Here is a 72089-nt window from a genome sequence, read left to right as displayed (position 1 = left end):
AGGACAATCTTGTAATGTTAAGCATGTAATTTAAGTTTATGAAATGTATTTGCTTAATATATTAATGAAATTTTATCTTTTTGCAAGATTTTTTCTCTGAGTAGTTTCATATTCTGATGATATTTTAAATCCTGATACTAACCATATCCTGATGACCTTTTTAGCTCTAATACAAATCAAGTTCTGATTCTGACGTGGCAGTATTTATTTACTTGATTTATTTATGGTCATTATCTCACTGGTTATATTTTTACAGGATATTGGTAAAGCAGTAATAATAATTTTTTTAGTGGGAACAGTTTTAAATTTAAAATAAAACTGAACGTCCTTGATTAATGGGATTACTTGGTAAGTGGAACGGTTTTTCTCCTTGAAAAACTGCATGTGATAAGTAATGATTACTGAATACCCGTGCCCATTAATTATCTTTTACTGCTGCATGTCTGACAGGTGTCTCAACGGCTATTTTTTTTAACGTGTATAAGTAAAAGAGAGAAAAGATTGTAAAATCTTTTATTTACTTTCATATTTTATCTCTCTCTTTTTACTTTTATTCTCTCTCATCTGCTGACGATTTTTCATACAGACGTTTTATCAAACAACTTACAGGCAATTTTCTTTCTCACGTAATTCTCATGGCACCCAAGGACATAATTTTTGATGGTGCTACGTTTGTTCCTAATAACTTCTCCGCTATTCTTAGCAAGTCAAAAGCCCCATCTGAACTTCACTTTATTCAGGACTTTCTTGCTAGTTCTGATATTGGGTATGCTCTGACCGAACTTGAAGCAGTCTCTGGTACTCAAGTACTGGAGTTCTGGAAAAGCGGTGTATATGATGATGGTGGTGCTTAAGGGTCCCCAAGTATTATTTTTTCATCAGGGGAGGATGAGTATATTGTGACATTGTCTACGGTTAGACAAGCACTGCAGCTACCTGAGAATTGTGTCTATTCTACTGTTGAAGAGCCAGTTCTTCAAAACATGATGGCCAGTCTGGGATATGAGAAGACATTGGCAAAGCTGGGCCAGTTGAAGAGATCTTTCATAAGGAGGGAATGGATTTTCTTCTTTGATTGCATAACCAAGGCTTTTGTAAACAAATGTTCCAATTTCGATGCAATTCCCATATTCAGCCAACAAATCGGGTATGCTCTCATAAATCAAACTGATTTTGACTATGCAAGTGTTGTCTTAGGTTTTATTGGGGATAGAATGACAGAAGATAGAACTACTATTTATTTTGCTAGATTCTGTCAGCTTATCTATAGTTTCTGTTGTGATAATAAGCCCAGATCTGCTAGTGAATTAATTTTATCATTCAGACTAGCTAAAAGAGCTTTTAATGACTTATTATCTACTGATAATAAAAAGGCTGTGTTAAGACTGAAGGGTTTTTAGCACATAAACGCAACGAAAAAGTAAATTTAAATCTTAAAAAAAATGAAACCCTCCGCAGGATCCATGCGAAAAATAATATTTAATTCGTAGTTTAGTATGTTTACCTTAAGAAACTTTACGTTAATGGAAAGATGAAGGTCTTTAATGGCGATCCAAAAACGATGAACGGAGATCCTTAGCAGCTGCTCCTCAAGTGTGAAGCACTCCACCGGTATCCACCAAGAAAACAATGTAATGAAGGAGGAGGAGATGGAGAGAATTAGGGTTTTGTAAATCTTTTTGGGTTTTTTTAGGCAAAAATAGGGTCTATAATAGTATATTTATAGGCAAAATTTTCAGCTGAAAATTTTCCCATAAAATATTATTATTATTAACCCTTTATTATTCTCACTAATAATTAAAACACCTTTTAATTAATAATCCTTTTTCTAAACACTTTAGAAATAATTCTCTCACTTGATTTAATTTCCAAAAATTAAATTCTTAATTAATAATATTAAGAACTTTTCTTAATTAATTTATAATCAATCAAATCTCATTTAATCAATTATTAAATTTGCCAATTAATTATTTATTTCATAAATAAATAATTATCATCCATTATTAATTAATTTCTCCACCATTAAATCATTCTCTTTTATGGTGTGACCCTGAAGGTTCAATATTAAGCCGGTAGTAGAAATAAATAAATAATAAAACTATTTTATCATTATTTATATAAATTCTCTAATTCATTAAATATGATTAATTAATTAATCATATTTATTCTACATCGTGAGGGATACTTCTCAGCATATCGCGACTATCCGGATAATACGAATTCACTGCTTAGAATACCAAGAACCTATTCAGTGAGTAGTTACCGTACAATTAATTCCTTCTACCCTGCAATGTCACGATTAAATACAAGGCATGGAACTTGTGTCAAGCCTATCTTATTTAATCACTTGCTTTCACATTCACTATGCTTAGTTCTATTTAATGTAAATTAGAAACTCCTTTTTAATTTCATTCACTCTGGCCAGAGATTCCTGAACTAACATAAGTGGATCAGCATTGAACATTCTCTTCCTATACTGGAAGGGGTAGATCCTTTATTGATCATACATTATCTTCGTATACAAATTCCTATACCCAGTAGAGCCCTTATAATTGTCCCTTGAGACTAAGAACTAAACCAAAGCATAGTTCAGTGTACACAAGATGACTATGATGACCTCAAGTCTAAGGATACTTGTACAACTATCACTATGTGAACAACTGCTGACACGTGAGTGAACTCCATCAGTTGTTCAGCTGTGTGAGTCATGTTCAGTGAACTTATTCTATAATAAGCACCTACATACTAGCTATAGTGTCACCACACAAATGTCTATGAGAACAGACATCCTTCATAATGAAGCAAGCATAGTATGTACCGATCTTTGCGGATTATTAATTACCAGTTAGTAATCCTACAACCAGGAACTATTTAAGTTTAGAGTTGTCATCTTTTAGGTCTCATTATTATGATCTCATCACAATCCATAAAAAGCTTTACTCTAAACTGTGGTATATCTTATTTAAACATTTAAATAGATAGAGCCCGCAATAAAAACAAAACAAGTCTTTTATTAATATCAATAAAATCAAAACAGATTACATTAAAAGTTATTCCTAAATCCTCATACATGATTGGACTTAGGACATATCTCTTTGAAAGACCCCTCCTAATTCCTATATCTGTCAAACAAGCCTTAATAACCTACGATCCAGTTAAATACACTGCACTATTTCCTGATGTTCAACCATCTGAACCTCATCCATCAGCACCTACCACCTCTACTCAACCACCTCAAACTTCTCAACCTCAACCTTCAGATCCTATAGTGCAGCCTTCATCTTCCAAACCTAAGAGGACTAAGAACGTACCTCAGACACAACAGAAGAGAAGGAGATTCATTCTGCGAGATGAATCAGATGCTGAGGAACAGGTTCCTGTATCAGAACCTGTTGTTCTAGAAGCTGAGAAGGTCTCTTCTCAGAAGGATGTTGATATTGGGAGTTCTAGGCCCCTAAAAAGGCTTAGAAAGCGTAATTCTGATGATACAGCTACTAAAGACTCCTCAAAAGCTAAAAGATTCAAATCATTGGCAAAAAGGCCTGAAGATTCTGGTAAAGGAATGGAAGCAGCAGCTAAGGAAGGGGGTCAGGAATCTCTAATCTCATAAGACCCTGTTGAAGCTCACAATTCTCCCAGTGCTGATCCAGACCTTCATGCAACTCATCTCTCTCCACTACATGAGCCAGAAACTACTCACATTCCCACACCTCCAGTATCTCCAGTACATGCTGAAAACCAGGGGCCAAGTGATGAAATTGACATCCATAACTTGGAAGTGCCTCAGGTTTTGAATCTAGAAGCTCCACCAACTCAAGTCACTCCACCAACAACACCAATTCTTGATGCTAATTTTAATCCAGAATTGCCTACAACACCTTCTCTGCATCTAGATACTGAAGATCAGATTTTAGGTGAGCATCAGAATATGGATGTTGATCATAACTTAGTTGGAGTTCAGCACTTAAAGGATGATGTCGAAGCCTCCATAGCCTCTCATACTGTTCTTTTATCAGAGGATGCTGAAGATGTTGACTCTGTAAGTTCTGATGTTGCACATGTTGATGATACTGGTAATGCTGCTACAAATGCAGATACTGATGCAGCTGGTCCTTCTGTACATGCACCTCTACAAGCTCCTTCAAAAGCTGAGATAGTCAAGAAGTTTGTTACAGGGGAAGCACCAGTACCTTGGATTGAAACTCCTAGAGGACAAGAGTGGACTAAAGAATGGAACTCAGTCAGTTTTGTTCCTTCTGAAAAGATTCTTGCTCAGCACTTGGAAAAAGTTGATGAGATGCTAGTCAATGATGATTTCAAGACACAGTTAAGAGTTACTGCACTTAGTACAAGGCACCTTCAAGGTCAACAATCTGTAACTCAGGCCAAGGTGGACAAGATTCAAGAATCCTTGAATCAGCAAGATACAGTTGTCAAGCTGGACAAGAAGATGTTTTTCAAACCTACCTTTGACAGAATTGCCTACATTGAGAAAACCCAAGAGAAGCAACAGTCTCAGATTGATGAAATTTTGAAAAATCAAGCTTCTCAGCAATCTCAACTCAATGAGATCCAATCCTCAGTGGAATTGCTTGTCTCTCTTCTTTTACCTGTTGATGCCAAAAAGGGGGAGAAAGTAGTTAAGTCCAAATGGAAACCTGTTAAGACACTGAAGGGATAGGATGATGGTAATGACCCGGGAAACTCTGGAATGGGTGGAGGTCATGGTCAAGGTAAAGATCATTCATCAAGTAAAGTTGGAACTACAAGTCATAGAATAAGTTTTGATACTGGGAGAAGAATAACTTCTGATACTGGTAAAAGGATAAGTTCTGATGAACTTTTGGAACTTGATGAAGAAATTTCAAGACAGTTATTTCTAAAAGAAAATCCAGGAATGGACTTTGAGAGTCTAAAGGAAGAAGAAGCTAGACTTAAGTTAGAAAAAGTCATCTCCAAGTCTGAAGCTTCTGTAGTTGAAAAGAAACTTCCAACGGCTAAAGGCATTGTGATAAAAGAAAGGACAAATCCTGTGGAAACCAAGGCTAAATCACAATTGAAGATAGATCCAAGGTCCAAAGGCAAAGAAAAGGTTGGAGAACCTGTAAAGGTTTATGTGCCTCCTATGGATGAAGAAATATATGATAAAGATGCTAATCTTACTCTGGTTTCAAGGAAGATTTCTCAAACAACCTCTGACATGGCTCAAGTTGTTCAGAGTCAAGATATAGTAAGTACTGATATGACATTGAAGCAAGCAACCTCTGACATAGCTCAAGTTGGCTTGACATCAGAAGATAAGTCAAAGGAAACCTCTAACACTGCTCAAGTTAAATCCTCAAAGTTACTCCTACCAGGATTCACTAAAGCCAAACAGACTCAACCTTTGAATATTGCAGCAAGTGGTTTTGAAGCAAGAGTAGTTACAGGAAAGGAAGCAAGAGATAAATCTAGATTGGGTACTGCTGATGAAAGAAGAGTACAGAACAGAACCAATGATCCAACTTCCTTAAGTGAACCAGGTGTTGGAGCAACTCCTGAAAGATTGAATCAGCTTGAATCTGTACAGATGGTTTATCATACCTTCTTGAAAGAACATATCTTGTTATACTTCATGATAGATGGAAGGGTTTACCACATAAGGGAAAATGCTATACTACTAAAGTATTTTGAGGAATTAGAACATGTTCTATTCTTACTTCAAGTGAAGAACAGATTAACAGAAAGTGCTACAAATTATTTGAAGACTCAAATTCAGAGACAGAAGAAGCTTTATTCTGTAAAGTCTGACAGCATATATTTTCCCAAGTACAGAGATCACAGGGGTGATATTGTCGAGATGAAGCCTAACTCTGCTAAGATTATAACTACCTTTCTGGGTTATAAGGCTGTAGAATTCAATCTTGAGTCTGACAAGGCATATTTGATCAGACTGGATCAGGAGATAAGGAAAGCTAAAATAAATGATCTCAGGGCTACTATCTTTCAAATTGGTGAAGATACAGTTGAATTGAAGAATGCTAAAAGGAGAATGATTGATGAACTCAAATATGCTGAGAGATGTTTGTTAAAGAACTATCTCAGAACAACTCCTGACATTCAAGAGATCAGTAATTGAAGCCAATTCAAGATCTACAATTGCTCAATTTCTGATGTGTATACAGACTAAAGTTGTTATCAGAAGTTAAAGTTGGTAAAGCTTTAAGGACTGTAAGTTGTTGTTATCTAGTCAAATTCTCATGCATTTGTACTTATGTTTTTGACATCATCAGATATCTGTTAAACTTGTATATTATGCTAATTTACAAGTTGGGGGAGATTGTTAGATATATTTGATAATGTCATGTCTAATATGATTTGTGTTTAGTTTTCAGATCTTACTTAAACAGGACAAATTAGTACTTAACTGGAAATCAGCACTTATACTGAAGTCAGAACTTAAGTTATCAGGAGATATTTATCAGGAGATAATATCAGGACTTAAGGAGAATTTCAGATAAGGAAGGCGGCTGATTGAAAGGAAAGAAGATCAAGACAAACACAAGAAGAGATATGCATGAAGAAGGAATTCTATGAAGAATAGAATACTTGGAAGAAAAGATATATGATTGATATATTTTAGGAAGCAGAATTATATTCCATATCAATTAGCGATTATCTTGTAACTGTGTAGTATATAAACACAGACATAGGGTTTACACTATAAGTGTTATCATCATCGAGAATAATATTCATTGTAACCCTAGAAGCTCTCGTGATATTTTGTTCATCACTGAGAGAGGACAGTTCTACATTGTAACAGAGTTTAATAAAGTTTGTTTTCTGTTACTTGTGTTCTTTGAATTCGATTTGATTGTGCTATACACTGTATTCAACCCCCCTTCTACAGTGTGTGTGACCTAACACTCGTATTCTTGAGAGATGGGATATTTATAAATTATTTTCTCGTAGGATGTTTTATAAGAAGCCCGGTTTTGATAATTATCCAATTCTGGTATCAAATTGTATCATTTTTGTAGTTACTTAGCGGTTAAGTAACCTATTATCGGATCCAATACGATCCAACGGATATTAATATTTCATAAGTATAAATAGCCTTTTTATTATTTTATTTTGTACAGATATTTATAAACAAACAGTTAAAACGTACAATTTACAGAGAAAAACTCGAATCTTCGTCGCGTTCTTGAGAATCAAACCTAAAAACGAAGGCGTTATCGAAATCGAAATCAAGCGTGTGAATAACCGAATCGAAGCTATTGAAAAGTACTTTCAGAATCCACCATCAATTTCAGTGCAAAAATAAAGGTTATTTTCCAATTTATTTATTTTAATTCGAATAAAATGATGATTAAAATATGAATTTTTTATTTTGATGTTGTTTGTATGATTCGATGATTGTATCTTGTAGATAATTTGTCCTGATCATTTTGGTATATTATATGTTGAATTTAGAGTTCAATAACATATATAAAATTGAGTTTTATTTTCGAATTTCAGAAATTCGGGTTTATAGATTTGAATGTTCTTAATTGATTTTTAGGCATTTTTTTATTCAAGGGTTATTAGCTTAAATTGATTGCACCAATGAATAGATCGTTGAAAAACAAATCGATTGGTATATATATGATGCACAGAGGATTCCTGGAGTGGGTTGGCCAGAAAATCGACCGTGGCGGCTGCGTAATTTTCCGGTTCAATTTTCAGTTGAATGGTTGCTTGTTTGATCGAATTGATGGCACGATTAAGTTCTTGGCAACAAAACCTTCAAACCTTGTTAATTTGAAACTATTATGGGTTAGTTTTATATCGCCAGAAAGCTTGGTGGCCGCCGTCAATGGCGGCCGGCCACCGAAGCCGATGATCGGGGAAGACAACAGGGGCAACTACAGTTTGGTCCCCTGAAGTTTTCCTAATTTATAAACATCTTATTTCAGTTTTAAAAATTTACAAAATATGATGTATGTTTTAAAATTTTATAAAAACAGGATTTCTGTTTTAATTATTTTCAAAAATAGTATTTTCTTTTTATATTATTTTCAGAAAATTGTTTTTAATTATTTAAAATTTCAAAATTCATTATTTATTATTCTAAAAAAATTAATTCAAAAATAAATCTAAATTATTTAATTAATTAATTTTTAGTTGATAATTATTATTTAATTATTCAAATAATATAAATATTAATTGACTAATTGATTCAGTTAGTTATTATTTAATTTTAATTAATTATTTAATTAGATTTAATATTTCTTTTAGTTTTAAAATTCTGAATAAAAAGTTTCGAGCTTTAAAATATTATTTTAAATTATTTTCAAGGCTCGAAAATTATTATTAAATGATTTTAAAGTCAGATTCGGGTATTCAAACCCTGTTATTTATTTATAAAATGATATGTTGACCTGTTTTAATTCCGAAAAATGTTCAAAAATTCGTAATAAATAGACCGTTTGTCCGTTTAATACAAAACAAACGCCTCTAGACTCAGAGAAATATTCTGATTTCAATAAATATACTTTCAAGACCTATTAAGTCACAGATCTAGTGTTATAGAGAAGTCACTCGATAACTCCAAATGACTTATAGAGAACTCAAGAAAACTACTAGATAACTCAGAGATATCGACAAGCCAAATTGAAGATATGAAGATTGGAGATATCGACAAGTCAATTCTTTATTAGAGAACTCAGAGTTATCGACAAGTCAACATTCATTAGAGAAATTTGAGTTATTTATACGTCAAAATTCACTAGAGAACTCAGAGATATCGACAAGTCAAAAACTCACTAAAGAACTCTGAATTATCGACAAGTCAAATTTGACTAGAGAACTCTGAGGTATCGACAAGTCAATAAGACACTAGAGAACTCAGAGATATCAATAAATCAAAGTGAAGATATGAAGATACGAGATCTCGATAAGCTAAATTCTCTTATAAAGAACTCAGAGACCTCTATAAGTCAAATCAACTATGGATTATTAGAGATCTCGATAAGTCATTATACTTATCGAGATGTCAAGATCTCTGTATGCCTAGCTGAGATCCCGAGGTAAAATCTCAAAGTACAAATTGCAGACCAGTTCAATATCCAAGATTAACAATCAACAAACAATCCACTCAGTTGGATTGACAAGTCTACAAAAAGCAGCTTGAAGAGTGTGCAAGATCAAGGGTGAAGATTAAATGACAAAGGAAGATCAAAGTTAACATAGTATGAAAAGATATGCTAAGCCAAAAAATGGAAGATATACTTTTCATAAAATGGAAATGATAAGTGGCAGTTTACTAAAGTAAAAAGCATGTCTTATTTTACACTGTGTAAACCAGAAGTTAACTGTGATATAAAGTTAACACTGGTCGTTTGTTAGTTGTAACAATTAGATCAGGATTCTTGTATTTTTCTCAAGTACAAGCTAAGCTCTTTATCAATAAAGAGCCTAGAAATTTTGTAGAAAAAACATTCTTAATTTTAATATAAAATTAAGTGAGTTTTGAAAGATATGTGTTATTCATAGCTGCATGTTTAACTTCTGTTATAACATATCTTACTACAAGATTTGATTTACTTTGTTCAAAACCAAAATAGTTCAAGAAAAAAATAAAAACACTAAAACACAAAAACACTAAAACACATTCACCCCCCCTGTGTGTAATTCATTACCTAACAAGTGGTATCAGAGCTAAATCTGAAAGAAAACATATACAATATCTTGGAAGAATGATTACACAGAAAATCAGTAGTATCAAAATTCCTACTTTTAATAAAGCTAACTATACTCTTTGGAAAAAGAAAATGTTGTTGTTTATCAGGATGGCCAATCCACTCTACATTCAGATTCTCAAAAATGGACCCTTCACTCCTATGGTTAGAATTGAGGAATCTACAGATGGTGATATGGTCATCCCAGCTCATTATGCTCCAAAAGACCCTTCTGAGTACTCTGAGCCTGAGAAAGAAAAAATTTCCTGGATAGTGACTTGCAGCTGATTTTGATAGAGTCACTTGACAATGTAATGTACAACAACATTGTCAACTGTGACACTGCCAAGAAAATCTGGGAAAAGATTGAAATACTCTGTGAGGGAACTGAGGAAGTTAGATCTAATCAAAGAAGGATACTGATTTCATAATATGAGGGTTTCATGGCAAAGCCAAAAGAAAGTATCATTGATGTGTTTGAAAGGTTCAATAAGCTGATAATGACTTGCAGCTCCATGATAAATACTATGAAGCTGAAGAAGTGAATCTGAAATTTTTGCTTACACTTCCTGACCATTTGGAACAGAAAATTTCTGCAATCAGAGAAGGAAGAGATCTAAGCAGGATAACACTGGAAGTTCTTTATGGAATCTTAAAAACATATGAATTAGAAATGATTCAAAGAAAATTATTAAGAGCTGGTCAAGGGCATGTTGTAGATGGTTCAAGTGCTCTAATTGTCAATGAAAGCCAGACCTCTAATGATGAGCCAAGACCCCAGACTCCAATTACCTCAACAAGTGAGCAAAGAACCAATGATTCACATGAACAAGTCATTCTGGAACTGGAAGAAGATGAGTTCTACACCCTGGATGAACTTGATGAGCTTGATCAGTCAATGGCCTATCTGGCAAGAAAGTTCTCTAAAATTACAGTAAAGAAGCCAAGATTCTTCAAGGATAAATGACAATCATTCAACAAAGATAGCAGGTGGAAAGAAAAAGGGAAGTACACATCTGATAGCAAAAATGGCTACAAAACTGGATTTGTTGACAGATCAAAGATAAGGTGCTTCAATTGTGATAACCTAGGCCATTTTGCTACAGAATGCAGGAAACCCAAGAAAGCAAAGAAAGATAAAGCTTATCATGAACTGGAAGCAAAGTATGGAGCTCTTCTGAAGAAACAGTAAAGCAAAGCTTATATTACAGAGGGAAAAAGTTGGGATGATTCTGATAATGAGGAAGATGAGGAAGTTGGAAATTATGCACTAATGGCCTTGGAGCAAGGAGAGTCATCATCATCAAAATCACAGGTACCAACTCTCACTACCATTGATTAAAATGTGAATCAATATAAGGAAACTATAGAGAAGATGAGCACAAAAATATTTCACATACATACAAGTATGGTTGCTACTAATGAAGAAGTTAGCAGACTGACAAAGATAAATGAGAAGCTTGAAAATGAGAAACAAGAAGCTGAATTATTGTTGGTAGACCTTGAAGCTGTAAGACAAGAGAATGCATATCTGAAGAACAAGCTCAAGTGTGAAAGTGAGATTAAAGCAGTGTTAAGGGAGAAGCTGGAAAAGAATGAGGTGAAATTGAAGTCCTTCATGAATGCATTTGAGTTAATTGGACAGTATCATGAGAAAACCAAACCATGTGCAAATATTGTTATTGGTCTTGACTATGATGCCTTGAACAACAAGAAGAAAAATATAGGTGACAAAGGAAAAGCAACAGAAAATGAAAAGGTTCCAACAATTCTGAAAAAGGTTGATTTACCTATGTTCAAGACATGTGAAGTTAACTTCAGTGAAGAAGAGTTGATTATCAAGCAAGAAATTGATGATGAAGACAATGAGAAGAAAGATGCAGAAACAACTCAATCCTTCAAAGCTGAAGAGAAGCTCATGGTTAACCAAGGTTCCAAAACACCTATCAAAGAAACCAAAACTGAATATACAAGAAAGAAAAAGAAAAATAGAAATGGGAAAATTGGGATAAACAAAAGCAATAATTTTGCTTATGTTGCAGATGCTCCAAGAAAGAAATGTGAAAAATGTGGTTCTGTGAATCACCAAACTCATCTTTGTAGGAAGGTTGTTAGCAAGCCAGCTGAGGGAGCCTATAAATACAATAAAGCAGATGCAAATGATCCCTACTCATTCTATGACAAGTTTGACTTCATCCCTTGCAACTTGAAAGTGATGAAAAGTTGTCACAAACTGAGAGTAGACCTTAAAGAAACAAAAATTGGGTCTACAGCAGATAGGGAAAATGCACAGCAGTCATTGAACTCTATTTTATCTGAAAGAACTCATTCTATTTCCGCTAAATCAGTTAATAAGAAGAAAGTCCCCAACACTTCTTGGGTTGCTAAACACACTTAATACTCATTGTGTGCAGGGCAAAATGAAGAACGTCATATGGATCATAGATAGTGGATGTTCCAGACATATGATAGGTGATAAGGCCCTGCTATCACAATTTGAGGAGAAGGCTGGCCTTTTGGTGACCTTTGGAGACAACAGGGATTCACAATGGGATACGGCAAGATTGTTTTTGGAAATATTGTCATTGATGATGTAGCACTGGTAGCTGGTCTGGAAGTGAATCTTCTCAGTGTTAGTCAATTTGTAGACAAAGGTTTTGAAGTTTTATTTAACAAAGAAGAATGCATTTTTATCAGCAAGAAAACTGGTGAAGTTGCTCTGAAAGGAGCAAGAAAATGAAGCTTATGTGTTGCAGACTTGGACTCAATAAATAAGGATGGTATTTGTTGCTTCTACACCAAGACATCAGAAGAACAAAGCAAGCTATGGCATAAAAAGTTATCTCACTTGAATTTCAAGGCAATGAACACCTTGGTCAAAAAGGAGTTAGTAAGAGGCATGCCTAATCTGGAGTTTGCTCAAGTTGAAGTCTGTGAAGCTTGTTAGAAATGAAAAATGAAAAGATCAAGTCACAAGTCAAAAATAGTGAATTCTATAAGTGCACCATTGCAACTTATTCACATGAACTTGTTTGGGCCAGCAAATATCTTATCAATTTCAAGGAACAAATATGCATTTGTGATGGTGGATGATTTCTCAAGATACACTTGGGTAGAGTTCATGCACTCTAAAGATGAGAATCCACACATCATAATTGAGCATATCAAGAAGATAGAGAAACAAGTTGAAGATCATAATTGTGTAAAGAGATTGAGAAGTGATAATTGAACAGAATTCAGGAATGCAATATTGAGTGATTTCTGCAAAAACAGAGGCACTGTACAAGAATTATCAACTGTTAGAACACCTCAACAAAATGGAGTAGTTGAAAGAAAGAACAGAACATTAGTTGAAGCTGCTAGAACAATGCTGCAAGATGTCAAGTTGCCCACAAGTTTCTGGGAAGAGGCTGTTAACACTGCATGTTATACTCAAAATAGATATCTCATTAACAAGGCTCGTGGAAAATCACCTTACTCAATCATGTCTAAGAGAAAGCCTACTGTAAAGCATCTTCATGTGTTTGGAAGCAAGTGTTATATTTTAAAAGACAACTCTAAATATGTAGGAAAATTTGACTCAAAAGTTTTTGAAACAATTTTTCTGGGATATTCATTGGAGAGAACTGCCTACAAGGTCTATGTGATTGATCAAAAGAAGATTATGGAAAGCACATATATGACTTTTGATGATGACAAGTGTCTAGGCTTGGAATATCTTGATGAAAATGAAGCTGAAGCCCTTACATTTGAAAACCTCATTATTGATGGTGATTCTGATGGTGAAGATGAAGTCAATGCACAACAGATGTTGAATGAAGAGTCTACTGAACAAGAAAATCATGGGAATGGAAGCTCATCTCAAACACCTGAATTTGATAGCACACACTCAAGGGGAGAAAGAGAGGTAGGATCTAGCAGTCATACCAATAATGAAGAAAATGATGAAGGCACAAGTCAACAAACTCATACAAGAAAGTGGGATAGAAGTCACACTAGAGAAGCAATTATTGGTGATCCTACTGCTGGTATGAGGACTAGAAGTGCAACTGCTAATGAATGCCTACATGCATGCTTTCTGTCTCAAATAGAGCCCAAGAAAACTGAAAAAGCTCTAATGGATTCTGATTGGATATCTGCTATGCAAGAGGAGCTTAATCAGTTTGAAAGAAACAAAGTTTGGATGTTAGTTCCTGCACCAAAGAATAGAAGCATTATTGGAACAAAATGGGTGTTCGGAAATAAGATGGATGAAAATGGTATAGTTACCAGAAACAAGGCAAGGTTGGTTGTAAAAGGCTACTCACAAGAAGAAGGAATTGATTATGATGAAACTTTTGCTCCAGTTGCAAGACTTGAAGCAATAAGGATGTTTCTAGCATTTTGCTGCACATTCAAATTTTAAAGTATATCAAATGGATGTCAAAAGTGCCTTCCTAAATGGTGAGTTAGAAGAAGAGGTTTATGTGCAACAGCCACCTGACTTTGAAGATCCAGAATTTCCAAATTTTGTGTATAGGCTACTCAAGGCTCTATATGGACTAAAGCAGGCACCTAGAGCTTGGTATGATACATTGTCAGAATTTCTACTGAAATATGGTTTTACTAGAGGTACTATAGACAAGACTCTACAAGAAACATGGTGAAGATATGATCCTAGTTCAGATCTATGTGGATGATATCATCTTTGGTTGTACAAATGAAAAGATTTGCCAAAGATTTTCTAAGCTTATGCAGAGTGAATATGAAATGAGTATGATGGGGGAATTAAGTTACTTTCTTGGACTTCAAGTTAGTCAAAGAAGTGATAGGATCTTCATCAGCCAAACTAAGTATGTCAAAGATTTATTGAAAAAGTTTGGCATGATTGATTGTTCACCTGCATCTACACCTATGTCTACTGCAACAAAGTTGGATAAAGATAGAAAGGGCAAAAGTGTAGACATTTCAAGCTATAGAGGAATGATTGGATCATTGCTTTACTTAACTGCAAATAGACCAAATATCATGTTTACAACATGTCTATGTGCAAGATTTTAATCCAATCCAAAAGAATCACATTTGATGGTTGTAAAGAGGATTTTCAGATACTTGAAGGGGACTCCAAACTTGGGATTTTGGTATCCTAAGGGAACTGGTTTTGAAGCTGTTGGCTACACAGATGCAGATTTTGTTGGATGCAGGGTTGACAGAAAGAGTACTAGTGAAAGCTGTCAATTTCTTGGACAAAGACTTGTATCCTGGTATAGCAAGAAACAACAATTTGTATCAACTTCTACAGCAGAGGCTGAATACATAGCTACAGGAAGTTGTTGTGCTCAAGTGCTTTGGATTAGAAATCAGCTAATGGATTATGGCCTAGTGTTACACAAAATTCCTATCATGTGTGACAATACTAGTGTTATATCTATAATAGCTAATCTAGTTAATCATTCTAGAACAAAGCACATTTATGTAAGGTATCATTTTATTAAAGAACATGCTACAAATGGTACCATTGAGCTCATTTTTGTTCCAACAGAAAAATAATTAGCTAACATTTTTACTAAACCTTTGGATGAAGCAACTTCTAGTTTACTTGTAGGGAAAATTGGAATGCTTAATTCTTCATCCTAAGGCAAGAACTTAGCTAATGTGTTGCAGCAGATTAACTTCTAGTAAATCAAAATTAATTTGATTTAATTGGAAATTAACTGAAATATGAATTATAAATATTTCAAAAATCTCTGCATATTTATTTTTCAACGCAAAAATTTAACTTGGAATTTTTCAAAATTCTAAGTAAGCTGCTAAGCTGTTAATTTACATCTTTAATATGTAAAATTAATACATAGCAGATTTAAATTGTTCAAAAGTATATAGAGAACTGAGTTCTCGATAAGTCTACCTAACTTATCAACAAGTCATTTTAAGACTTCTCGAGTGAGTTCTCGATAAGTCAATTTACTGACTTCTCGAGTGACTTCTCGATAAGCTTTATTATGACTTATCGATAGGTCCTTGTAGAGTTTTCTAGTAGTGTTAATTCACAGAGTTCTCTACAAGTATAATCTTTAGGCTTATCAATAACTCAGAACTGAAATAATTCAATTAATAAATTATTTTGGTAAAATACTTTTGGCAAATTTATTCTGATTTTATTTTGATTTATTCAAATAAAAGTTGGAATTAATTTAGTCCAATTCTGGACAAACTGGGTATTTATTTGACATCTCGATAAGCTTATTTTTTTTGTTCTCTACAAGAATAAAATAAAATGACTTATCGATATATTTTTCACTTCTTAAAATGACTTCTCGATAGACTAATTCCAAATGTCTATTTTTGACTTCTCGACAAGTCACTTGTTTTTACTATAAATACTCAGACATCTCCATATATATACTTACTTACAACTTTTGAGATCTCAAGTGACCTAGCTTTTCAATCCAAAACTGATTTATCTCTCATTTTCACTTCTTTCTCACTAATTTCTTTTACCCACTAAACTTCATACTCATATCAATAGAAGCCAACAATATTGTACCCTTCATCTCCAAGGAGACTAACTTCCTTGCATTTTTAGATGCAAACCAAATTGTACCCTTTCCTCCTTTTGCTCTTTTACTCTTTGGTCGTCCTTTGGTCTTGGATTTAAGAGGGCATTTAACAGGACCGGCTAAATTATCAAAATAATTGCTTTCTCCATTAGTTTCACCAACCACATCAACTTCTTTTTGATCAAATAATACCTTTCTATGCCAACGCAATGGAAAATATGAAGATGGAATGGTAAACACATCTTGATGAAGAAACACACTCAAAATGTGATGACAAATGATACCCCAAAACTCAAAATGTTTAAAGGAACACACCAACATTTGTCCATTCCACCCAACTGCATGCTTCTGGGTACCACCTCCAGTATAATGTTGCACAATAAATCCACCAAAGTAATTAGACACAACATAGTGAGTAGCTCTTTCAAATTGTTCTTGAAATTTTTTGAAAGAAAATGGAGTCAAGATATTTTGTGCTTGCTCTTCAAGTGGAGATAACGTTCGCAATGAAGCTCCTCTGTATTTCTCCAACATTCTAGTTTGCAACTGATTTTGTCCCATATCTTCAAAGCCAAATCAACCTATAGAAAATATTAATATTACAAATAAAACTATGTCATACTAATAATATAGGAAATAAAAACCATTCATAATAAAATATAACTATATTTTTATAAAACAAAAAAACAAATATACTCACTTGCTTTATGAATTGGCTTAAACATATGCGTGAACTTGTGAATTTCTTGATAAATGCATTGAAACTTTCAGATCTTCCTGTTGTGGTCATTCCAGCAAAAAAGTTTTCACGAAGATAAGCAGGTACCCATGAATGCCTTATACTGTATAAACCTAGCACATGTTTATTCTTCTCTAACTTATATTTCCCAATCACTTCAGGCCACCTATTTTCAAACTCATCATAAGTATCAACTCTATACAAAGTATAGAAATCTGAACACCATTCAAAATATTGTGTACGGAGAATTCCAGTGAACCAACTACTAAACTTTGATGTAATGTGTCATATACAAAAGGCATGTTTAGTTAAAGGTATTTCTTCTGCAATAACTTGTGTCATCCAAGGATCTTGATCAGTTAATATCGATTTAGGAGGCTTCTTCATTAGGGACACAAATGTCTGCATATAATATATATACACAAATAAACAAGTAAATAACTTAAATTAAAGGACATCTATAAAAAAATTTAAAAATATCTTTCAGCTTACCTTCATCAACCGAGAAAATGTACTTTTAGTCTCATTACGGAGAAGAGCACATCCAAATAATATAGTTCTACCATGATAGTCGATTCCAATGAAAATACCCAATGGCATGTCGTAAGCATTAATCTTGTAAGTTGTATCAAATACCACAACATCTCCAAATAATTGATACCAAGTAAAACAGTGGGCAGGTGACCAAAAAAATATGTTCTACTTTTCTTTCATCATCAAGTGTAATAGAGTACTGAAAATTTTGATTCTCCTCTTTAGCTATCTTGCAATATTCGAAAAAGTCTAGCACATCATTTTTTACTTTCTCACTACGAATTTTACTAAAAAAAATTATGAACATCTTTTGAAGTGAATGAAAGATGACAATGTGTAACATTATTTTCAAGCTCCATCACACGTATGATTTGTCTCACATTAAGTCCCCCATCTTTCAATAAAAGAATACGTTTTTCATCATCTTTTGTCATAAAACGATAAGATGGAAGAAAACGTACCTCTTCTTGTGAAAGTAACTCATGATTATGTTCAATAATAAACTCAGTGACATGTCATTGTTCTGGAAAAATTTCAAAATTTTTCTTTAATTTTACCCTCATATGAGCTTTGCAATCACACCTATGCAGTATGCCTCTCTTTCATCTTTGGATCTACAATCTTTAAATTTGGATCTACGCTATTTGTACTTAAATTTTTGTTTAGAATTGTTTGCGTTCATATATGACCTAAGACTATTTAGATACATTTTTATAAATTGCAGGTTAATTTTTTTTCCAGTATAATTAATATTTTCTAACTCACATGAATAGTGTGGTCGGGCACCGTATATTAATATTAAAAAACAATGATTTACTTTAATTAAAAAAATCAAATTATCTTTGTAAAATGAAATTGACTATTTTTCCTCATTTTATTTATATTAAAGTTGAATACAATTATAAAAGAATGTGAGAATTTTATATTGAGAAAAAAAAATTGATTTATTGAAAATAAACAATTTTAAAAATGAACACAAATAGAAAGAATGTAAGAATTGTATAAAAATATTAAAAAAAATTAAGCAAACATGTTTTTCTAGTTGTATACAATTAGAAAAAAAATAAGTAAAAATGCTTCTCTAATTATATTTTCATTGTAATATTTAAATTGAATACAACTAGAAAAGAATGTGAGGATAATATAAAAACAAAAAAATTGATTAAAGCATGTTATTGAAAAAAATAAAACAATTTTAAAGATGAATACAACTAGAAAAAAAAAGTAAGAAAGACAAAAAAAAAAGAAATAAGAATTGAATACAGTATGTTAACTAGGGTTGAGCATTAATAAGGTAATAGTGTTATTTTTAATCTAGAGAGAGAAAAGTAACTAGTTTTTGTTGGAACAAGCTAGACGGTCATTAAGTATCATTGAAAAATGAAAATTTATAATTCTTAGCGTGTGTCATTGGCACCCAGTAGAAAACCCGTTATTATATATAACATTAAGAATAAGTCTTCTGCTTTAGTTTTAATTATTAATTATTATACGTGTGTCCTTGGGCACCCAGTAGAAAATCCGTTATTATATATCTATACTAAACTATAATAACCAAACAGGGGTATAATTTGTAGTTTGGTTAACTCTATTTTTGGTTATCTCTTTCGATCACGACTGCAGATCTCTTAACCAAATGATCATAACCGTTAGATCCGAATACTAAAAAAAATACACCAGCCAAACTTACAGTTCGAATCCCGCCAACAACAAACATTTATATTATTATTTATAAAATTACAAATAAATTTCTAGGTTCGAATCTTGTCAACAACAAATATTTATATTAATATTTATAAATAAATACACTAACCAAGTTCACAGATTCGAACCCCGCCAACATCAAATATTTAATTATTATTTATAAATAAGGTTAATGGTTCAAATCTCATCAACCATATACTCAATCAAATTATAACTATATTTGATTTAACTTAAAGTTATACTCAATCAAATTATAACTATATTGTTATTAATTAATTAATTAATTAATTTATATTAAAATTTCAATAAAATCATATAAAATATAAATAAAAAAATATAAATATTAACGAAACCCGTGCATCGCACGGGATTTAAACTAGTAACATTAAGAATAAGTCTTCTGCTTTAATTTTAATTATTAATTATTATTATTATAAAGCTTGCCACATTAATTGAACCGACGAATATTTAAATTACGGGTTTTATATTAAATTGCCCACTGAACTCGTTAAAATATATCAAGTAGATACTCAATCTCCACGACGACTCATTTAAACCACTAAAATACTAGTATATATCACTCCGTTAGATTTTTTAATTTTTTTTAACGGAAAACGTTAACTTTTAAAATTTGTAGTCGTATATTTTTGTTAAACCTCCAGACACATGAAACTGAGATAAAAAACGAGAGTTCTAATTGAAAGGACATATTCTTTTCTTCTCTGTTGAATTTTACTCAAATTAATATTGCAATTATAGACCACCCATTACTTGTGAAGATAATGATTATGTTAGGACCAATTAAACAGATACACTCAAGTTTGCTGATAAACCATAATAATCAAAGAAATACTTGGCAAACACAACACTTATGTTAAAAAAATTTAAAAATCTAACAGAGTGACAATTTGATATAAAACCCAACCTACTAAAGATAAAGTCGCTACTCGCTATCAACTCATCAAATATATAACTTAAATTTCAGGGGCGAGTTTCAACTCAAAGACTCTACATTCCAACTCGGTCCAACTCAATCTCACCACAAAAATGTTGCCGTTATTTTTAACCGTAGCTTTCTCCGCCGTGCCGTTAACTTTATATTTACCGCCGATCAGAAATCTCTGCCTATTTCTCGTCTCCGTCGACGATCTTTTCCGGCAATCCGGCGTTTATTCTCTCCACCGTCTCCGATTTGGCCACCGTTTGCGCCTCGCTCTCTCTAGATTCTTCGCTCGACTCCCGAGGTAGATCATTTTCCATTAAGAATACATACATATATATATATATAATTGTTATTGTAATTGATAAAATGTGTTTTTTGTATATAGAGATATGAGTCGGATCTGAACATGTAATCATTTCGATTTGTGTTGTATGTGTAAAGTTTGTATGATGTAATTTGTTTTGTTGTGATTAATAATCAGCTGAATTTTAATTGTTTGTTCATTTTGTTTCGAAATTGGATAGTTAGGTTTTTTTTACCTAAATTTGGAATTCATTGTGGATTATTAAAAAATTGCTGAATTGCATGTGCGTGCAGCTGATTCATGATCAGCCGAGTAGCAAGAGATTTGATTTAATTGTGTGTTTGATACACGTACTTGCTTATATGTACTTTAAACCTTCGAACATTGAAGGTTTAGAATATGTTTTTTAACTTTTTATATATGTGCATATATAAATAATAAGCTGAATACTGGGGAAGAAAGTAATAGCTTCCGTTTTCAGCTGGCGTAGTATTTAATAACGTGTATTCAATGCATTGAGTCTGTGTTTTTATATAATGAAATGGCTGTGTATATTGTTATTGTGTAAAATTGGTACATCTTTATTGAAAAAATAGGTATCTAATAGCGCATTGTTATAGCACAAAGAAGTTGTCTAGTCTATTATAGTAGAACACAAAAAGAACCACTGTGTCGATAATATATTGCAATATTCAGAATTGTGTTTGTGGATCGCAGAAATGTTTTTAGCTTAGACCAGGAACCTTTAGAAATTAGAACCCTAGATTTTCATTCCACACTCCTCGCGTCTAACATGAGCGGACTATGCTTCTCATGCTCCATTTTCTCTCCTTCAACATCCCTCTCCTGTTTTTCTTCTATCAAAAATGACTCTCCCGCTTCACTACAAACAACGCAGGCGGCAGCCAAAGATATACCTTCGTTGCAATTTTGACAAGATTTCGAGCAGCTAAGGTGGACTTTACTGAGTGGAGAGCTCTCTCCTTAGCTGCCACATACCCCCACTTGTATTGAAGGTAAAAGGGAGTTTTTGGTGGATGAAGAAGATGAAAGTTATGGTGAAGGAGAGGAGATGGATATTTGAACCGTGGTGTGCTTATTAATTTATGTGGCATGCTGAGGAATTCAGGTATGATATTGAGAAGTGACAGTGGCGTGGGATGAAAAAGGAGTTATCTCTGAAGGTATTGAATCTTAGCAAAAAACAATTACACATATCTTTTGGAAGACAGAGGAGCGTGTGTTTTGTTTTGGTATATAGATGATTCTGAACTTAGCATATATCATTATGGTTTCACCATATTGCTGTGCATGTGCATTTTATGTGTAAAAATTTGTGATCTGGCAAGTAATGTGATGATAAATGGTTTCATGAACAACTTTAGTGAAGATAGCTTGCACAACTTTATTGAAGATAGCTACATGCAATACAGATATTGAAGGTTAATATTATTATACATCTGTGTTATGATATGAATATAAGTAAAGGATTTTACAGATGTAGCTTTCAGTGTGCAGTAGATTTTAATAATAGATATTGAAAGATTGGAGACTTATGTTTTAATATGAGAATGCAAGGGTTATTTGTTGGAAACAACATTGTTGTTTCCAATCTTGTCGTTTGTAGACTAGTGTATTTGGTTCATATATGACTTTAATATATCAGCTGATATATTATTATTACCTTAAGTTTTGGCCAGCTTCAAGAATTGGACCTTAGTTTTCGTTTTGCCAAATAATTAATAATTGTAATTATATTTTGGCGTGTCTGATTCATAGATTTTTCTCACACTTTAATGTACAGAAAATTACAGATATACAAAGAATCTATAAATGACTGATTAACTGGACGTTCAAATCAGAGTCTTGTTGACTGCTGCAAAACTCTGTTTATACGTAGTATACTTGTACAAAGTAACACTAAGGTTTTACGACGAGTGGAATTGTTTTTTGTGGATACTAAGAGATAGAATCTTAGATGTCAATATATTTTCTGATAAATAAATCATCATATTACATGCTGGTTGATTCGGAAATTATCTTAGATGTCAATATATTCTCATATATATAATTCTCATATTACATGCTTGGTTGATTCGGAAAATTGAACAGCATCAGCTTTACAATCCTGCAATATGGAAATTGACTGAGCTGTTCAATCAGATCAGTGGCAAACGGGGATTTTATTGGTAGTTTCTTCATGATTTTGTAACAGGAGGAATAAATAAAACAGAGCTCCTTTTGTTTTTATGCCTGGTGTTGCATTATGATTAAGCTGCTTATTAGTTATTGGAGTAGGATGTTTAGTAAGTTGTGTGTGGTGCTGCATTATGATTAAGTTGCTTACTAGTTTTTAGAGTCAGGTGTGACGGTAAGCTCAGAGCCGCACTGGAGGGTGTGCTAGAGCCTAGATGATCTGTTGAAGAGGGCCTTCATGCATAATAGGTCACAATTTTTATGAAGGTGTCTATTTATCTATGGGAAATGAAAAATAATTAGCAAAAACACCTTAGCTTTTAATTTTAAGGTTAAAAAATCATAAATGGAAAATAAATAAAGAAATATAGTACACACCTAAGTAATTTTTAATTATTTTGTACAAGTCACATATATCCTAAAAACATAAATCCTAAAAACACTAATATGAAAATTAAATTATGTTAATAGATATAAATACTTGTACCGAAAATTGGAAGAAGTGGTTTCCTTTAAGGAGGTAGAATCCAACCACCTTCAACTGCCAACTTCAATAGCTTTATTTAAGTTAATTAATGCACGGGGTGATTATTATTTTTTTATATAATTTGTTTTTTGAAATATTTATTTTTTAAAATATTTATTTTTTATTTAACTAATTTTTAATAAGATAATTTAATTTTCTAAATAAATTTTATGTTTTTCATGAATAATGTATTTTTTAAAAAATTGTACTTTTTATACTTATATATTAAGTTATTATTGTATAATAATATTTGACATAGATAACCTAAATAAAATATTTTAATCATATTATATAATGAGTTTACGTAATTATTTTTTTATTTATATATATTTTTTCTTAATCTTGTGAAATTTGATTAAAAATTAGAAAATTATTTGGATTTGCATCTTAAGGCGTTTGTAATAATATTTTATAATTTGCCGGTTCTTGTAATAATTTTGAAAAAAATAATTTATACTTAATTGTCATAATACTTTTAAATATATTTTATTAGATTGTTATTTTAATTTTGAATTGTAATAATTTTTATTATTATTATATTTTTTTCCTAATTTTTATGTTTTATAGGATCCATGTGCTATAAATTTTTTAAAAGACAAACTGTAATTTTTCCTTAAATTTTATAAGATTCATGTTCTCTAAATTTTTTAAAAGACAGAACTTATACATTCCATTTTTAAAAAAATGATTTAATTTAAATCGATTAATTAATACCTTGTTAATTCTTACTTATATTTATTTTTATTAAGATAGTTGTTGCTTGTATTATATGTAAAATATTTTAATATAATTTTATATCATTTAAAAATATGTAATTATAGTTTAATTTCTTAAATAATTATGTATTGTGTTTGTTATACAGATTATTAAGTATTATAATCGAATATTAGAATAGATGAAATACATATAATATATTTTATTAAATTTGTATTTTAACTTTAAATTGTAATAATTTTATTATTATTATATTTCTTCTTCGTTTTTATGTTTTATTAGATTGATGTACTCTAAATTTTTTAAAGGTCAATCGGGTTTGCATCTTGGTGACAATATTTCATGATTTTTCGGTTATAGTAATGACTTTGTAAAAAATACTTTACATTTTTTGTCACAGTACTTTTAAATTTATTTAAATAGTTTGTTTTTCAATTTTGAATTAGAATATTTTTTATGAGTATTATTATATTTCTTCCTATTTTTTATGTTTTATAAAATTATGTACTCTAATTTTTTTAAAGAAATTTTTCCCTTTTACAAAATAAAAATTCGAAAATATTTTAAATCAAACTAACATATTTCAATTTTTTTTAAAAATGATTCTCCTTTAACTTGATTAACAGATGATTTCTTAAGTGTTACTTATATTTATTTTTATTAATATAATTGTAGTTTGTATTAAATATTTATATATAATATAATATTTTTATTATTATTTTATATTATTTAAGAATATATATTTATAGTTCAATTTGTTAATTAGTTTCTATTTTGTTTGTTATACAAATTATTAGCTATTATAATAGTATATTAGAATAAATGAAAAACTCACCCTTATTTCTTCAAAAAAAAAACCCACCCTTATTGTACCTACCCTCTAGCACATACAACCCACCTATAATTCATAAATATAGGATATAATAATCTAAATGTGTTTCTTATTTTATATGATAAAAATTGAAATTATCTTTTTACAATTTTTTTTTTCAAAATTATCCATTCCAATTGTTTTTTAAAAAATGATCGACTTTAACCTTTTAACAAATAATTTGTTAATTCTTACTTAGATTTATTTTTATTAAAATAATTGTTACTTGTATTATATATAATATTTTTAATATTATTTGATATCATTTAAGAATGTGTAATTATAGTTTAATTTTTTAATTAATTACTTATCGTGTTTGTTATACAATTATTAAGTATTATAATGGAATATTATAATAAATTAAATAAATATAGTATATAATGCATTTTATTAAATTTGCATTCAATTTGAAATTATAATAGTTTTATTATTATTATTATTATTATTATTATTATTATTATTATTATTATTATTATTATTCCTTATTTTTATGTTTTATTGGATTGTTGTACTCTAATTATTTAACACAAATAAAACACATGTAATATTTATACTTAAATATAATCTAAATGTGTTTCTTATCTTATAAGATAAAAATAAAATTATCTATTCGAAAATATTTTAAATCAAACTAACATATTTCATTTTTTTATAAAAACTGATTTTACTTTAACTTGATTAACAGATGATTTGTTAATTGTTACTAATATTTATTTTTATTAAGATAATTGTTGCTTGTATTAGATATTTATATATAATATAATACTTTTATTATTATTTTATATTATTTAAGTATAAATATTTATAGTTCAATTTATTAATTAGTTATCTATTTTGTTTGTTATACAAATTATTAATGAAAAACCGGTACCTACACTTTAGCACACACTAATTATTTTTCTTACTTAGTGATAACATATACAATAGTATCGTTATGGTTTAGTAATAATTCAATTTTATGTAATTAATTTATTCTAAACTAATATACATTTAATGTATATAAATTATATAAAACAAGTAAAATTAAATATTAAAATGGATTGAATAATGGGTTTATATAAATTCAAACAAGTATTATTTAGTTCTTTTAAATAAATTTCTATTTTGATTTAATGTTTAAATACGAATTAACTAATAAACTCTTTGTATTGTTAAATATATGAACTTGGATAGATTGGGGACTTTATTAGTTAATATTAACTAATATTGTTTTTACAAATTTTTAGTTGATTTTTGCCAATTCATATATTTTTTATTTTTAAAATCATAAGGAAACTTTTTATAAAATTTTGTACGGGACACTATAAATTTCAGGTACGGCTTTTAGTAAGTAAATTGCAATATGACGGTAAAAGTACACTACCCCGAATGTAAGTTACATATTGGGTAGAAATCTGAATCATGGACAGAAAAACTGTGTATGATTGCGTCTTGGAAGAATATGTAAATTGGAATGGCGCATATGGATAATAATCTACTAAAAATCAGATAACAAAATAGAAGAGTCTTAATAATAATAAAAGAGTGTACATATCCTTTTTAATATATTTCCCATCAAATTAATATTTTAAAATTTTCTCTCATTTACAAGAAATAACTTGGGAACATCTTAAAGAAAATTTTTTGCTTCCGTTTTTTTCCTTTCTCTTCTCTTCCATTCTCTTCTTTCATAAAAAACTTGGGAGCACAGCGTTAGGGAGGACTAAACATAAAAAAAATTGATGTGGCCCTGATGAAGTTGATGACTGTATTTAAAGCAATCGCAGTTGATCTCCATTCTCTTAGAAGTGTAGTATGATCCCAGGAAACTCTTGCTGCTGTCACTTTGAAAATGCATATATGTTCACGCATTCTCATTTAAGAGCACTCATCTAGTCATATCATTTGCATGCTTAGACGCTACTGCAATTTCAGGCTTCAGAGCTGCTGCAGATGTAAATGATCTTTAATATTAACTCATGCAAACCATGACCAGTTTGTCCAATCTTAAACACAGATTATATATTGTGGCTAATTTCCCAATTACAAGAACTAGATTACATACTATTACCGCATTTTATTCGAATGTCGACTTAATGCGAAAGCTGGCATCTTGACCTCGCTATGATACCTTGTAGAAAAATCTAACACAGATTGAGAAATCAAAATAATTAGAGTTTTAATACAAGATTAGGTATACTCTTGATTAAAATCGTAATACAATATATAAATGAAAGCAATAGATTAACAAACTAAAATCCTTTTGACATTTGGATTAGAATATGGAATAGGGGCAAATTACTATTTGGGAATCACATGTGATTGTAAACTGGCTCCAAACGTGACAACATTTAACTCATAATACATTCACCTCACTACATAATCCCCAGCCCAAGTGCACTGCAACATACTATCTACTTCCCTTGTTTTTATGCCCCCAAAAGCCGGTATGGAAAATAGCAGGAAGTCATTAAAAGCGTGGAAGAAAGGTCCTGCAAGAGGCAAAGGCGGACCTTTGAATTCTACGTGTGAGTATCGAGGAGTTCGACAGAGAACTTGGGGCAAATGGGTTGCAGAAATAAGGGAGCCAATGAAAAGAAACAGAATCTGGTTAGGTTCTTTTACTACAGCTGAAGAAGCGGCTATGGCCTATGACGAAGCTGCAAGGAGGTTGTACGGTCCAGATACTCACCTCAATTTACCCCATTTGAGAAGCAGCTATAATCCTTCAAGCAAATCACAGAAATTTAAATGTTTTCCTTCCAACAAGTCCATCTCATTGTTACCTTCCAGTGGGTTGTTAAATCTGAGTGCTCAGCCAAGTGTTCATGTCATACATCAGAGGCTCCAAGAACTAAAGAAGACTGCTGTGTTTCCGCAGTCATCTTCATCTAGTTCATCCTCTAATGACCCGAGATACGAAGGTTCTATTATGAGTGGCCAGTCCAGTTTAGAATATACTGGGAAAGAGGCCAACTTCCCTGCAAATGTGGCGGGAAACTACAAAGAGAAGCCTCAGCTTGACCTGAATGAGTTTCTTCAGCAGTTGGGCATTATTAGAGAAGATGATCAGCCAGATACAAGTGAGGTCTCTAGCAGCTTAACAGAACTTGAAAGTTCCTTACCTGACTATGATGGAGTTGCAGCAAAGTGGGACATGTGAAGTGAAGTGCATCAGATACAGTATCACCAAAGAGCGGAGCGTACAAGTTTCCAGCTTTACAATATCCATGAAGAAGTGAGCTGCCCTTACTCAATTTGGAACATTTAAGGGTTTCACTCATATAGCCAGCAGCAATTCTAGAAGAGAGAATGATATAGTGTTGCCTTGTTAAAATAAAAGAAAGCGAAAAATCAACATGTTGAACATAGAAGCAACAGTTGCCACTGAAAATGTGTTTTTGCTAATGTGATGCATTCCATTTCCATAACATTATATATATGAATTAAGATCTATCAGGCAAAGTACTACATCAGCTCATTAAACAGATTGATATTGATGATAAATTGACAGACCAAACATCTTTCTCCTACACTAGTCTTCATAAAAAGATTATAGTACCATCACAAAGTAAATATTAAATTTTGAATAGCTGGCGAAATTCCTCAAATGTGAATAGGCAACTCGGAATCCGAGGGTTAACTAGGAAGATGAAAGAAACTACCCAGTTCATGGCAAACAGATCAAATTTATAAAAATAACCCTTACTTTTACATAAAACATCATGCACCAGATTAATTTATTCAATGCAAGTTTTATAGAATGAAGTACAAAATCAGCCACTAGTACTGCCTTTCTCTAGCTTCTCATGAAATACAAATGAGAACATGTGTTGGAAGGTTGTTGCTGCTGATAAAAGCTGGCTGAGCAACTCAGCAAGCAACTGGTAAGTAACAATGAACTTTTAAAAGCTCCTGAAAGTTGCTAACATGAATAAAATTAAAAAAACCCCTAAAGCAGCTTCCGCATGTGGAGGCTGTTTCTTACATTAGTTTCATGTCATCGAATTGATAATACCTGTTACTTCAGAACAATAACAATATTAAAGATGGAAACTTTTGACACCTTTATCTCTTCGCAACAATCATGGCAGAAGAAATTGGTCTCATTTGTATATAAGGGCATCACGTCCAGGTCCTATACCTATGTAATGAATGGGTACACCAACAAGCTCTTCTACCCTCTCCACATAATTTCTTGCAGCCTTTGGCAGGTCAGAGTAGTTTCTGACAGAAGAAATATCAGATTGCCAGCCAGGCATCTTTTCGTATTGAACCTGACCACAAAAATATAAATCATGAAAGTGAGTATAGATAGTTAACAAAAGCTTGAGACTTTTAGGCTTTAGCATAATGTTGCAATGGATCTGCAGCTTCAGCTTTATTGACTAACCAAGTATTATTGGATAACTACAGCATAGATGGGCAAATTGTTTTGTAGCCACATCAGGCTTCACTAGGAAAAAGAACCCATACCAAGATGAGTAATTTACTGTCATATAGATATAACTAGAGATTCATGCATGAAGGTAATATAATAAATCATTCTGGGTGCATCTGTCTAGAGTTCCTGGGGAGCAAAATATTATTTGTGTTTAGTCGGAATAAATGGACACAAGAAAGGAGTTAAACATAGTGTTCGGCCATTTGGTAAATTTTTTTAGCATAATGAACAATTTCATATCGGTCCGTCCACTCAACGAAATTTGTTACAACTCATCTTTTCTCAAAGATATTTGTTCACCCATTCTCCTAAACCCATTCCATCATCTTATTCCAACACTCCATCTTTAACAATCTTATTCCTCTTATCTCCCTCCCCTTCCCCTATAACCTTTATTCTTCCTGCCTAAAATTCCACTTCAACCCTTTCAACTGAACACAAAGAATTAAGTAGCGATAATCTTTGGAATGAGAAGGCTAGAAATTAGGGATAGTGCAATCTGCAGATCCGAAATAATATACCACAATACCGAGATATCATACCAAAGCTTTATAGAATACAGCGTGACAAAGGGTATATACAAGTGACAAAGATATAAATAAGATGATAAAAATGAAGGGACGGACTTTTAAAAGTCCAAGGTCCCAATTTTTTTATTAAGTTCCAAGAAAATACCCTGTAGGAAAAGGTAGATGCCCTTATTAATTTGCATTAAGCCATTTATACACATATAAAGAATCAATACTTGCACAATTCCTGCTACATGACTAAATTTATGAATACATCTCTTCCACGAAGGCATGAGAGAACTAACTGTTATCACAAGTATTTGAATAATTGTAACTGAGAGTACAGATCAATGCACTTATTTATTACTAATTTAAGGCTCCTAACACCAGATGATAACAATTATATTAATTCAACTGATCATTCACAATTTAACTAAATGTAGACAGAAATGACGCCCCCCCCCCCCCCGGTTTAAAAAAATAAAGACAGGAAATGGGTAATCAACTTGCCTTTGATTGCTCAAGAACACGTAGATCTCCTGGGAATGATTCAATTGGAGTTCCATCGACATAATTGTATGCAACTCCCAATTCAATTTCAGAAAGATCCGACAAGACGTCAAGTTTGGTAAGATTAAGGGAAGAGAACCCATTAATTTGACAGCAATATTTAAGTGCAACTATATCAAGCCATCCACAACGACGAGGACGCCCAGTTGTTGTGCCAAACTCTTGTCCAGCAAACCTAAGAAGATCTCCACCTTTACCCAAAATTTCTGTCGGGAAAGGACCTGATCCTACTCTTGTAGTGTAAGCTTTGACCTGCATTAAGACACCAGTTAGAAATTATAACTAGGCAGGAGGCATACAAGTGTTTGTATGTTTCTTTTTTAAGTTCAGTAAAAGTTGCTTCCAAAATTAAGGGCTTCAGACTCCTATTGAAATAGCACAGACGTATCTCTATAAGCAGCAGTCAACATACTTCAAGTACATCAAACTGAAGCAAACAGAAAAGAAACTTTTGACAGTGGTATACACATGAAAAAAACTTGCCATGTAAAACCACCTTGCCCACAAAGAGTCTATGACGAGGCAGGCAAACAAAAACCACCCAGGGAACTGGGAATGAATTGTCTGCCCCTTTCTTTCTTATAATATAGCATTGCTGATAGAAATAAATTAAAAGAAAAACGACACTCTCATTTGTCTCTTTGAAATAGAAACTGTTGCTAGAAAAAAACCCAAAATATTTGGCATATAGATAACAAAATTGATGCTAATATCACTCACCACTCCAACGATATCACCAAGGACCCTAGGTGCAACACCAAGTCCAGTGCAGATTCCACCAGCTGATGGACTGGAAGAAGTAACGAAAGGGTAAGTCCCGAAGTCAATATCCAACATCGTTGCCTGACCACCTTCTACCAAAACCTTCTTCTTTTCCGAGATTGATTTGTTAATGAAATGTACTGTGTCAGTCATGTATGGCTCCAACCTTTCTGCATATCTCTTATACCGTTCAACTTCTTCCTTAAGCATGTCAGGGGTATACTTAAAACCTTCAAATCTTGCGGCTGCATCTGCGAATAAAAGATCTAGTTTCTGAGGAAATGTGTCCATATGCCTCAAGTCACCTACTCTTATTCCGTTACGAATAACCTTGCTTGAGTAACAAGGACCAATGCCTCTCTTGGTAGTACCAATTAAGGATTTAGCCAGTTCTGCTTCCCTGAGGCCATCAACTACTTGATGAAAATCGAATAAAAGATGAGCTCGGTCAGATATTAAAATCCTTCCTTTGCATGAAACCCCATTAGCTTCGAGACCATCAATTTCCTTGAAAATTCCAGGTAAATGAACCACAACCCCATTACCAACAACACACATGGTATCTTCGTTAAGAATTCCTGATGGAACGAGGTGGAGAGCAAACTTCTTGCCCTCAGCATTATAGATAGTGTGTCCAGCATTAGCTCCACCCTGCAATAGAATAATAATGAAGTTAACATAAGATTGCAATCACATATAACAAGCTGCTTATAACCATGATATTTCCCATGAGTGTGGTATTTCTTGGCACAAAGTTTCACAGAATATCCATAACAGATGCTATAAACACCAAACGACCCAAAATACTAAACATACAGAAAATGGTTTCTAAATTTGCAGGGATAAACAAAAGAAAAAGTATTTGCTAGGCCAATCAGAAGTTCATCCAAGTAATTCCTCGTGAACTACAAGCAATCTAGTTTTCTTTTCTTTTTCTCTAAAAATTAGTACAATAACAAGTTGGTAGCCCTCTAACCACTTAAAAGGATAACACGTAACCAGTAACTAAAGAAACTTCAGAATTCACAAATTTATACAGTTTATCTCATTGTACACATAACCGCATCGCCTTGAATCAATAAACAAGGGGTATAATCGATGGACTATTCTCTATAACAACACCTTTCACTTCATGAATACCTAGTCAACCAAACCATAATTCAACATACCAATCACTTTCAAATTTGGACATTACACCAAAAACACAAAATAAAAAATCAAAAAAGTATGCATCTTTTCGTCATATCAATCAAATACATACAATTACATAGGGTTAAATATCAAGTAGGTCACTTACTACGTCCAAATGTATCAAGTGAGTCACTGATTACAAAAATGACTCAAATGAGTCACTCATTTGAAAAATTGTATAAAAAATATCACTCTATCGTTAGTCGAAATTCTTACAAGTATTATATATTGAGTTTGACACATTTTTTATGAATGATATTACATCCAAATGAAAGATTCTGAGTTCTAGTATTTTAGATAATTTTTAAAAAAATTTAAAAATTTATCTACTATTTATCTTTATTTAAATCAAATAAAACAATAAAAAAATTAAAAATAAGAAGCCCCAAATATCAAGAACAAGCAGCTAGATTTTCCATTAATGTAAATAACCAACAAACATTGCACAAATATACATTTTTTAATCAAGATTATTACTTTATCGAGTATTAATTTATCGAGATTAGACAAAGGGGGGAGAGGAATTACCAATATATATTGCAAAAATGTACATTTATCTATCAAGATTACTACTTTATCGAGTACTAATTTATCGAAATTAGACCAAGGGGGATAAGGAATTACCAACGCACAAATGTACACTTATTTATCAAGATTACTACTTTATCGATTATTAATTTATCGAGATTGGACGGGGGATTAAGAAATTACCAACACACATTTAACAAGTGAAAAAATTATCTATCAAGATTATTAAGTTATGGAGTACTAATTAATCAAAATTCGAAAAAAGGGGGTGGGGAAAAGGCCATACCTGACAACGAGCAACGATGTCGAAATGATTGGCAAGAATATCAACAAGCTTGCCTTTACCTTCATCACCCCATTGACAACCCAACACGGCAGACACTTGACTCAGTGACTCAATTCGACTCGCCTTTTCTTTATTTGTATGCTCAACCACAAGTGAAGGAGGAGGCTTGGCAGATGAACAGAACACCACTCCTCTTTTAGGATAGCGGTGGGACCCATTTGGCCTCCCTCCTATACCAACGATGCCGTTGCTTTCTAGTCTTAAAGACGACGAGATGTTCATAGCTGAGAGAGAGAGAGAGAGTGGAGTGCTTTTTGTGGCGGCTTTGTTTTTGTTACAAATTAGAAATCACCAACTCCATTCCTTTTTTTTAAAAGCATCTTAAAGAAGGGGTTGTCAAGTTAATGGTCAATTTTGTCAAATTATTATCAACTCCATTCCTTTTTTTAAAAAAGCATCTTCAATTTTGTCAAATTATTATATATATATTAATATTTTATTTTCACTCAATTTTAACATTTTATTCCAATAGTTAGCAATCTTTAATTATTGTCTATGTGGTCCTTTAAATTAAATTGTAAATAACTCATAAACTAAAAAAAGGCATTATTGATATAAATTTTTTGCATTTGTATATATATTTTAACTATTTTAGGAAGTTGTCAAGTTTTGGCAACCTTGTAGTCAACCTCTTGGCAACCATACAACTCCAATAGGTTGGCAACCAAGGGTGTCATGTCACATAAAATTTGACAACCCATTGGCAACCTTTATTTGACAACCTCTATTGGAGATTGGAGATGCTGTAAGATCCTTCAGAAAAAATGACAATAAAACAAAACACCTACCCCGTTTCCCAATGTTAAAAATAACTTTGTTTGGCGTGGCTGAAAATACTCGTTCGGTTATTTGTTTGGGTATTCAATTTTTTTTAATTGAAAATACGTATCTTTAGTAATTTTCTTACATACCCGATTTTCAAATGTGTATTACATTTACCAATTAAGAAATGCGTAATCAAAACGGTGTTTTCGACCATATATTTTGAAAATTGGTATTTTGAGCAATTTCACTCAAAAAATGGATATTTTTCATCATCGCCCACAGTGTGCTAGTAAGTTTCTTATATAATTATAAAATATTACTCCCTCTGTCCTTTTGATTTGTTATCAAAAGGATAAGGCACGAAAATTAAGAAATATGTATAAAGTAGTGAAAAATAGAAAGAAAAATGAGTGAAGTGGTGGGACCCATTGATTTTTAATGTATAAAAGAGAGATAGTGGGGTAAAAGTAGTGTGAAAAGGGAGGGAAAGTGGGGAAATGGGGACTCGTTGACTATTTTTTGTAAGTTTTGAAATGTAAAGAAATGAATGGGACATTCAAAAAGGAAACCGTAAAGAAATGAAAAGGACGGAGGGAGGGAGTAACTCTTGATAATTTAATACATGATTTTGAATTTCAATTCCAATAATGATCTTTACCTTCATTTCTTATTATTATAATAATAATAAAATTGAATGAGATATAAAAGGAAGTGAGAGAAGAACTAAAAAGAAGAAAGATAAGTCAATTTTTTATTTGATAAAAATGATATGAGGGATGAATTGTGATTTCCTAAAGATAAGGTATGAGAGAGATGTTTTAGGGGTCGTTTGGTTCAGAAGACGGTATGAGTTTGGAATCAGGCATCAGGTTAGACTGGTATGGGGATAAGGAATGATTTCTCATATTATGTGTTTCGTTCAGTATTAGAATAAATCTGTTTTATTTTAAATATAATCGACATTTCAATTTTGATTCTAATATTATGTGCAAGTATACATTATACATTGAAATTAAATTCCTACACAATTTACAAATAAAAATTTACTAAAAAATTATATGATTAGTAAAATATAATTTAACAAATTAAATAATAATTTAATATTTTTTTAATAAATTCAATCTTACAAACTGGCATTAGATAAATATTATTATAATTTTGTTTAAAATTAAATAATATATCATATTTAAAATATGTGTACACAAAATATATTTAATCGTAAAAATAAAGATGAATAATAAAAGTAAATCTGATACCTCATACCCCTTCTCCATACCCACCTGTCCCCTAAGGTATCAAATCTGATTTCAAGTGGGTTTTAAGTATGGGTTTCAGCGAATACAAATCATGAACCAAACATCAGGTATGAGTTTGGAATGAACAAAACCCTTACCTGATACCCAAATTTTCTGAACCAAACGACCCCTTAGTGATATAAAGAACCACTAAGACACTGTTGGAGTGCAATTTTATGTCATATTCCTTATATTTAGAGTTAAGAGCATATATAAGAAAGCTGTTGGACTTGCTCCTATACTCTTCGAAGAAAACTTAACAGCGTCAGAAGCCAAGAATTTGAAGCAGATGACATAAACCTATGTTGATTATCTTTACATGCCTGATTATGTTTATACAAATTTGTTTTTGTTGTTTTAGCTGACGTCTGACCAATTATTAACAACCCTTACCAAATTCGCTAAAGGGATAAACTCCGATAAAATTAACACAAGTATGTTTCGGCCCTTCAGATAACATATACAACACATCTCTAATCATATCATATCGATATTTAAAACTTGGTTGTTTTTGAAAGTATGTAGCATACTTTCCAGATATATCCATATAATTTAGGCACAATGGACAAAGTGCATCATCTAAAAATAAAGGAATCAAGAGTCTATAACAGTCAAATCATTTGGTAATCAAATGACATCATACGTTGCCTATGTTAGTGTTTGTGCCCTAGAGATAACACTATGATGTTTTAGTTTAAGATATTAGGATTATTAATATTTATGTTCTATCGATTATTCCCTTTATAATTTATTAATTCTTAATTTACTGCGATATAAATGTTAGATTAATAAATATCCTTAGAAATGATATGCAATTCTATATCTCTAAGTACGTGACTTAGAAATGAGATTATGAGAATAGTATCAATATTTCTAAAGGTCCGTAGTCAAGTATTATTATTAAGGAATAATAATAATAATGCATTAAGACTGGTGTGTTTGTTGACTAATGATCACATCTCATTGATCATATGTATGATGATACTAAAGTCAAAAACACAGGCAGATGTATATGTACATGGTGCTGGACATACCCAATGTGAAATTCTACATGTCTGTTGTGTCATAAGTAATTCTCACAGTGATAATGATGTAATGGTCCTTAGACCTGAAGTCATTATATTCATATACGAGAATTAATATACATTGATTCCATTAAAAGTTGTCCTTGACCGGGTAATGATAAAAGTGGACATTGAGTATATTATGAATCGTATGAGAAATATGAATGATCTAGATGAGATTTAACCCTCCCATTTTGGGAGTGATATTATTGGCCTCTTGTGTGAGCTAGACTATGAAATGCGTGGCCACGCTCAAATATTGATTTGATATGATAGTCTACTCATTGATCAAGGAAACTTGGACTAAACTATGATGAGGATGACACATTACATGCCGCTAGTTTAATCTATAATATTTGGTTAAAGAGATTATATTACATTGTACATTATTCATGAAAGGTTTAATCGATCACCGATACTTGGGTAGCAATGATGTATTACTAGATGCCGCTCATTGTTTGTGGTTTTAAATTAGATTTAAAATTCGTTGTCAACGTAATAATAACCTATAGGGTCACACACGAAGAATGTTTGAAGGATTATTTTATTTAAATTGGATTTAAATTATATTAAAGTAATTTAAATTATTTATAATATTAATTAAGTATGACTTAATTAATTAGATAAATATTGATATTCGAATTTACTAATATTAATTATGAAATTCATTTGTTAAATAATTAAGTGAGACTTAATTATAATACAAATAGAAATTTCGAATTAATAATAACTCATAATTAGTTAAGAGTTATAATTCTTATTATACTCTCTATATAATATCTCTTGTGTGGCTGATTTTGTATGCAAGACTTTTATTAAAACCCTAGCCACCAAGGGAGAAGATAGATAGAGCAAGAAAAAATGAGTTTGTGCTAGTACACATTCAATCCTTGCGTTCAAGCATTCGTGTGGATACCGATAGAGCGTAGATCACGAGAGCGGGATGCGTGGTGATTGAACAAGTTTTGGATCTCCATTAGTCAACCAATTTGTAAAGCTTTTTAAGGTAAACAATCTGATCTACGAATTAAATATCTATTTTTCGCATGGATCCTGTGGTGGATTTCAAAAATTCTAATTTTTCACGTTTTTAATTACTGTTTCTGTTGCGTTTATGTGCTCGAAACCCTTCAATGGCATCAGAGCTACTTGCGAAAAGTGTTTAATTCGTTTATGTGTTTACTGGTTTTATGATGATAACATGTATACAATATTCCATGACTATTATGTATGCGATTTTGTATGTTTTACATGTTGTTATGTTTATATATGCATATGTATGTATATATTTTGAATATATGATATTCATGAGAGTTGTATAATCATATGATGATTATATAATCTGTATATATACTGATATATACATGTTTTGTGTTTATTCTTATTATATAAATCATATTTGATACGATTCTGAATCGGATATAGCAGATTTAAATCTGGGTTTGGTGTCCGATTTTGGCAAACGAATACGCTATTTCATATGGAATCGAGCGTCTGAACGGAACTGATAACTAAAGCTATCAGCGACTGATCTGTAAGGCGTTTGATGTCGTTAAGACCCTGTAATCAACGATTTAATGTTTTAAGAATTTGATTTTGATTTTTGGGATTTTTTCCATATTTTGTTTTTATGATTAGATCATGATGGGTATGATATGTTAAGATCATATAATGTGTTTTAACATGTTCTTATGTATTAATTGAGCATGGTGGATGGTTATGGCTTATGACCTTAGGTTAATGGTTTTGGTTTTTTAAATATGACTTGCATGTTGTTTAATCTTGTAATTTTTAAATCTCGAATGTAACTCGAGTTCTTCTTGTAAGTTCATTAGATTAGTTTTTGTATTTCATTCTTGTAATGTACATGAAGACATGAAGATTTAAATATCAAGGGTAATCCCACATGGAGGCCATCCAAGGAAGCAATACAAGAAAGGAGAGATGTCATAGTTAGCTTGTATTTATTTTTCACCTTAGATTGACCTAGATCTTTGTCATTAGCTTGATGAAGATCACATAGGATAAAACCATAACCAACCCCGTTTATTTATTGCACTTTACATATATATGCGCATATGATGAATGTATGTGTAGAGTAGTTTATAAAGATGCATGCTTAATTAGATTAAGGATGTTTGTATTAGATACAACACTCATGCCATGCTTGTTAAACAAGATAAAATCTTTAACGACTCGAGATTTTAAAATGAACAAACGATTATGAGATTCTCGTGTTTATGAAACACATAATAAAATACAAATTTTCTTTATTTCTGACATGAGGCGATTTTGTCAAAAGCGAGTTCTTTGAACTTGTAAGGTTGTGGGTTTTAAGCGAGACCGTTGTGACTCCCTCACTACCTGGAAATCAAACCATTGACGAATATTGATTTGAAGTATTTTATTCAAGGAAAAATTGGGAATCTCTTTATAATGGGATCATGGTCGTTTTAAAATTAACAAAACCCTAAAGTTAATATTAAGTTGATCGGATTCCTTCCAATAAGTCTAATGCGTTAACTCTAGATCGATAAGGAGTGGGTTCGCCAAAGCGAAGTACTCTCATCTATCGTGGGAGATGTGTTGAAATATATTTGTAATGCCCCCAAATTCGGGGTCAGGAATCTGGGTTGTCACGCAATCCTACAATCATGTGTAACCTGCATTAACTCAATAATCCAATAATTCCATATCACAGACCCTCAATCTCACACACTCACAAGTTATAGTCTTAGAAATGACGTACAACAAGTATCATCTGTTATTAAAACTCAAATATACTTTACAGGATCTCAAACAATTATTCATAACCTCTACATGAAGTTACAATAATTACGACTGATATCTTATACCTATCTAATACTCTGGAACACCTGAGACAAAGCTGTCAGGGATTCTCCCCATGACTGCAAGCGACTAAGTCCCACACCGGTATACTGGTTATCCGTTGTGTAGTGTCATTTAAAAGAAAGCAAGAGTGAGCTATAATGCCCAACATAATAATGTACAGTATGAAAATGACTGTATGATAAACTCACGTAAAACATCATATATGATAATTACGTTTTATTTGAAAATAGTTTACCTTGGTGATACACACCTTCTTATGAAAACAATCCTTTAGTGGATTTTATTATCCTGCGAATACCTTTTCTACTAGTAGAAGGACGCCACATTAGTATCTCGGTTATCACCCTTGCCGCATTCGGGATACGTGTCCCATTTTTGGGTATACACATACTTCACAAGTTCCTGAGTACACAAAGTACCTTCGCCTGCGGTACCTTTGGTAGTCCATCTAGCACACATAGTACCACAGTCTACCCCTCCCTTGTCCTTTTAAAAGAATTCTATCATATCTTGAGAACTCGAACCACATCGAAGTTCCCCAAGCATTTTGCTTGTTGATGGAAACAGCTTATCTTACTAGGATATAAATATTTATATATATATACGTACTTCCGAAATTTTCGGAGGAAGTACTAAGGATGTGAGTTAACCGTTGTCAACAGATAATTAAATAAGGGGAAAAGTTTCTCCTTGAAACTATATTCAAAATATTAAATAAGTCGGGATAATATTCTCCGACGATCTGAAATTATTCGAATGATTTTCGAAATCAGAAAGTAATTTAAATCTGGTTCTATGATTTTTAAATTAAAAATAAACCCCTTAATAAATAGTAAATAATTAAACCTCGAAGGAGTTAACCTTTAAAAGAATAAAATAATATTTCCTAACTAATTTATGTTTAATAAATTAATAAACTTTAATATTTAATCAAGATTGAAGTAAATATTTATTGGAGAATACTTTTCCCTAATAAATTAATAGTAAGTAAATATTTCTTGTCCAAACGATAAAGTATAGTTGAGGGAATACGATCTTTGGAAATCGTTTTAATAAAAGCTCGAGGTGTTTAATATTTGTAAGTGGACGTTGAGTCCCTTGAAACGTAACTACTATGGACCTTAATCGTCCTATAAATATCACCGGAATGATTCCCGGGTTTTTATTTTATAAAAACAAAACTGAACGACTCTCGGTCTTACAACTTATACATCACGCTCTACTGTAGCGCTAATATTCTTAAATAAAGCATCTCCGGAATACTTCCGGGTTTTCATCAATTTTTACTAACCGATCATCGGTCTAAAATATTTACACGCCACGCTACTCGCTAGCGTTAACGTTCTCAATTATAAACTCCTCCGGGATACTTCCGGGTTTTATAAGCTTACACCGACCGACTCTCGGTCTAAATATAACATTTCGAACTCGGTATGAACATATACTAGAAATTATCAATAATAGAGGAATGTAATATATCTCAAACTTCATAAAATAGTTTAAAGCAATCTCTTGCATATATCACAGTTTTGTAAAATATTCACAACACAACAGTTCTTAAAAGGTAGGGTTTGAAAACTTTCCTGGGTATCCTGAGGTGGAGGATCCTCTAGGTTCCGCTCGAAAATCTATAATCATAACACAAGTCCTTTTGTTAGGTCCCATTCTAATTTACGACTACCCGCACTCATGCGCTAATTATTATGCACCCTCTCAACTTATATTACCCTCATTATTTATTTAAGTCCTTATTCACATTATGGTCGCTTCCTTTTTCAAAGTATCTTAAGTCCATTTTCATTTTCATCGTCGACTCCGCTTATGGATTCTACGGTTTTTAATTGTGCGGTCTCGGCTCCGATATATTTATAAAATTGAAAAATCATTATTTTCACTTGAAATCTTTATGGAAGTTAAGAAACTCAATTTACTACTCTCTGTAAAATTTTCATAATTTATGAACATTTTTAAATCGATCCTTTATATTTTCAAAGTTCGTAATTTGTAGCAGTTTTTGTTGTGTAAATCACTTTTAGTAAAACAACCGTAACTTTTGATCCGTAAATCGGAATCAAGCGATTCAAGAGTCTAAATGATCCTTGTAACATTTTATATCATAATAAAGGGTTATTTTTCAAGAAACTACATTTTAAATTTTCGGGACTTTCTGCAGAAACTTAAAGTTACATTTTGTTCATTTTAACGAGATTACGTTTATGATCGGAGTTTCGTTTACGCCTTAGATCTTTATACTACCACTACCAATCAACATATTATCATCAACACACTAACTCCTCTCAAGAACATCATGTTCTTGAGGCAACAAAAATCAATCTTAATTCTACTTAGCTAAACATCAAGATTTCAACAATACCACCACTAAAACTAGGTTTACAACTACATACAAAAAGGATCTTGAAATTGAATCTTAAATAAAGTTGGGGTCAAAGATTTTTACCTTTCTTGAGGACTTGAGATGTTTTCTTGATGATGGTGAAGTCTTGGGAGTGCTTAGTATAGTTTTTGGAACCTAAACCACCATTGAAATCAAGAAACCAAAGAAGAGTTACTATTTATACTATTCATTAGCAACTTTCTTGATTTTATTTCACCCATCAAACCTTGATAAAAAGAGCTCAAAGATTTATATTACCTTAGTTTGGTTGTTAGGAAGCTTGAGAATTAATGGGAGGATTTATCCATGGCTAGAACTTCAGGTTTTGATTTTGATTTTCTTGGTTTGAAGAAGAAAGCCGAATGGAGAGAAGTGGGAGAGAAGAAGTGTTTGTTTCTTGGTTGCTTCTTGGAATAATGCAAGTGGTAGCTTGTGATATCTTATATTGATTGATATTATCTAGTTTAGAATCCTAGGTTTTGATTTATGTTGCCAATCTTGGAGACAAACCTAGCTAGCTTGTGGTAGATTACAAGCTAAGCCACTTGCTTAGCTTCCTTAGCTTACTATTCTATTATCCTTTGTTGATCATCCTATCTCTAGCTCACTATTTGATAAAGTAACCATGGTTACTATTTTACCATGGTTAGATAGTGCGTTACATTTATTTAATCATTTACGCGTTCGCTCGGTCGCTTATACGTTTTCGAATTACTTCCTCGTAAATGGTTCGCGACGTAATTCTTTTCATATTTATTCCTTATGTTTTGAATTATCATACTTGGATATAAATCCGTAGGGTTTTAGTTTTGTAATTATATTACGATTCCCGTAATCCTTGATGAGTCGTATATATGGTCGTTTTTCAAAGTTCGTTTTCTTCGAAAACTAATAGCGTTTACATACACTCATTTGATACATATAATCATAATATCAACTCCGAAACTCATTTTCTCATGCACTACATAATGTGGGCTAAAATGTTTTCCTCGTATGTCAGGGTTACTATTCATTAAACGTTTTTACAAGGTCTCAAAATTTCGAGTTATTACAGTTTTGCCCTCTAACAAGGATTCCGTCCCGGAATCAATTAGAAAATAAGTGGGGATATCTATTCCTCATTGCATCTTCAAGTTCCCAAGTTGACTCTTTGACATTTTGATTCCTCCACAAGATTTTAACCAGCTTCACAGTCTTGTTCCTCAGCACTTGTTCTTTTTGGTCCATTATCCTTACTGGTTGCTCGATGTAGGTCGGGTTTGGTTGTATATCTACCTGCTCGTATTCTATTACATGTCGTGCATCTGCATGGTACTTCCTTAACATGGACATGTGGAACACGTTGTGCATTTGATACAGATTAGGAGGCAAGGTGAGCTTGTAAGCTAAAGGTTCTATTCTCCTCAAAATTTTAAAGGGTCCTATGAATCTGGGACTCAGCTTCCCTTTCTTTCCAAACCTCATTACTCCCTTACATGGAGATACCTTTAACAATACTGAATCCCCTACTTCGTATTCTCTATCCTTTCGAATCTCATCACTCCCTTCCCGGGAGGCACTTTCAACAATACTTGGTCCGCTACTTCGTACTTTCTGTCTTTATAGTTCTGGTCTGCATATCTCTATTGTTCATCCTGGGCTGCCACTAGCCGGGTGCTGATAAGTTCTAGGAATTCCTTGGTCTGTGGACTCAACTATGGTCCAGTATCCTCCGCTTACCAATTTCTTCCCAACCTAAGGGAGAACGATTATTTCTTCCGTACAAAGCTTTGTAGCCTTTCCAATGCATGCATGATAACTCGTTATTGTCGGTAATTCGATTAACGTCAACTGTTCGCTTCATTTCCCTTAAAAATCTATAATATGGATGATTAGCGCATCTTATTTAGAATCATGCTTCCACTTATTCATTTCCCCCTCCATCCCTCCTACTAGTGCTAAAGTTTCGTTCCTTAACGCTTCCCCATTTTGGCACATCATCTCTGTCGATTATTTTATGTATAAAGTTCTCGTCGTATTTCTACACGCTCGTCTCATGTTACACGCTTAGTGTCAGATTTAACATTTCTTGTTATAGTAATGTACAGCACACCATCGTCCTGTTGCCATCTTGAAGGAAGCACCATTTTATACGCAATTGATTGACACGTTATAGGATCGTGGAACGTTCAGCTTCCGTCATCGGTCAGACTTCTTTAATCATTTCCTGTATAATATCTATAGTACTACGATACCTTCTGGGTCATACTTGTTATTCTCGCTAGCACCTTAGACGTATTCACGTTTATTGGTATTTGCTACCAGTGGCCTTTATAGGGCGTGTACGATCTTCTTTGCCTTCTATCAGCTCTGACAATGACATCCTTCATTCTTTCACGCCGTCCTTCGTAAGGGATATCAGCGACTATTTTTCGTATGCTAACGTGGTAAGTACATCTACACGAATTATCTGTCAACAATAGGAGATTCCCCAAACCTTTCCAAATAAAAGGTAAGTCACAAGACGTATCTTTAATGGTCAGGATAGTCCTCTCATTCTACTTGTCGATTTGAGAACTCCAAGTCGTGCCTCTGTCCGTCCTTTTTCACAAAATATCTTTGGAAATAGTCCCGTTGTGAAATTAAATCTTGGGTCCTTGTGCGGCGCAGTCGTCACGGGGTCTCTCTGTCCCAATTATCTATTCTGCGTTCATATTTTTTTTTAAAGTGGACATCTATCGTTTGTTAAATAAGCGGTCTTATTTAATCTATCACTCAAAATCCTCAAGTCGCACGACGGCTAACTTGGTTCTTGATAATCCTCCTTCAAAATTTATTATAATTAACTCTTACTCCCATTCAGGTCATATATAGGCCGCAATCGCCCAAATTTTAAACCTCGCCTTTCCGTTTTCATTTTCAACCATGTCGAATACTTACTTACCTACTCAATGACATCCTTTTTCATATTCTGTCATGACTAATATTCGTTTATGTTTTTAGGCATCTCTAAGTCTTCCTGTTAAGTATTAAAGGTTCTTTTCATGCGATCCTTCTCATCAGTTATTCTGAGATTTGTCATCCTCAATATATCTTTTCCTACTTAAAGTGTCGGCCACCACATTGGCCTTTCCTTGATGATAATAGATTTCTCAATCATAGCCTTTGATCAATTTGACTATAGCCTCTATCTCGTGTTTAGTGAAAAAAAATATTCCAAAATTTTCGCATAAGTAAACTCCTTGTCCCTTTCAGTCCGAACCTTATCGCAATTATTCCAGATCATTATTAGGACGCCTTATGTCATGGTCCTTAAGCTGAATAAACAAAATCCTATTTTTATCGTGGAGTATTTCTAACAAGAGGTTATTACTAATCTTATGTTCACTTTTTTTAAAGTCTTATTCCTCGAATTCATACATGATTGGTCTTTCCCGAATTCATTAGTTCTTATCCCAATAGTGTTTCACAGAAGCGTACCTCGCTAATCACGTTATATCTCTATTATCGTTCTTCTATAACAATGTTAAAGATCCTTATTATAATAACTAAACATGGTATTCCATTTTTAAAATAACTTACTCATCACGATGCTCCGATTGCACCATCATAGCACTGAGCTTTCAGTCTCATATTACAACAATCAGTTCTCAATTATACCTCTCTTTGTTCGGAAGGCAATTAGCCTTGGAAAAATGATTTTCATGATATCGATGAAATTTAGACAATCTTAACAAGATTTCAAAATCTAACATCTGAACAAATAATGAGCTCTGAATAAAAGAGTCACAACACTCAGAAAAGTTATAACTTGAAAGGAAGAATACAACAAGGATTATCCTTCCATGTCCTCAGAATTTTATATTGTGATATTATAGAGAATATCCATTGAAAGCAATGATTGCTGAATAATAACATCATACGAATGATACTTGTAAGATTTTCCCATTGAAAGAATACTTTTCTTTTCGAATAACGAAGAAAATTTGAAATAACATTCTCAACCAAAGGTTAATCATTGAGGTTTCAAAATGATTTTATTTTGAAGGAAGGAATTTTACTCAATGATTTAACAAATAAGGAAGTATATTGTTCTTCAATCACTTTATGATTTTAATTGGTTATTCTTTATATAAACGAAAGAATAGAATATTTCATGAACAAAATATTTCATGAAACTGAATATGAATTTTCGTTTGAGTGGGCGACCTAGTTAGGTCTCAATTAAATCATTCTTTGAAAATTTCATCAACAATTAAATGTTGCATATGTAATGCACGACGGAATAATAAAAATTTGATTGGAAGTGGAACTAGAAAAATAATAGCTAGTTCATATCAAGCATTATTATCAACCGGCTAAGAAAATGGCCAACACAATTGGTTTGGCCATAGCAACTAGCTAGGACGATTAACTAGGCTTTCGTCGTATTAATTAGAATTTTGACTAGTTAGGACTATTAATTAGTCATTCATGAGAACATATGCAACTAGGCATATTTCAGTTTGTTTGTAAAAAAAATCTCAACATTGTAACCACTGAAGAAATTGTGGCTACCTGGATGACGATTTTGAAATAAAGAGTTTTTAAATTTGGGCCGAGAAAGACAATTATAACTCTGAATCGAGTGGTCTTGGCATCGGAACAATCGATAGCCTCTTATCAAATATTTTTTTCCAAATAAAGGGTACACTCATAGGTGCCCTAGTTCACATACTTTATCAGATCTTTAAATAGAATTGAATTCGGAATACCAATATCAAATTGATACCCTTACTATGATTTCAAAGTTCAATATATAATTTCATCCTGATTAGAAGGAAAGGATTTCCGAGGAATATATGGATATTAGATCATCCATGTTTTTAATAATTTGTTAGATATTTACAATCTCGACTGAGAAGAGTAAGTAAGAAAGAAGAATCAAATAAAGATACTCATTATGAATATTCATCGATGAATTGAGGGAAAATTTATATATATATATATATAATCTATTGGATAATTGAAATGAAGTATAAATATCTCTGAGTTGAACAAGAAGATCATAATCTATGAATGAAAGTTCATGGATTAACTAAAAGAATTGAACAAGTCCTGATGCGGAGAAAGACTATTCAAGATGGTCACATCAGAAGTTCAAAGTAGGGAACGAAAAAGATTGCCTGATATAACTTATCCAGGCAATACGAATGATCAACAATTTAGAGGGAGTAACGTGACAGTGAGTAGGTGCCAAAATATTTCACTGATTATCATAACTCTCGTCATTATCCATCTGAGGATGATCCTACCTCTTCTTCTTCGTAATTCCATGTTTCAAATAGTTTCTCTTTCAACATTTCTTTAAAATCTCTTACTAACTTGACTTTCGCACGTATATCTGTCATTCCGGTGTTTTACCTCGAAGACATTACTCAGAAATATTCCAAAAACATCTGTTAAGCCGATAGTTTCCTACTACACGAATCTGTTACTAACTATAAGTGGCCAGTTCCCCCTGGGAACAGATCAAAAAGATCTCTTAGGGATCTTAATGCAGTCCATAAGTTCAGTGGCATGTGTGTGTAATTGAACATACGTTACCGAATATATTAGAGGTATATGAGTATATATATATGTAGCCTCTGACATCATATCTACCGAAGAATTCCGCTTTAGACTCACTGGTCTATCCTTTTTTAAAAGGTTCTAAGATCGAACTATCGCTCATTGTAATCTTACTCCATTCAATTGTAGTCATGTCATCGATTCTCAATGCTCTCGATCTCTGAGCTAAACCATTATAACCTTACATGTTAAGCGCACTAATAATATCACATAGTGTACTCGTCTTATGATGACATTCTTATATTACATTCAAATATTCCGTAATAGAATTAGAATCCTTAAGGGTATATTGGACACTATCTCTGGTGAGTTTGTGATTAATACAGCATTCTCATCCTCATTGGTAAAATGACACCTTCATATAGTTTGGGTCACTAACCTCAACTGTATACTAATAGTTAGACTTTATGGTTCTTATGTGATGCCCCTTCATGGGCAACCTATAAAGAACTACAAGTAACCATACTTGTGTTATCAAAATGAACATATGGTGTTGGTAATGTCGTCTTTACTCCAATGCCCTGGAGACTCAGCTCCGAGTTCTACATCCACATCATTGCCAAATCATATATGATTCTAATTTTTTTTTCTTCTCATCATTCTGATAATCTCCAGTGGTCTCATTAGTCATACCTTAATACCTCAAATATACACTTATCCTAACCTACACATTGAGGCTACATCCGGTAGTCCAATGATGAACTCTATATGAGCTCTTACGAAATCTCGCATCTAGACAGACTCCTAACACTCTCGTCTCTGAGTACTATAACTTAATGCTCTGATACCATTTCTGTAACGCCCCCAAATCCGGGGTCAGGAATCTGGGTTGTCACGCAATCCTTCAATCATGTGTAACCTGCATTAACTCAATAATCCAATAATTCCATATCACAGACCCCCAATCTCACACACTCACAAGTTATAGCCTTAGAAACCACGTACAACAAGTATCATCTGTTATTAAAAGTCAAATGTACTTTACGGGATCTCAAACAATTATTCATAACCTCTACATGAAGTTACAATAATTACGACTGATATCTTATACCTATCTAATACTCTGGAATACCTGAGACAAAGCTGGCAGGGATTCTCCCCATGACTGCAAGCGACTAAGTCCCACAACGGCATACTGGTTATCTGTTGTATTGTGTCATTTAAAAGAAAGCAAGAGTGAGCTATAATGCCCAGCATAATAATGTACAGTATGAAAATGACTGTATGATAAACTCACGTAAAACATCATATATGATAATTACGTTTTATTTGAAAATAGTTTACCTTGGTGATACACACATTCTTATGAAAACAATGCTTTAGTGGGTTTTATTATCCCTCGAATACCTTAATAGTAAACCCAACACCTAGGCTTGGGTTACGGTATTGCATTACAATTCCAATCGGAAGAATAGGACACTCGTTGGAGCCACCGCATACGATGATCAGTCGTAATATGATAATAGTAACCTTTTCTACTAGTAGAAGGATGGCACCTTCGTATCCCGGTTATCACCCTTGCCGCATTCGGGATACGTGTCCCATTTTTGGGTATACACATACTTCACAAGTTCCTGAGTACACAGAGTACCTTCGCCTGCGGTACCTTTGGTAGTCCATCTAGCACATATAGTACCAGAGTCTACCCCTCTCTTGTCCTTTTAAAAGAATTCTATCATATCTCGAGAACTCGAACCACATCGAAGTTCCCCAAGCATTTTGCTTGTTGATAGAAACAGCTTATATTACTAGGATATAAATATTTATATATATACGTACTTCCGAAATTTTCAGAGGAAGTACTAAGGATGTGAGTTGACCGTTGTCAACAGATAATTAAATAAGGGGGGAAATTTTCTCCTTGAAACGATATTCAAAATGTTAAATAAGTCGGGATAATATTCTCCGACGATCTGAAATTATTCGAATGATTTTCGAAATCAGAAAGTAATTTAAATCCGGTTCAATGATTTTTAAATCATAAATAAACCCTTTAATAAATAGTAAATAATTAAATGATAATCGATAAATAATTAAACCTCGAAGGAGTTTACCTTTAAAAGAATGAAATAATATTCCCCAACTAATTTATGTTAAATAAATTAATAAACTTTAATATTAATCAAGATTGAAGTAAATATTTACTGGAGAATACTTCTCCCTAATAAATGAATAGTAAGTAAATATTTCTTATCCAAACGATAAAGTATAGTTGAGGGAATACGATTTTGGAAATCGTTTTAATAAAAGCTCGAGGTGTTTAATATTTGTAAGTGGACGTTGAGTCTCTTGAAACGTAACTACTCTGGACCTTAATCGTCCTATAAATATCACCGGAATGATTCCCGGGTTTTTATTTTATAAAAACAAAACTGACCGACTCTCGGTCTTACAACTTATACATCACGCTCTACTATAACGCTAATATTCTTAAATAAAGCATCTCCGGAATACTTCCGGGTTTTCATCAATTTTTACTAACCGATCCTCGGTCTAAAATATATACACGTCACGCTACTCGCTAGCGTTAACGTTCTCAATTATAAACTCCTCCGGGATACTTCCGGGTTTTATAATCTTACACCGACCGACTCTCGGTCTAAATATAACATTTCAAACTCGGTATGAACATATACTAGAAATTATCAACAATAGAGTAATGTAATACATCTCAAACTTCGTAAAACAGTTTAAAGCAATCTGATGCATATATCACAGTTTTGTAAAATATTCACAACACAACAGTTCTTAAAAGGTAGGGTTTGAAAACTTGCCTGGGTATCTTGAGGTGGAGGATGCTCTAGGTTCCGCTCGGAAATCTATAATCAAAACACAAGTCGTTTTGTTAGGTCCCGTTCTAATTAACGGTTACCCGCACTCATGCGCTAATCATTATGCACCCTCTCAACTTATATTACCCTTATTATTTCTTTAAGTCCTTATTCACATTATGGTCGCTTCTTTTTTCAAAGTATCTTAAGTCCATTTTCATTTTCGTCGTCGGCTCCACTTATTGATTCTACGGTTTCTAATCGCGCGGTCTCGACTATGATATTTTTATAAAATTGAAAATCATTATTTTCACTTGAACTATTAATGGAAGTTAGGAAACTCAATTTAATAATCTCTGTAAAATTTTCATGATTTATGAACATTTTTAAGTCGATCCTTTATATTTTCAAAGTTCGTAATTTGTAATAGTTTTTTTGTGTAAATCACTTTAGTAAAATGGCCATAACTTTTGATCCGTAAATCGGAATCAAGCGATTCAAGCACCTAAACGATCCTTGTAACATTTTATATCATAATCAAGGGTTACTTTTCAAGAAAATACAGTGTATATCTTCGGGAATTTCTGCAGAAACTTAAAGTTATGTTTTGTTCGTTTTAACGAGATTACGTTTATGATCGGAGTTTCGTTTACGCCTTAGATCTTTATACTACCACCACCAATCAACATATTATCATCAACACACTAAATACTCTCAAGAACATCATGTTCTTGAGGCAACAACAATCAACCTTAATTCTACTTAGCTAAACATCAAGATTTCAACAATACCACCACTACAACTAGGTTTACAACTACATACAAAAAGGATCTTGAAATTGAATCTAAAATAAATTTGGGGTCAAAGATTTTTACCTTTCTTAAGGGCTTGAGATGTGTTCTTGATGATGGTGAAGTATTGGAAGTGCTTAGTATAGTTTTTGGAACCTGAAACCACCATTGAAATCAAGAAACCAAAGAAGAGTTACTATTCATAATATTCATTAGCAACTTTCTTGATTTTATTTCACCCGTCAAACCTTGATAAAAAGAGCTCAAAGATTTATCTTACCTTATTTTGGTTGTTAGAAAGCTTGAGAATTAATGGGAGGATTTATCCATGGCTAGAACTTGAGATTTTAATTTTGATTTCCTTGGTTTGAAGAAGAAAGCCGAATGGAGAGAAGTGGGAGAGAAGAAGTGTTTGTTTCTTGGTTGCTTCTTGGAATAATGCAAGTGGTAGCTTGTGATATCTTATATTGATTGATATTCTCTAGTTTAGAATCCTAGGTTTTGATTTATGTTGCCAATCTTGGAGACAAATCTAGCTAGCTTGTGGTAGATTACAAGCTAAGCCACTTGCTTAGCTTCCTTAGCTTACTATTCTATTAGCCTTGGTTGATCATCCTATCTCTAGCTCACTATTTGATAAAGTAACCATGGTTACTTTTTTACCATGGTTAGTTAGTGCGTTACATTTATTTAATCATTTACGTGTTCGCTCGGTCGCTTAAACGTTTTCCAATTACTTCCTCGTAAATGGTTCGCGACGTAATTCCTTTCGTATTTATTCCTTATGTTTTGAATTATCATACTTGGATATAAATCCGTAGGGTTTTAATTTTGTAATTATATTGCGATTCCCGTAATCCTCGATGAGTCATAAATATGGTCATTTTTCAAAGTTCGTTTTCTTCGAAAACTAATAGCGTTTACATACACTCATTTGGTACATATAATCATAATATCAACTCCGAAACTCATTTTCTCATGCACTACATAGTGTGGGCTAAAATGTTTTCCTCGTCTATCAAGGTTACTATTCATTAAACGTTTTTACAAGGTCTCTAAAATTTGAGTTATTACAATATTGATACTTTTGACCAGTGGGTTTGACTTAACTAAGTCACCACAATAGGATTGTGAACTTAGATGCATAGAGTTTGGCGAGATTTATTGGATAAATATGAACAAATGTTGTTCCACCAAGATATCCAAGAGTTATATAGTTGATATAATTGACAAATGTTGTCTACCTAAATAATCATGTTTTAGGAGAAAAGCCAAAGCTGACCTAACGTATGGTGAAATATGGATCTTGGCTCACTAGAAAGGATATAGAAGATATTCTTTCCGAATTAATAGTTAGGGCTATTGATTTGATAAAAATAGTGGGAGATATATATTGTGTATATATATGAATAATCACTTGAACATAATTTAATGATCATCTGTAGACCAAGTCATTTTATGTACTTTAATATTGTAGATATCAAATGACAAATAACATAAATAACTTCTCTATGTAATAGTCCTTGAGAAGGATAAACTAACATGAAATAATTTCCTCAATTGACATGGGAACTTGAGGATTTTCCTCAAGTTCAAGGATGTCACTCAAACCCCTCCCTTATTTTTTTTATCTGAGAATGAAACATATGCTGAACAAAATACTTACCAGAAGCAAATTAATTATATAACTGATGTTTCATGTCTCATGCTTATAATTATGAGTGATGCGCTTTAGAAGCAACAAGAGCATAATGATGCTTATGATAGGATTGAGCACCTTCAAAGGATGTTTGAAGGATAGGCTCATTAGAAAGATTTGACAATAATAAGGCACCATACTTTTGTATTAATGGGAGAATGATATCTGGTTGGACCACATATTCTAAAGATGATAGGTATATATACCTTGATATTTTGGGTTTCAAGAAGAGTCTAGAGACTCAGCTTGATTTGATCAAACAATCTTTGAATAACTTCTATTCTTAATTTGTTAAGAACAAAAGGAATGAGATAGACAGAACACTCACTGAGTTGTTAAGCATGTTTAGAACTGCTGAAAATAACACGGTAAAGGCATGAATTACGTCCATATTAATGATGTACACATGGAATGCAAATGGGAAAGGAAAGTGGACAGGCAAGGTGAATATTTGGTCTTATTCGGTGCCAAACCAAAGTCCAATCCTAAAGGGCTTTTGAAGCCTGATAGTGGTGTTGCTAAAGGAGATGATTGTCACTTCTGTGGAAATAACTAGATGATTGGAAGTTAAATTGTCGAGCTTATTTGGAAGATCTAAAGAAGAAGACTAGCAATGGTCAAGCTTCAGGTATCGGGTTAGTGATAAGTGGCATTTTATACCACTTAGAACGTCTTGTAATGGCTTGAATTGGTGTCTTGAAATCAAGTATTTTGTGTATTTGATGCGTTTTTCTAGTGTTTTTGCATTTCAGGGTATAACTTGCGTAATTAGGGGGATTTCATCATAATAAGCCTAGGGAAGTACTTGGAACCAGTTGCGGGGAGTTGTGCGAAGAAATCAGCAAAAATCAGAAGCAAGAAGTGGAATTTTCCAGAAGGTGTGCAGGCGCCCGCCTGGAGACTACAGGCGACTTCCTGGAGAGCAGGCGCCCGCGTGGGATTGGAGGCGGCCGCCTGGGGTCGGATTTTCAGATTCTGGATTTTCTAATTTGAGTTCTATTGGGCTTCTAAAACTGCTGTTTCTTGTGGACTCTTATATAAGTAATCTTGGGAGACGTTTTCACAACAACAAGTAACAAGCAAAAAGCAAGTAACAAGGAGAGAAGATTAAGAAGACCGTTTTAGCACGCAACAACGAATAAGAGGAAGCATACGTTTGTCTTGTGATTCTTTTAATTCATTGTAACAGTGGATGCTAGTTTTCTTTACTATTTGAACCTTATTATTCTTGTGACGTACACTGTTTTTATTAAGTATTTTTTAGTTTATATCATTGTGTTATTATCATGTTTTCATATGAACCCATGCTGATGATGAGTTCTATCATGGGCTAATCGTGATCATGGGGTCGTAGCGGATTTACTATGGATTTCCTTAGTTAATTGTTTAATAACTTGGTATGTGATGATTGTATCTAGCATAGGCTGTGCTTATTCATCTTATGTGCGTCATAAACATATAAGATAGCGTGTTAATCTCTTGTGAAGCAACAATGAATCTTGAGATTTAGAACTTGTCATGCTAGCATAGGTTCATGTATTGTATGCATGATTAGTGGGTAACTTTAACCGTTTTACTTGCCCTGTGTAATCATAATGAATAATTTGCGCTTAAATCGTTATGTTATCAAATTCTGTAGACATATAGGGTCTCAACATAATTGATGCCTATTCAACTTCTATCTTAATTGTGGATGCTTGGTAGAATGGTACTTGTGCAACGAAAGTTGGCTTTTATCAGTTTCGTGTTGTTCGATTAATATCATCACTGTTACATGCTAAGGGTAATAACAATGACTATTGAATGAAGTAGTAATGAAGTTATGATCTCATGTGTGTTTAATATTGTTAATTCAAGTGTTTAATTCTCATAGTTAATAATTAGTTAATCAACCTTAAGTGTTATTGTCTTGACATTGAAGAGTAATCATACATTGGTGAGTAAGTGTTAATTAAATATAATAAATCAGAGTCTCTATGGGAACGAACTAGAAATCATTCTTTATTACTTGCGAACGCGTATACTTGCGTAAATTATTAGCGCATGCTTTGTGCCTAACAAGTTTTTGGCGCCGCTGCCGGGGACTTGGTGTTAATTTGTTTAATTTATGTACTTATCATCAGTGGTCATTAGGACTCATTGATTTAGACTTGTTACTTACTATTTCCGGTTGTGTTTCAGGTACTCTAGCGAGCGTTTATGCAAATACGTTCTCGTACTCACAAGAGGACTCTAGATACGGCTGAGGAGACAGATTCAGTTCTTGACATTCCGAAGAAGATAGATTTTGAAGATTCGGATAAAGAGAGTGAAAAGAAAGAACCTGTAATGATGGGTGATCATATAGTTTCAGCAGATCCAACTCTTATGGACTTTTCTCAGCCTAAAATTGATGACATTCAGTCAAGCATCATTCATCCGGCTATTCAGGCCAATACTTTCGAAATCAAGCCGGACACTATTCAGATGGTACAGAATTCTGTTTCTTTCGGAGGTGCTGCGACTGAAGATCCCAACATGCATATCAGGAATTTTGTCGAGATCTGCAATACTTTCAAATATAATGGTGTTACTGATGAGGCTATCAAGCTGAGGCTTTTCCCATTCTCTCTGAGGGATAAAGCTAAGGATTGGTTACATTCTTTACCAGCTGGGTCCATCACTACTTGGGAAGATCTTGCACAAAAGTTTCTGGTGAAGTTATATCCAATGGCCAAGACTGCAGCTATGAGGAGTGCTCTTACTCAGTTTGCGCAACAACCAACAGAATCTATATGTGAAGCTTGGGAGCGCTATAAGGAGATGCTGAGAAAGTGTCCACATCATGGAATGCCTGACTGGATGGTGATCACTAGGTTCTACAATGGTTTGGGGGCCCAATCTCGGCCCATGCTCGATGTAGCTTCTGGAGGCGCCTTGTGGGCCAAAATCTATATTGAGGCCTATAATCTCATTGAAACTATGGCTGCAAACGAGTATCAAAACCCAACTCAAAGGATGATGCTTGGGAAGGTGGCATGTAATCTGGAAGTTGATGCAGCTATAGCTATCGCAGCGCAGCTCCAAGCGCTGTCTATGAAGGTCGATTCTTTAGCCAACTATGGAGTCAATCAAATAGCTATTGTCTGTGAGCTTTATGCATGCTCTCATGCTACAGATCAGTGTTCTCTTGTATATGAACAATTATCAGCGACCGCAACAGCCTGTGCCAGCTACTTATCATCCCAATAACAGAAATCATCCCAATTTCAGCTGGAGCAACAATCAGAATGCTGTTCAGCAACCATATCAGCAAGCTGTAAGTAAAAAATTTAATCCACCTGGATTCCAGCAACCTCAGCAGTATGCTCAAAGGCAATCATATCCTCAATAAGGAGGTGTTGTTCCACCTTCTAGTGCTGATTTCGAGGAGCTAAAGCTGTTGTGCAAAAGTCAGGATGTTTCTATCAAGACCTTGGAGAATCAAATCGGTCAAATAGCCAATGCCTTGCTCAATCGTCAAACTGGCACACTTCCCAGTGATACTGAAGTGCCAGGCAGGAAGGAAGCTAAGGAGCAAGTCAAAGTTGTTACTTTAAGGTCTGAAAAAGTTGCTGAAGCTGAAAAAGCAAAGGATGGAGAAGCTGAAGTTGTAGATGAAGAAGAAAAGCAAAAGGATAAAGAGGGGGAACCAAGGAAGACTACTGTTGAACACACTCTTCCTGAGGGTAATATAGGGGAGAAACAACTCTATCCTCCACCACCTTTTCCTAAGAAATTGCAAAAACAAAAGCTGGATAAGCAATTCGGTAAGTTTCTGGAGGTGTTCAAGAAACTTCACATCAACATACCTTTCGCTGAGGCTCTGGAGCAAATGCCTAGTTATGCGAAATTCATGAAAAGTATTCTTTCAAGGAAGGTGAAACTGGATGATCTTGATACCGTTGCTCTAATGAAAGAGTGCAGTGCTGTACTGCAATAAAAGTTACCTTCAAAGCTTAAGGATCCAGGTAGCTTCACCATTCCTTGCACCATTGGCAAGTTGTCATTCGACAAGTGCCTTTGCGATTTGGGAGCAAGCATCAATCTGATGCCGTTGTCTATCTTCAAAAAGCTGAATTTGCCTGATCCGAAACCCACCTACATGTCTCTACAATTGGCTGATCATTCTATTACATACCCACAAGGCATCGTGGAGGACGTGTGAGTAAAGGTGGACATTCTCATCTTTCCTGCAGACTTTGTCATTCTGGATTTCGAGGAAGATAAGAAGATTCCCATAATCTTGGGAAGACCTTTTTTGGCTACAGGTCGTACCTGAATATGTCCTAAGTCCAATCATGTATTAGGATTTAGGAATAACTTTTATGTAATCTGTTTTGATTTCATTGATATTAATAAAGACTTGTTTTGTTTTTATTACGGGCTTTATCTATTTAAGTGTTTAAATAAGATATACCATAGTTTATAGTAAAGCTTTTTATGGATTATGATGAGATCATAATAGTGAGACCTAAAAAGATGATAACTCTAAACTTAAATAGTTCCTGGTCATAGGATTACTAACTGGTAATTAATAATCCGCAAAGATCGGTACATACTATGTTTGCTTCATTATGAAGGATGTCTGTTCTCATAGACATTTGTGTGGTGACACTATAGCTAGTATGTATGTGCTTATTATAGAATAAGTTCACTGAACATGACTCGCACAGCTGAACAACTGATGGAGTTCACTCACGTGTCAGCAGTTGTTCACATAGTGATAGTTGTACAAGTATCCTTAGATTTGAGGTCATCATAGTCATCTTGTGTACACTGAACTATGCTTTGGTTTAGTTCTTAGTCTCCAGGGACAATTATTAGGGCTCTTCTGGGTATAGGAATTTGTACACGAAGATAGTGTATGATCAATAAAGGATCTACCCCTTCCAGTGAAGGAAGCGAATGTTCAAGGCTGATCCACTTATGCTAGTTCAGGAATCTCTAGCCAGAGTAAATGAAATTAGAAAGGAGTTTCTAATTTGCATAGAACTACGCATAGTAAATGGTAAGCAAGTGATTAAATTAGATAGGCTTGACACGAGATCCATGCCTTATATTTAATCGGGACATTGTAGGGTAGAAGGAGTTTATTGTACGGTAACTATTCACTGACAGGTTCTTGGTATTCTAAGCAGTGAATTCATATTATCCGGATAGTCGCGATATGTTGAGAAACATCACTCACGATGTAGAATAAATGTGATTAATTAATTAATCATATTTAATAAATTAGAGAATTTATATAAATAATGATAAAATAGTTTTATTATTATTTATTTCTACTACCGGCTTAATATTGAACCTACAGGGTCACACCATAAAAAGAGAATGATTTAATGGTGGAGGAATTAATTAATAATGGCTAATAATTATTTACTTGTGAAATAAATAATTAATAATTATTGATTAAATGAGATTTAATTGATTATAAAATAATTAAGAAAAGTTCTTAATATTATTAATTAAAGGATTTAATTTTTGGAAATTAAATCAAGAGAGAGAATTATTTCTAAAGTGTTTAGAAAAAGGATTAATGATTAAAAGGTGTTTTAATTATTAATGAGAATAATAAATGGGATAATAATAATAATATTTATGGGAAAATTTCAGCTGAAAATTTTGCCTATAAATACACTATTATAGACCCTAATTTTATTCTAACCAACATCGAACCCGAAAACCCAAAAAGTTTGGAAAACCCAATTCTCTCCACCTCCTTCCTCCTCCTTAACATCGTTTTCTTGGTGGATACCGGTGGAGTGCTTCACACTTGAGGAGCAACTGCTAAGGATCTCTGATCGTTGTCTCCGAATTATTTTTAAAGGTTAGATTCGATCCCTGGAATTTTTATTCACGATTTATATGCTTTTATTTGGATTTTGTATGTGTAAAAGAGTTTTACCATGCCCCCGCTGCGTTAAAAATCCAACAATGGTATCAGAGCATAGGTTGTATGCATATAGATCTGTGGTAAAAATTTTAGAATTTTATGTGCTTGTATGAATTAATTATGATTTTTACAAGTTATATCATGGTTTAATTTTGTCTGATGAGAAATCGTTTCTTAGAATAATTTTGAATGTTGATCTGGGTTCTACAAGTGTTGTAGATCGTCTGGGTATTTTTTTCATAATTTTATGATGTATAGATTTTTTATTATGAATTTTTGAAGTTCTTGTAATTAAAATTCGTAATTAAATAAATCATATATATATATAAATTGTTAGTTTGTATGTATATATCTGTGCTGTTGCTGTACTGTGATGCACGGAAAGGAAGGGTACGGCTGTCAGGTATGTTAGGCGCGGAGTTCGAGACAGAAAAGCAGGCGGCGGCTGCTGAAAAAAATAAAAAAATATAGGGGTGTAACGCATTCCGGGAATGCGTTACACACCTATGGCACATTCACGGAATGCGTTACACCCTTTAATGGCTTAAAAGGGGTGTAACGCATCACCGAAATGCGTTACAGTGCTTGTAACGCGTTCCTGTAATGCGTTACAGCCCGTCTGTTGATTTTAAAATTGATTTTCTGGGAGTTTCGTAACTCCGTTTTGGGCGTTCAATATACCGTTGGATTCGTTTTTCCGAGACGGATCTAATGGAGTGATCAATTTTAGTTTATATAAAAGTTTTGAACTGTTTATATTTCTATGAAGTGTTTTAAAGCTGTTTTTGACTGTTTTAATTGCTTTTAAATGCTTCATGTGATACATAGAGATGTATAATGCTTAGACTAATGTGCTAGATGATATAACATGCCTACCTTGATGTTTATTCATGTTGATATATGTGATATATGCTTAGTTTATCATGCGATGATAGATTTAGGTGAACTTAAATGAACATAAGGCGTTTGTTAGATAACCTAGTATAGTGAAATTGTTTCATAACCTTAAGAATAATATTATGAATACAATCATGAGATTCTTGTGTTTGTGAAACACGTAATTGAATATGAATTTTTGATATGAGAGAAAGGATGATTCTGTCAACAACAGATTTCTATCTGTAAGAAAGGGTTATTAAGTGACGCCTCTTGACAATGCTCCACCCGATCTGGGAATCGTCTGATTATTGATTATTGATTTGAAATATTTATTTTAAAAGGAAGAATCTCTTTATAATACGATTATGATTGTAACGTAATATAATCCCTCTAAAATTAAATAATATCAAGTAGTAATTGGCCAATGATACAACGGGCTTGTGTCGGTCATAGCCTTCCAACATGGTAGAAAGTAGTTCTTATTTTTGAATCATTGTCGGTTCGTGCTACAGCCGAGGGCTTTGATTTTGAAATAAGAAATACTTGTCTATTACATAGAGATGTGTACATTGAATAAGAATCTAAAGGTCGGTATGTGCTACAGCCGTGGGCCTTTGGGGACTGATTCAACTGTACGGAATGTTGGGTTAGACTTGACTTAGAATATTGAGTTTGTCGTGCTACAGCCGAGACTCAATTATTCAAGAGGCTAAAGTTTGATTAGGGAATAACATGAGATGTAATTGACAAGAGTTGTCTGCCTATTAAACATTACATGGCGGTTCGTGCTACAGCCGGGGTCGTGTAATGGAATGTAGGATCCCTATTCCCACTAGCATTATGAATGCTTAATTTTTCACGTAGGGGGTTGAATAAATTAGGTAAACTGGTGGGAGCCACTTATGAATAAAGACCCGATTCATATAGTGTTTTAAAATGAAATCGAATATTTGCTAAGTGTTGTTATGTGTTTATCATTTACAGATTTACTTTGTACGTTATGTCTTCTGCACTATCACTCAGGAGCATACTAGATGCTCACAAATTGACTGGTCCTAATTATGCTGACTGGCTTCGAAACTTGAGAATTGTTCTCAGGATTGAGAAGCTGGAATACTTGATTGACTCACCTAAGCCTACTGAACCTGCTAGTGATGCACATAATGATAAACATGTTGTGTATCGTAAGTGGATATATGATGCAAATATTGCTCAATGCATCATGCTAGATTCCATGAACATTGAGCTACAGAAGCAACATGAGCATATGGATGCTCACACTATCCTCATGCATCTACAAGAGTTGGATGTGGCGGGGAGGACAGCTCGATATGAGATATCGAAGGAGTTGTTCGGTTGTAGGATGTCTGAGGGATCATCTGTGAATGACCATGTACTTAAGATGATCAATTTGATTGAACGTCTTGGACAACTTGGTTTTACCATTGATGGGGAGCTGAGCCTAGACTTGGTCTTGCAATCGCTTCCGAGTTCGTTCTCGCAGTTTGTTGTGAACTTTCACATGAATAAGTTGGATGTCAGCCTGCCTGAACTCCACAACATGTTGAAGACTGTGGAATCGAATTTTCCCCCTAAGAAGAGTTCTGTTCTTCTAATTGGTGAAGGTTCCAATCCTAAGAAAAGGAAGAGGAACTCTTCCAAGAAGAAGAAAGTAAGTGAGAAAACGCCGGTTCCACCAAAAGCTAAAGACCCCAAGAGCAAAGTTGTTTGCTTTCACTGTAACAAGGTGGGGCACTGGAAGAGGAACTGCAAGGTTTACCTTGCAGAATTGAAGAAGAAGAAGGGTAGTGAGACTACCGCTTCTGATTCAGGTATGTTCATGATAGAAGTGAATATGTCATTTCTACTTGGGTATTAGATACCGCCTGTGGTTCTCATATCTGCAATTTGTTGCAGGGACCAAGGAGAAGTAGGACTCTTGAGGAAGAGGAGGTGATTCTACTGATGGAAATGGAGCAAGAGTTGCTGCGGTAGATGTAGAATCGTTTCATTTACATAGGCCTACGGGCAAGACTATTATTTGAAATAATTGTTATTTTGTTCCCTCGATTGTGAGGAATATTATTCCCATGTTAGACTTGGGTGGATTTTTCATTTATTATTGAGAATAATGAATGTTCTATTCTTAGAGATAATATTCTTTATGGACGTGGTACTTTAAATAATGGTCTGTATATATGTGACATAATTTACTTCAGATTGAACAAACTAATAAAAGAAAAGGGATGATGAAAATTTCACTTCATAGTGGCACTGCAGTCTCCATTTGTTAGACATAGAGAGAGGACTGCAAATTTGCTAGGAATGGTACACACAGATGTATGTGGACCAATGTCTAAGCAAGCCATGGGAGGATTTTCAAACTTCATTACTTTCATAGATGATAGATCTGGATTCAGATATGTGTTTGATGAAACACAAGTCTGAGGCCTTTGAAAAGTTCAAAGAATATAAGTATGAAGTGGAGAAACAACCAAACATAGTATTATAACTCTTCGATCAGATCGAGGTGGTGAATACTTTGATGGAGTGTTTCTAGATTATCTCAAAGTAAATGGTATAGTCTCCCAGTGGACTCCTCCAGATTGGTATCTGAAAGGAGAAATCGAACTTTGTTAGACATAGTTCGGTCCACGATGAGCTATGCAAATCTTCCAGTATTCCTATGGGGTTATGCATTGGAAACCTCAGCATATTTACTGAATAAGGTGCTTTCCAAATATGTTCCTCAAACTCCGTATGAGATATGGAAAGAAAGGAAACCGAGTCTTAAACACGTTAAGATTTGGGGATGTCCAGCTTATATCAAGAAAGTTGACCCAGATAAGCTGGAATATCGATCCGTAAAATGTAGTTTTGTGGGATATCCTAAAGAGACTTTAGGGTATTACTTTTACACCGATCATCGGGTGTTTGTCTCCAGACATGCTACCTTCTTGGAAAAGGAGTTTATCATTGAAGGAAATAGTGGGAGCAAAATTGGACTTGATGAAGTTCAAGAAGCACAAACTACTACGGATCAAGTGGAAACACCTGTTCTGACTGAACAACCTTTTGTGGAACAGCCCATTCATAGGTCAGGGAGAGTGTCTCACCAACCTGAGAGGTAATATGGACTTGTCATTGAGAATGACAATGAGTTGCGATCATTGATGATGATGACCCTGTGACCTATAATGAGGCTATGAGTAGTGTTGACTCAGAGAAATGGCATAGTGCCATGAAATCCAGAATGGAATCTATGTATACGGTATACAAAAGATAGATTATAGCAGATGGCCAGGTGGAGACCTATAAGGCTAGGCTTGTGGCAAAAGGATTCAAACAAAGGCAATGGATTGACTTTGATGAAACTTTTACCTGTAGCCCTGTTAAAATCAGTTCGGATTTTGCTTGCGAATGCTGCTTACTACGACTATGAAATCTGGCAGATGGCCAGATGGTTTTCCTTCCAAAAGAAATGAAAACCTAGTGTGTAAGCTGCCGCAAACCATATGTGGTTTAAAGCAGGCTTCTCGATAGATGGAACATTCGTTTTGATGAGACAATCAAAGAGTTTGATTTTATCAAAAAACGTAGATGAACCATACATCTATAAAAGGGTTAGTGGGAGCGCTGTAACATTTCTTGTATTGTATTGAATTAGAGTTGACACACATAACAACATAGCAGACCCACTCACAAAGCTACTTTATGAAAGTCACTTTGATCGTCATAATGACAGGATGGGTATTAGATACCAGAGTGATTGGCTTTAGTACAAGTGGGAGATTGAAAGGAATATGTCCTAAGTCCAATCATGTATTAGGATTTAGGAATAACTTTTATGTAATCTATTTTGATTTCATTGATATTAATAAAGACTTATTTTGTTTTTATTACGGGCTTTATCTATTTAAGTGTTTAAATAAGATATACCATAGTTTACAGTAAAGCTTTTTATGGATTATGATGAGATCATAATAGTGAGACCTAAAAAGATGATAACTCTAAACTTAAATAGTTCCTGGTCATAGGATTACTAACTGGTAATTAATAATCCGCAAAGATCGGTACATACTATGTTTGCTTCATTATGAAGGATGTCTGTTCTCATAGACATTTGTGTGGTGACACTATAGCTAGTATGTATGTGCTTATTATAGAATAAGTTCACTGAACATGACTCGCACAGCTGAACAACTGATGGAGTTCACTCACGTGTCAGCAGTTGTTCACATAGTGATAGTTGTACAAGTATCCTTAGATTTGAGGTCATCATAGTCATCTTGTGTACACTGAACTATGCTTTGGTTTAGTTCTTAGTCTCCAGGGACAATTATTAGGGCTCTTCTGGGTATAGGAATTTGTACACGAAGATAGTGTATGATCAATAAAGGATCTACCCCTTCCAGTAAAGGAAGCGAATGTTCAAGGCTGATCCACTTATGCTAGTTCAGGAATCTCTAGCCAGAGTAAATGAAATTAGAAAGGAGTTTCTAATTTGCATAGAACTACGCATAGTAAATGGTAAGCAAGTGATTAAATTAGATAGGCTTGACACGAGATCCATGCCTTGTATTTAATCGGGACATTGTAGGGTAGAAGGAGTTTATTGTACGGTAACTATTCACTGACAGGTTCTTGGTATTCTAAGCAGTGAATTCATATTATCCGGATAGTCGCGATATGTTGAGAAGCATCACTCACGATGTAGAATAAATGTGATTAATTAATTAATCATATTTAATAAATTAGAGAATTTATATAAATAATGATAAAATAGTTTTATTATTATTTATTTCTACTACCGGCTTAATATTGAACCTACAGGGTCACACCATAAAAAGAGAATGATTTAATGGTGGAGGAATTAATTAATAATGGCTAATAATTATTTATTTGTGAAATAAATAATTAATAATTATTGATTAAATGAGATTTAATTGATTATAAAATAATTAAGAAAAGTTCTTAATATTATTAATTAAAGGATTTAATTTTTGAAAATTAAATCAAGAGAGAGAATTATTTCTAAAGTGTTTAGAAAAAGGATTAATGATTAAAAGGTGTTTTAATTATTAATGAGAATAATAAATGGGATAATAATAATAATATTTATGGGAAAAATTCAGCTGAAAATTTTGCCTATAAATACACTATTATAGACCCTAATTTTATTCTAACCAACATCGAACCCGAAAACCCAAAAAGTTTGGAAAACCCAATTCTCTCCACCTCCTTCCTCCTCCTTAACATCGTTTTCTTGGTGGATACCGGTGGAGTGCTTCACACTTGAGGAGCAACTGCTAAGGATTTCTGATCGTTGTCTCCGAATTATTTTTAAAGGTTAGATTCGATCCCTTGAATTTTTATTCACGATTTATATGCTTTTATTTGGATTTTGTATGTGTAAAAGAGTTTTACCATGCCCCCGCTGCGTTAAAAATCCAACAGTACCTTAATAGATGTGCAAAAAGGTGAACTTACTATGAGGGTGCAAGATCAGGATGTAACATTCAATGTATTTAATGCGATAAAATTCCCTACAGAAGATGAGGAGTGCTTCAAGGTGGATTTGATTGATTCTGTAATTACTTCAGAACTTGATCATGTGCTAAGGTCTGATGCCTTAGAAAAAGCCTTATTGGGGGAATTTGAAAGTGATGATGAGGAAGGCAATGAGTAGTTACAATATCTAAATGCTTCTCCTTGGAAGCGAAAGCTAGACATACCATTTGAATCTCTTTGTAATACGGATCTCAAGAATGCTGAGGGAAAGCTCAAACCATCTATTAAGGAAGCACCTACTCTGGAGCTTAAACCATTGCCTGAACACTTGAGGTATGCTTTTTTAGGCGATGCATCTACTTTGCCTGTTATTATTACATCTGACCTTTCAAGTAGTGATGAGGACAAGCTCTTGAGGATCTTGAGAGAATTCAAATCGGCCATCAGATGGACTATATCAGATATAAAAGGGATCAGCCCTTCGTACTGCATGCATAAAATTCTGCTAGAGGAAGGTAGCAAGCCGACTGTTGAGCAACAGCGAAGACTTAATCCTATCATGAAAGAAGTGGTGAAGAAAGAAATTCTAAAGTGGCTGGATGCAGGAATTATATATCCTATTTCTGACTGTTCTTGAGTGAGCCCCGTGCAATGTGTACCTAAGAAATGAGGTATTACTGTGGTAGCAAATGAGAAGAATGAGCTCATCCCCACTCGAACAGTCACAAGATGGAGGGTATGCATGGACTACAGGAAGTTGAATAAAGCCACGAGGAAGGATCACTTCCCTCTTCCATTTGTTGATCAGATGCTTGACAGGTTGGCTGGTCATGAGTATTATTGTCTTCTGGATGGCTATTCGGGCTACAATCAGATTTGCATTGCACCGGAAGATCAAGAAAAGACTACTTTCACTTGTCCATTTTACATGTTTGCTTTTCGCAGAGTTTCTTTTGGCTTATGTGGTGCACCTGCCACTTTTCAGAGATGCATGATGGCCATATTCTCTTATATGATTGGAAATAATGTCGAAGTGTTCATGGACAACTTCTCCGTCTTTGGACATTCGTTTGATGAATGTTTGAATAATCTCTGTTTGGTGCTAAAAAGGTGTGTGGAAACCAATCTAGTGCTCAATTGGGAAAAATGTCACTTCATGGTGCAACAAGGCATCATTCTTGGGCATAAGGTCTCTAGCAAGGGCCTTGAGGTGGATAAAGCCAAGGTGGGAGTCATTGAAAATCTTCCGCAACCCATTTCTGTTAAGGGAATCCGTAGTTTTCTTGGTCATGCGGGTTTTTATCGGCGTTTCATCAAGGTCTTCTCTAAGATATCTAAGTCGTTGTGCAAATTGCTCGAGAAAGATGTGCCTTTCAAATTTGATGATGAATGCTTGGCAGCATTTGAGACTCTCAAGAAGAGTTTAATAACTGCACCAGTTATTACGGCACCTGATTGGACAGAACCTTTTGAGATGATGTGCGATGCAAGTGATTATGCTGTGGGAGCAGTTCTTGGGCAGCTTAAGAATAATATCTTTAATGTAGTCTACTATGCTAGTAAGACGCTAAATGGAGCTCAAATGAACTACACCATTACTGAGAAGGAGCTCTTGGCTATAGTTTTTGGTTTCAAAAAATTTTGATCTTATCTACTCGGGACAAAGGTGACAGTGTTCACTGATCACGCTGCCATTCGCTATCTGGTCTCAAAGAAGGATTCGAAGCCTAGACTTATTCATTGGGTGCTCTTGCTACAGGAGTTTGATTTGGAGATCAAGGATCGAAAAGGTACTTAAAATCAAGTAGCTGACCATCTCTCTAGATTGGAGAATCCCGTTCTACTTCACATGATAAGACATTGATCAACGAATCTTTTCCGGATGAGCAGTTATTCGCAGTTCAAGAGGAAGAGCCATGGTTCGCAGACATTGTGAACTATCTTATCAGCAATATAATGCCTCCTAATATGAATGCGGCTCAAAAGAAGAAGTTTTTGCATGAGGTGAAGTGGTACATGTGGGATGAACCATATTTGTTTAGACAAGGAGCTGACCAGATCATCAGGAGATGTATCCAATTCTGTGAGATAGAGGGGATATTACGAGACTGTCATTCCACAGTTTATGGAGGACATTATGGTGGTAAAAAGATAGTAACTCGTATTCTTCAAGCAGGTTTTTTCTGGCCCACGTTGTTTAAGGATGCACATCAGTTTGTTTTAAGGTGTGATCGTTGCCAAAGAGTTAGAAATCTTACTAGAAAGGATGAGATGGCTTTAAATGTGATGCTTGAAGTTGAGGTCTTCGATATTTGGGGAATCGATTTCATGGGACCATTTATCTCGTCCTGTAATAATCAGTACATCTTGCTGGCAGTCGATTATGTCTCGAAATGGGTAGAAGTCAAGGCTCTACCGATGAATGATGCAAAGGTAGAGTTGAGTTTTCTTCATAAGCAGATATTCACAAGGTTTGGAACGCCATGAGTTATCATAAGTGATGAGGGGTCGCATTTTTGCAATCGTAAGTTCACTTCTATGATGCAACGCTATAATATGAATCATCGCATTGCTACTGCCTATCATCCGCAAACTAATGGTCAAGCTAAAGTATCTAATAGAGAGATCAAACACATTCTAGAGAAAGTTGTTTGTCCGTCTAGGAAAGATTGGTCTTTAAAGCTCGATGAAGCTATTTGGGCTTATAGAACAGCATACAAGACTCCACTTGGGATGTCCCCGTTTCAACCTGTCTATGGTAAGGGATGTCATTTACCTGCGGAGCTTGAGCATAAGGCTTATTGGGAATTGAAGAAGTTAAACCTTGATCTAGATGCAGCTGGGAAGAAGCGAATGCTTCAGTTAAATAAACTTGATGAATTTCGACTTCAAGCATACGAAAACAACAAGATGTACAAGGAAAAAGTAAAAAGGTGGCACGACAGGAAGCTATCTCCTAAGACATTTGTGCCGGGGTAACAAGTTCTTCTATTCAACTCTCGTCTCCGACTTTTTCCTGAAAAGTTGAAATCAAGGTGGTCTGGACCATTTATCGTCAAAACTGTGTTTCCACATGGAGCGGTGGAGATTTTTGAGAATGATCCGGGCCAAGCATTCAAAGTAAATGGTCAGAGATTGAAGCACTATTATGGGGATACGGCAAACCGAGAAGTGGTTAGTGCCGTTTTATTGCCAACTTGATTGAACTACTCTAAGTCAAGCTAATGACGTAAAAGAAGCGCTTCTTGGGAGGCAACCCAAGATATGAGACCATAGGAACCCTTAGAATTTAGTACTCTATCCAGAAACCCAAAAAAAATCAGAAAAAGCTAGCTGAAAAAATATTTTTTCCAGGGACCTTGCAGGCGCCCGCCTGCAGGTTCCAGGCGGCCGCTTGCTGGCAGGCGCCCGCCTGCGGACCTGAGTTTTGAAAATTCGGTTTTTCAGCTTATAAAAGAAATACAAAAACACAACCACAACACTTTAAACCCCATTACCCATGATTTTCTTCCTACAAATTAGCCACAACCCCACTCCTAATCTAATTCTAGCCTTAATCCTACCCTATATATACACACAACCTCTCTATACACATCCATTATACTTTCAACTTACGTACTCTCTCCTACACACAAAACACAACTCTACAACTCTTATTCTCAGTTTCAATGGCCCCAAAGAGATCTCGAACTGTAGATAACAGCAGCACCATTCCGACTGCTGATTCTTCAAGGGGTACTGCTGCGAGGCCCCGATTCGTGGATAGGGCTGCTGAGGAGGAGTATGTTAGGCTTCTGACTAAGACAATTTTGAAGGAGAGGGGGTTTTTTCCATCAAGGAGGGATGGTGAGTTATTGCCGATGATTGCAGAGAAGGGTTGGATGATTTTTTATGAGTCACCTGAGGCGGTCCCGATGAGTGTTGTTCGCGAGTTCTATGTGAATGCCAAGGCCGACAAGAATGGGTATTCTGTTATTCGTGGGCTTACTGTTGATTATCGGCCTGCGGTGATTCGTCGTGTTATTGGGCAGCGACAAAGGAATCCCCAGGAGGAGAATTGGAATGAGAAGACCCCTGAGGATTTTGACTCAGATTTGATTATTGCTACTCTCTGTCATTCGGGCATGGTGTGGAAGTTTAAGACGGGATCCAACGAGTATCGTTCTTTCCCGACTGTTGCAATAAACAGGTATGCCCGTGCAAGGAATGCCTTTATTTGTGCTAATATTTTTCCTTCTTCGCATACACATGAGGTTACAGTTGAGAGAGCCAGGTTATTGTGGGGGATTTTGAATGAGGAGTATTATGTGGACCTTGGTGAGTTCATCTACCAAGGTATTTTGAAGTTTTTGAGGGAGAAGTCGCATTACAACATCCCGTATGCCTCTATTATCACGAAGTTGTGCAAGGTAGTTGGAGTCCACTGGCCTTCTTATGAGCATTTGCAGATGTCGGCCACTCCTATTGATTCATCGACGTTGAATGCGATGCAGGAGTGGACGAGTGGAGAGCCTGAGGAGCATGGTTTGGGATATCATCTCCCAGGAGGACGTCCAGCATCTAGTGCTACGATGGCTAGGCCCAGTCAGGCTCAGGGGGAGGCAGGTTCTTCGAGAGGCCAGGGAGGAGATGGTTCGGGTATGGCTGATTTCCAGTACAGGAGGCTTTCCAGGAGGATGGATGCGATGTATGAGTCACATAGTAGGTTTGCGCAGGAGCTCACCCTAGCGCTTGGGACTGCTTTTAGAGGCCTTGGAGCTGACATCCAGTGGCCCGTTTTTGGTGAGGACTCTGCTTATCCGCCTCTTGACACTCCACCCTCTGAGGGTGATGATGATGATGATGATTTCTCTGAGTAGGTATACCCTGTGTTCCTTTCTATTACCTTCACTGGGGATAGTGAAGATTTTAAGTTTGGGGGTGGTAGTTAAGGAACATATTTGTGCGTGTGTAATATATTTGCATTTTCATGTAGTTTAGCTCATATAGTTGCATATTTTGTCATATAGTTTTTTTTAGTTTTATCATGTCATATGGCTCATGCATATACCATGATCCCTTTTGTGTTGCTTTATTAATTGATATGTGATATTGATGCGAGTGTAGTGATGGCGTTAGACTGATGTTGAATCTTGTTAGGATGGCATGCATGCTAGAAACACTTGTAATTTCACTAAGTCTTAAAGTATGCTTAAGGACTAGATTATTGTCATGGTTTGATGGTTTTTGAGGTTAATCTATTGCTTATACTTGGAATATATGATAGGCTCTTAATGATAAAAGGCATGAAAAGATAAAATTGGAGTAAAAATTGGAATTCATTGCTAGTTGTGGCTAGGCGTCAAATGGCTAGTAGCCGGCTCGTATTGTATGCGAGTAGTCTAGGGTTGAGCAAAATGGAGCGAAACACACTTGCTCAGAAATTTAAAAAAAAAGAGAAAAAAAAATATGGTTTAATGCATAATTGATCACGAGTGAGCTCTTTGGTATTTAAGTTATTAAATTCTTAGGGGACTTTGTGCCTAGTGACCTAAGGATTTTATAGTCTGGGATCCGCTAACCTAATGTTCGCTAAATGGGTACCATTGCATAAATCTTTTATGGACCTCACTCATTGCACGATCAAATAAGCATTTGTTTGTTGTGTTGAATAAAAGCATGATTCTGTAATAAACTCCAGTGATCTTGAAGTGTTATAAGTCATTTTATGTCTAGAATATATTCTTCTTATAATCTTGTGATTGCCTTGAGGATAATTGAGTTATGATAATTGATCTAGTTTCGAAGCATATCTGTTAAGCATTCGCACACACCACATTTCTAGTTGTATGTTAGCTTGCGTGATTTTATTGATCTATAGTCGCCCAATTGCATTTGTTGAGATGTAATGTGTTGGTTGGTTTAGTCATCGCGATGGGGATTGTTTCATTCATGTAGTTTGCATTCATGCATGTTTTTATTTTGTTTTTGAGTCTGTGACACTTGAGGACAAGCATCGATTTAAGTTTGGGGGTGTGATAAGTGGCATTTTATACCACTTAGAACGTCTTGTAATGGCTTGAATTGGTGTCTTGAAATCAAGTATTTTGTGTATTTGATGCATTTTTCTAGTGTTTTTGCATTTCAGGGTATAACTTGCATAATTAGGGGGATTTCATCATAATAAGCCTAGGGAAGTACTTGGAACCAGTTACGGGGAGTTGTGCGAAGAAATCAGCAAAAATCAGAAGCAAGAAGTGGAATTTTCCTGAAGGTGTGCAGGTGCCCGCCTGGAGACTGCAGGCGATCGCCTGGAGAGCAGGCGCCCGCGTGGGATTGGAGGCGGCCGCCTGGGGTCAAATTTTCAGATTCTGGATTTTCTAATTTGAGTTCTATTGGACTTCTACAACTGTTGTTTCTTGTGGACTCTTATATAAGTAATCTTGGGAGACGTTTTCACAACAACAAGTAACAAGCAAGGAGCAAGTAATAAGGAGAGAAGATTAAGAAGTCCGTTTTAGCACACAACAACGAATAAGAGGAAGCATATGTTTATCTTGTGATTCTTTTAATTCATTGTAACAGTGGATGCTAGTTTTCTTTACTCTTTGAACCTTAATACTCTTGTGACGTACATTATTTTTATTAATTATTTTTTAGTTTATATCATTGTGTTATTATCATGTTTTCATATGAACCCATAGTGACGATGAGTTCTATCATGGGCTAATCGTGATCATGGGGTCGTAGCGGATTTACTATAGATTTCTTTAGTTAATTATTTAATAACTTGGTATGTGATGATTGTATGATATCTAGCATAGGTTGTGCTTATTCGTCTTATGTGTGCCGCGAACATATAAGATAGCGTGTTAATCTCTTGTGAAGCGACAGTGAATCTTGAGATTTAGAACTTGCCATGCTAGCATAGGTTCATGTATTGTATGCATGATTAGTGGGTAACTCTAACCGTTTTACTTGCCCTGTGTAATCATAATAAATAACTTGCGCTTAAATCGTTATGTTGTCAAATTCTGTAGACATATAGGGTCTCAACATAATTGATTCATATTCAACTTCTATCTTAATTGTGGATGCTTGGTAGAATGGTATTTGTGCAACGAAAGTTGGCTTTTATCAGTTTCGTGTTGTTCGATTAATATCATCACCGTTACATGCTAAGGGTAATAAAAATGACTATTGAATGAAGTAGTAATGAAGTTATGATCTCATGTGTGTTTAAGATTATTAATTCAAGTGTTAATTTAAGTGTTTAATTCTCATAGTTAATAATTAGTTAATCAACCTTAAGTGTTATTGTCTTGACATTGAAGAGTAATCATACATTGGTGAGTAAGTGTTAATTAATATAATTAATCAGAGTCTCTGTGGGAATAAACTAGAAATCATTCTATATTACTTTCGAATGCGTATACTTGCGTGAATTATTAGCGCATGCTTTGTGCCTAACAATTAGAATTGGA

The 72089-nt window shown here is 34.0% G+C and overlaps 2 protein-coding genes and 1 non-coding gene across 3 annotated transcripts; 1 reads left to right on the top strand and 2 right to left on the bottom strand.

The window, feature by feature from the left end:
* The first annotated feature begins 26884 nt into the window (after nt 1-26884).
* On the top strand, nt 26885-28206 carry LOC141707784 (dehydration-responsive element-binding protein 2F-like). The gene has a single exon (XM_074511144.1). It carries the CDS (start codon nt 27182-27184, stop codon nt 27911-27913), a length of 732 nt encoding a protein of 243 aa, XP_074367245.1. The 5' UTR covers nt 26885-27181; the 3' UTR covers nt 27914-28206.
* Nucleotides 28207-28439: 233 nt separating this feature from the next.
* On the bottom strand, nt 28440-33406 carry LOC141707783 (adenylosuccinate synthetase 2, chloroplastic-like). The gene is made up of 4 exons (XM_074511143.1): nt 33041-33406; nt 30994-31686; nt 30214-30525; nt 28440-29027 (listed from the first exon to the last, which is right to left on the bottom strand). Exons 1-4 carry the CDS (start codon nt 33320-33322, stop codon nt 28857-28859), a joined length of 1458 nt encoding a protein of 485 aa, XP_074367244.1. The 5' UTR covers nt 33323-33406; the 3' UTR covers nt 28440-28856.
* Nucleotides 33407-55046: 21640 nt separating this feature from the next.
* On the bottom strand, nt 55047-55153 carry LOC141709790 (small nucleolar RNA R71). Its single transcript, XR_012570350.1, has one exon. It is a non-coding gene; the product is annotated as a small nucleolar RNA R71 (small nucleolar RNA).
* Nucleotides 55154-72089: the final 16936 nt, after the last annotated feature.

This window comes from Apium graveolens, chromosome 2 (genome assembly GCF_009905375.1).
Source record: "Apium graveolens cultivar Ventura chromosome 2, ASM990537v1, whole genome shotgun sequence".
In the NCBI taxonomy this organism is placed as follows: domain Eukaryota; kingdom Viridiplantae; phylum Streptophyta; class Magnoliopsida; order Apiales; family Apiaceae; genus Apium; species Apium graveolens.
Note: the sequence above shows the minus strand (reverse complement) of the source record. Positions and strands in the feature narration are given on the sequence as shown.

What these genes read in the sequence shown, in the direction of transcription:
- LOC141707784 (XM_074511144.1), top strand. Translation starts at nt 27,182, where the DNA reads ATGCCCCCAAAAGCCGGTATGGAAAATAGCAGGAAGTCATTAAAAGCG.
- LOC141707783 (XM_074511143.1), bottom strand. Translation starts at nt 33,322, where the DNA reads ATGAACATCTCGTCGTCTTTAAGACTAGAAAGCAACGGCATCGTTGGT. An exon ending in TTGGTGATATCGTTGGAGTG is followed by an intron (nt 30,526 to 30,993) that starts GTGAGTGATATT and finishes GTCTTAATGCAG; the next exon opens with GTCAAAGCTTACACTACAAG. An exon ending in GTGTTCTTGAGCAATCAAAG is followed by an intron (nt 29,028 to 30,213) that starts GCAAGTTGATTA and finishes TTTTGTGGTCAG; the next exon opens with GTTCAATACGAAAAGATGCC.